General features: G+C 38.3%; 2 protein-coding genes and 1 long non-coding RNA gene across 4 annotated transcripts; 1 reads left to right on the forward strand and 2 right to left on the reverse strand.

The window, feature by feature from the left end:
* Nucleotides 1-22330: 22330 nt before the first annotated feature.
* LOC141633762 (photosystem I reaction center subunit N, chloroplastic-like) lies at nucleotides 22331-28243 on the reverse strand. The gene is made up of 3 exons (XM_074446176.1): nucleotides 27851-28243; nucleotides 27558-27683; nucleotides 22331-22550 (listed from the first exon to the last, which is right to left on the reverse strand). The coding sequence occupies exons 1-3, from the start codon at nucleotides 28151-28153 to the stop codon at nucleotides 22461-22463; spliced, it is 519 nt and encodes a 172-aa protein (XP_074302277.1). The 5' UTR covers nucleotides 28154-28243; the 3' UTR covers nucleotides 22331-22460.
* Nucleotides 22557-27526, forward strand: LOC141633763 (uncharacterized). The gene is made up of 2 exons (XR_012538538.1): nucleotides 22557-26885; nucleotides 27273-27526. It is a non-coding gene; the product is annotated as an uncharacterized LOC141633763 (long non-coding RNA).
* Nucleotides 28244-29504: 1261 nt separating the features above from the next.
* On the reverse strand, nucleotides 29505-43287 carry LOC141633764 (GDP-mannose transporter GONST1-like). Of its 2 annotated transcripts, none has more exons than XM_074446177.1 (9): nucleotides 42721-43287; nucleotides 41843-42059; nucleotides 41565-41704; nucleotides 32929-33058; nucleotides 32222-32320; nucleotides 31823-31977; nucleotides 31051-31167; nucleotides 30117-30214; nucleotides 29505-30025 (listed from the first exon to the last, which is right to left on the reverse strand). In XM_074446177.1, exons 1-9 carry the CDS (start codon nucleotides 42729-42731, stop codon nucleotides 29964-29966), a joined length of 1029 nt encoding a protein of 342 aa, XP_074302278.1. In that variant the 5' UTR covers nucleotides 42732-43287; the 3' UTR covers nucleotides 29505-29963. The 2 variants fall into 2 exon arrangements, with proteins under 2 accessions (XP_074302278.1, XP_074302279.1); XM_074446178.1 differs by having other exon boundaries at nucleotides 41843-42056; nucleotides 42721-42797.
* Between the last annotated feature and the right edge of the window lie 28802 nt (nucleotides 43288-72089).

Below are 72089 nucleotides of genomic sequence, written 5' to 3' on the forward strand. Positions count from 1 at the left end.
ACTGGTGTTGATAGTGCCCTGGCGGCACAGTACCGAGACTATTTACGCCCAGATTCTTTGAGATAAAGACTACCCAATCATTGGGTAGTAAGGAGAGAGTTCATGCCTTGAGTCAGCAAGTAGAGGAGTCTTGTGCTAGATGTGGTTTAGACGGTCATGGTGCAGCTGATTGCATGAGTAAATTGGAGCAGGTTAATGCTTTTCAGGCCTACAGACAAGGTACACAAGGTACACCCTTCTCCAATTTCTACAATGAAAGAACGAAGGAGCACCTATTCCTTCAATGGTCCAGTCAGTATGTACAAAACCCGCAGCAGCCACAGAAGAATGTCTATGTCCCTCCCAACAATCGTGGTAATCAACCGTCAGGGGGATATCAAAGGCAAAATCAAGGAGGCCAGAATTTTAACAATCAATATCAACAGCCTCCTCAGCAAACTCCTCAACAAATTCCTCAACAAGCTCCAAACAATGAGATGGCAGAGTTGCGCAATCTTTTGCAACAAACTTTGTCGATGCAGCAAAAGCAAACGGCTCAAATCTCCGAACTTATGGCTCATAATAAGATGTTGGATACTCAAGTTGCTCAAATGGCGGCTCAAAATCCATCAAAACAGTCCGATCTTCCTCCTCAAGGTAAACAAGCTCATGAGCAAGTTAATGCAATTTCTTTAAGGAGCGGTACTTCTTATAACGGTCCGGACATGCCCATTAAAGATGATGAAGCTCCATACATGCATTCTAAGGGGTTGGGAAATTTGGAGCTAAGTGACGATGAAAAAGAAACTTGCAAAGATGAAACACGAGATTTGACGAAAAGCAAAAAGACGGAGCAAAGCCAGGTTCCTCGATCGAGTAGACACGGGCTCGATCGAGGATCTTCCTTACTCGATCGAGTGCACCCCGGGCTCGATCGAGGCACCTCTGTAACTGAAGTTGATGTTTCCAAACGTACTCATAATGCAAAAGAAGCCGAGCCAATTAAAATCCAACTACCTTTTCCTCAAAGATTGCGTAAATCCAAACTTGAGCAACGATTTGGAAGGTTTATGGAGGTAGTAAAGAATCTTCAAGTGACAAAGTGCCATTTCTTGAATTGGTAACTCAAGTGCCGGCGTATGCTAAATTTTTAAGAGAAATCTTATCAAAGAAGCGGTCTTTTGATGAAGTGGAGACAGTAGCATTTACTCAGGAGTGCGCGGCTGCATTACAAGCTAACTCACCACCAAAGCTTAAGGATCCAGGGAGTTTTTCTATTCCTTGTCATATTGGTAGTATAGCTATTGATAGAGCCCTTTGTGATTTAGGGGCTAGTGTTAGTGTCATGCCGTATTCAATTTGCAAAAAGTTAAATATGGGTCAACTCCGTATTACTAATATGACTTTACAAATGGCCGACAGATCTTTAAAGAAACCTATGGGTGTCTTAGAGGATGTGCCCGTTAGAGTAGGGAAGTATTTCATTCCAGTTGACTTTATTGTTATGGATATGGCTGAGGACTCTCAAGTACCCATCATTCTTGGTAGACCATTCCTTCACACTGCAGGAGCGCTCATAGATGTTAGGGATGGTAGTCTGACACTAAGAGTTGGGGATGACACTATTAGATTTGTTCTTGATAATGCTTTAAAATGTCCTCCTGTTTTAAAAGCTTCTTGTCATATGATTAATGCTCTTGATCCTACTTTTGACGATTGCCTTGCTTTATGTTTTGACAGAAATCCACATGATGCCCCTGCTGCTGCATCATATCCATGGAGCAAGGAAGTGGATGAGATAGAGAAGCTTATTTATGGAGAAAATCCTCCTCCTGAGATGGTTTACAGCTATGATGAGAATGTTGATATAAAAGCTAAGTTGGAGGCTTTGGAAGCTGAAATTTTCAGAGAGGAGCCCGTTAGAGTTTTTGATGAAGCTTCTATAATGACATTTAAGTGCTTTATCTCCTTCCTCAAGAGGATGACACGAAGAACAATGACCATTGCTCTTATTTTACATTAGATTTTGAGTTTGATGAGCCAGGACATTTTACATTGTTTTTATTCTTTGCTTGGACTTTTTATTGGTGCTACTTATGTTTGTGTGTAGCACATGCGCTACTTTTTGATTTACTGTTACGAGCTTTAACTTGTATTGATTATGACTTGTGTGCGCATTTATTTTAAATGCAGGAAATCTGCTCCACAAGAAGGTTCCTCGATCGAGTGTCATGGGGCTCGATCGAGTCACCTAAATCTTTTTGGGTCAATAACGAGCGACGATGATAGGGTGCAGGTGATGATTAGCTACAGCGGAGCGGCAGCGGCCGCGACTTCTTCTTTTTATTCTTTGGTTTGGGGAGGTCCTTTGTGATGTTGTGAGTTCTCTTCTTCCTGTTTTCTTCATTTGTATCCATCTTGTTGTAAGATAATATCCGTATAAGACCCTTTAAATTTAAGGATTATAACGTAAATTTAACATGTGAAATATGGTCATAAACGAAAAACAACAAAGAAACAATAAGGATTAAGAATCAACCTCGGGTCCTTTGTAGTGCGGCGTAAAGAACAGAAATCAACGGAGATTTCCTCCTAATTGTTGCACCCAAGACCGTCTGAGACTATGCCCTTGTGCTAGAAATGCTTTCTAATTGACTTGAAATATTGAGAAAGCTGTTGTGAGTTTTGTCGATGTGAGATCTAGGAATTTCAGAGAAAGTTGCACTGAAACCCTAATTGTTTTTCACTAATGATGATTAGGTTAACAAGAAGGAGAAGGCTCTCCTTTTTGTTCTTCTAATTCGGCCAAACCGAGAGCCTAGGGGAGGGAGTGGGCTTTCACTTCCTCCTTCTTTTAACTCGTAGTCCGACCAATTCCGCTAAAATGTATATGACGCGATTTTCATTATAAATCGTCATCGGTTATCGGCTATTAAAATGTCAACTAATAACACGGGTTAGTTGAATTATTAATACATGTCCGACAAAGACGATATTGTATAATTTATTCAATATACATTAATTGAATATAAATCGTTTATATTCAATTTACGAATTAATCGTTTAATTCGCCTTAGCCCATTTTATTTAATTCGTATTAAATATAATATCTCAACATCACATTTTGACTAATTACTAGTCAAATAACTCGGACTAACTGGTTAGTCAAAATTTGGCATCAACATGACTGTATTTTCATACTGTCACATCTCTCAAACGTATCCTATAGGTGTGACTATTAGGGACCGATTGATCACCGCCATCCGTATGACAATAACGTCAAACTTATCTAGCAAGCCAACCGTTATTGATAAACGTGGATCACCTGATAATAATACCAAAAGTATGCCCTTTGATCCTTTTAGAGATTTATAAGTCCTTGCACTAACCGTTAAGGACACCAACCCCAACAAGCTCCCACTTGTCCGTACAAGTGTATGTGCAATGACGTTATCCGCACTAACCGGAGGACACAAGCTCCAACAAACTCCCACTTGTCCGTACAAGTGTATGTGCGATAACCGATTCTCATATTCATTTAAAATTTCTCCCACTCAATGTAAAACAATTTGCAGATCTGGATCCACAAAGGTCGTATTTTACAATCGATCTTGATCAAGAGTGGTTTCCCCGACTAGAGAGTAACTTAACCGATAAAACGAATCCGTATCCGAGCATGGCCATGCATTTCGATTCTGACTCCTCGAGTGGCCCCGAGAAATATCGAGTACCGATAAAGGCTGAATATTTCCTTCAACTCGAACTCCTTCCGATCTAAGCGCAAAGCATGAAATGACCGAAACAATCTACTTGGCCCCCTGTTACGGATGACCGTGAGAAAGAAACCAAAGTCACCCAAAATCGCTTTAGTCTCAAGAGACGGTCGATAGTCAAAAGAATCGACTCTTAGGATCACCATGGAAGTCCTATCCACGACCAGGCACCGAATGTTATAAAACATTTAGGACTCCACGTCGATGTCACAATTGTGTCCTACGAAATATCCGTATAAATCGCCTCGTGATTGGTCGGTCAACCGGTTGACTTATGGCTCGTTGAACCCACCATCAACCAACGTCACAAAATAATTGCCAGAGTTATCGGCTCATGTGGGCAATTAAGGGTGAAAAATATAATGTTCGTTCGGTTCACTTTGTGGTGTTCAAAATTTGTCGTACAAATCCACATGAAAAACAAAATATATATAAAATATCAAAACGATGATGTCGTATAGAGTACAAAAGGGAATGAATCTAATCCATAAAAAGTACTACAACTTAGGAACACGTTTAATTCCCATGGAATTGACGTGCCCTTCATGCTTATCTTGTCGTAATGCTTTAGTGAGAGGATCTGCTATGTTATCATCTCTAGCAATCTTTTCTATCACTACTTCCTTTTGCTCCACGTAATCTCGGATTAGATGAGCTTTCCGTTGTACATGTCTAGACTTGTTCTTGGACTTAGGCTCCTTAGCTTGGAAGATGGCACCACTATTGTCGCAATAGATGGTAATCGGGTCATTCGAACTAGGCACTACAGATATCCCATGTAAGAATTGACGCATCCATATCGCTTCCTTTGTAGCTTCAGACGCGGCATAGTACTCGGACTCGGTCGTAGAATCTGCTTAATGAGTTTGTTTCGAACTCTTCCGGTGATGCAAAGAGCGCCATTAAGAGTAAAAACGAATCCAGCACCGAGATTTCGAGTCATCACGATCCGTTTGGAAGCTAGCATCTGCAGAATCGGTTGCGCATAGCTTTTGAGGGCCTCCATAAGTCAATGCCCAATCTTTAGTCCTTCGTAGGTACTTAAGAATGTTCTTGATGACCAACCAATGTGATTCACCGGATCTTTGTTGGAATCGACTTGTCATACTCAATGCATATGCCACGTCCAGACGTGTGCATATCATGGCATACATGATTGATCCTATAGCCGAGGCATAAGGAATCCGTGTCATGCGCTCTTTCTCTTCCGGTGTCTCCGGTGCCACGAGACTTGCTCAAATGCACCCCGGAGCCATGGGAAGAAACCCCTTCTTGGAGTTAGTCATCTTTGAATCTCTCTAGGACTTTGTCTATGTAAGACTCTGGTCGAGAGATAGCATCCGTCGTGATCTATCTCGATAGATACGGATGCCTAGAATTCTTTGTGCCTCTCCCAGATCTTTCATCTGGAAATGGTTTTTCAACCATACTTTCACCGAAGTTAAGAGAGGTATGTCATTCCCAATCAGGAGTATGTCATCGACATACAATATTAGGAAGACAATCTTGCTCCCACTCGACTTGATATAAAGACATGGTTCCTCGACCGATCGAGTGAATCCATTTTCTTTTATCACTTGGTCTAAGCGATGATTCCAACTCCGAGATGCTTGCTTAAGTCCATAAATGGAACGCTTAAGCTTGCATACTTTCTTAGGATGTAAAGGATCGATGAAACCTTCGGGTTGTACCATGTACAACTCTTCCTCCAAAAAACCGTTTAAGAAGGCGGTTTTCACATCCATTTGCCAAATTTCATAGTCATGAAAAGCGGCAATCGCTAAGATAATCCGAATGGAACGCAGCATGACTACGGGTGCAAAAATTTCATCGTAGTGCAAACCTGGCACTTGGGTGAAACCTTTAGCAACTAGTCGTGCTTTATAGATATCTTGTTGACCTTCCACAGAATGCTTTATTTTGTAAAGCCATTTGCATTGAAGGGGACGAACCTTAGCTGGTAAGTCAACGAGATCCCATACGTTGTTCTCATACATAGAGTCCATCTCGGATTGCATGGCCTCAAGCCATAGCTTTGAGTCGAAACTAGTCATTGCACCTTTATAGGTTGCGGGTTCACTACTCGTTAAGAGTAGAACGTCATCTATGTCATGTTCCTCGACCATACCAATGTATCTGTCTGGAGGAATAGAGACTCTTCCCGACCTCCTAGGTTCCTCAGGAATATTCACCGCAGCCGGGATTGAAGGAATTGGTTCCTCCAATGGTTGCTCGGTATTTGGTTCGGAATCTCCGACGGGTCGAAGGTTCTATCACTCTTTGCATTCTCGAGAAATTCCTTCTCTAAGAATGTCGCACTAGCCGCAACAAAAACACGTTGTTCGGTTGGCGAGTAGAAGTAATGACCAAGGGTTCCTTTAGGATAACCTATAAAGTATGTCTTGACCGATCGCGGGCCGAGCTTATCCTCGTGTCTCCACTTGACATAAGCCTCGCAGCCCCAAACCCGTATAAAGGACAAGTTAGGGACCGTTCCCTTCCATAGTTCATATGGAGTCTTGTCAACTGCTTTAGACGGACTTCGGTTAAGTATTAGAAAGCGGTGATTAAGAGCATAACCCCACAATGAGTCGGGCAACACGGTGTGACTCATCATGGATCGAACCATATCAAGTAGTGTTCGATTTCTCCGTTCGGACACACCATTCAATTGAGGTGTTCCGGTGGAGTTAATTGAAGGCAATCCCACGAGTCTTTGAGGTGTTGATCAAACTCGTGAGAAAGATACTCGCCACCACGATCTGAACGTAGTGTTTTAATCTTTCTACCAAGTAGGTTATGTACCCTATTTTGGTATTCTTTGAATTTCTCAAAGGATTCACTTTTGTGCTTCATTAAGTAGACATAGCCATATCTACTTAAATCGTCCGTGAAAGTGATGAAATACCTATAGCCTTCTCGTGCGGTGATTGACATAGGTCCACATACATCCGTGTGTATGAGTCCTAATAGGTCAGCAGCGCGCATTCCAACACCTTTGAAGGAAATACGAGTCATCTTACCGATGAGACATGATTCACACGTGCCAAATGATTGAAAATCAAAGGCCGAGATAGCTCCATTTTTAATGAGCTGTTTTACGCGTTTCTCATTAATGTGTCCCATACGGCAGTGCCATAGATACGTTTGATCTTTGTCACCAACCTTTAACTTTTTATTCATTACGTGTAATATTTCGGTGGTCTGATCTAAAACATAAATTCCATTCATGGAGACTGCCTTGCCATAAATCATATCGTGTAATGAGAAAATGCAAGTATTATTCTCTATTACAAATGAAAATCCAAGTTTGTCAAGTGCGTAAACCGAAATAATGTTTTTCAAAGATGGTACATAATAGCAGTTATATAAAAATAACTCAAATCCATTTGGGAAGTGGATCACATATGTTCCCCTTGAGACGGCAGCCACTCGTGCTCCATTCCCAACACGCAGGTCCACCTCACCCTTTACGAGGGGTTCGATGTTTCGGAGCCCCTGCACATGATTACACAGATGAGAACCACAACCAGTATCAAGTACCCAAGTTCCGTAACTTGCGTGGTTAATCTCAATCATATGAATAAAAGTAGAAGAAGAAGACATACCAACAGGTTTAACACGACCTGCCTTTAAGTCCTCATGATAAACAGGACATGTACGCCTCCAATGCCCAGTCTTGTGGCAATGATGGCATTCCATGTTTTCATTCTTGCTCTTTTGTCGCCCGATGAGGTGCTCGACTCACCAGTGCCCACTCTTACCCGAACCCGACTTCTTGAACTTCGGTTTACCCATCGCTAGGTTTGCTCGAGCTTTGCCCTTACCTTTCCCCTTGTTTGTCACAACGAGAACATCCTATTTCAAGCTCCCACTGAACTTCATGTCCTTCTCGGTGCATACGAGAAGGGAGTGCGATTCATGGGGACTTTTCTTCAAATCATTCATATAGTAATTCGCTCTAAATTGCGAAAAACCATCGTGGAGTGAATGAAGCATGCGGTCGATCACAATGTTCTCGCTGATCTTACAATCAAAGGTCTCCAGCTTCTCGACATTCTCAATCATGCTGAGAATGTGTGGGCTAACTGGTTGGCCCTTCTCGAGTCTCGCATCAAAGAAGCGAGTGGTATGCTCATAGGTCACGATTCTCGGTGCTTTCGAGAATTCCTTGGTGAGCGTGGTGAAAATCTTGTTCGCACCATGGGCTATGAAGCGTTTCTGCAAATTGGGTTCCATTGCAAAAATGAGTACGTTTTTAATCGCACCCGCTTCCATACAGAAATCATTAAACTTGGTGATTTCAAGAAATGCTCTCAGCCGTGGGACTGGGTTTGCAGGGATGGGCTCTAATAGATATTTGAGCTTCCGTCAAAGCAACGGCAAAGATTCGTAATGCCGCCTCCCGGTCCGCGAAGTTTGATCCATCATTCTTGATCGAGTAGACCGATTCATCCGATTCATGAAGATCCGGCCGGGACTCACGGTCCAATGTGGCACTTGGCATTGGGTTATCAGTAGAACCACCATTTGTTATTAGTTTAAAAGTTCGTGATCTACACCGAAAAAGAAAGAAAAACAAAAACGAAATAAGCAACTCATCGAGGTGATTTAAGTCTATTTAAAATTCATTTTAACGTGTAGACTCTCGCACTTGCATAATTGACCTCCCTCAAGAATGATACAAGTGATCCCAAGACTCAATTTTCGTAAATTGATAAGCCAACTGTTTAGCTAATTCTTCCGTAAGAACTCTTGGTCGATAGATTTCCGTAAATCCTATCTATAGTCCACCATAGTCACAGGATCGTACGAGTGACCATAGTGTTGAGATAAAATAGGTCAATCGATTCCAACTTACCCGACGTAGAAGGGGTCATATTATGCCTACCGACGAAGAAGGGACTCATTGGAGTTTGACCTATAAAGACCGTTCTCAATTTTTGTTTGTACGAGGAAGATCCCATCAACTAAATTATAATTCATATTAAGTGAACGAATAACTAGCGTCTGCGTGAATGAATTAATTTGGGTGATGGCTTAAAAAACGTGTGACATGAGAATGTCAAAGAAAACTAACTCGTGACCTCTATATGTGTCAGTTTTCATGCAATAATTAGGTGGTTTGGTTTTTAGGCGGAATATGATGCATATTATCGTTACGAAAAATAAATAAAAGAATGCAATACGTAAATAAAAATTCCTAGTGTGGCCTATCCTAATAAAAAGAACATAAAACAACTTTGGAATCCACCGTTGGACCCGAGAAGCTTGTCTTGATGTTCCATCTTGATCCAGTAGCGGGAGTGAGCATCCGGTCTCCATCTTTGGTCTTCTCAAAGATTACAATTTAAAATTTACAAATATAAACCTATTTACATTTCTAAATAAAAACTGTAATTAAAAGAAATAAAAATGGAGATACGAGATCTCAAAATACAACAAAGACCGTGTTCCATCATTACGGTAACACGTTCTACTAAGGCCACACTAAGTTACAACCGTTTGCAAAAAAAAAAAAAATACGTAATTAAAAGCATTCAAATTAAACAAGAACGATAAATAAAATGCATCAACTAAATTTAAATTTATTCGTGACATAATTCCGTAATTATGTTAAATTTATCCAAACCACCTTTTAATGATTAAAATTCATGTGATAAAACCGCTTCTATCAATTTAATTTTAATCTTATACAATCCGTTACTTTAAATACGCTTTAAAATAACTTAATGGTACGTGTGTGAACCGTTTCACAATCATAGCGAGTGTACAATATCCGTATAAAGTACATATTAAAGCCAAAAGAAGATTTAAAACAAAAGAATAAATTTTCAAAGCTGCCAAACCAAAAAACACTCGATCCAGGGACATAAGTGCTTGACCGAGGAATAAAAGAGCTCGATCGACTGAACTGCTAGTCGATCGAGAGGATTGCCAAACCGAAAGTGCTCGATCGACTACACTGGAGGTCGATCGAGTACTTTTATTAGCAACACTGTTCGATCGAGTACGAGGAGGTCTCGATCCATGATCGGTGGTTTTAAAAGCGATCGATCGAAAGTGCAAGGACTCGATCGAGTAAAACAAGACAGAAAAACCACTCGATCGATTTAAAAACTTGCTCGATCGAGTGCAAAAGTTTCTGGAAATGCAAAACCCTCGTGAAACAGTTTGACAAAACAAAACCTACTGCAATTTTTGATCAAAACCGCATCAAAACAATTTTACAATTTGACAAAACTTGACATATTGTTATAATCTCCGTATAAAACAACAATATGCATAAAAACAAATTGAAAAACAAGATGAATTAACCGTGTAAAACATGTCACGGTTTCAAAAATTTGCAACAGCCAAAAAATTCCTGCCGAGAGGATAAAAACGCTGCTGCCGCACGAATTTCAAGACAATAAAAATCGTTTCAAGATCGTTTGATGAAAAATCACAATAAAATTTACGTGGCCTTGCTCTGATACCACTTGTAAGGTAATATCCGTATAAGACCCTTTAAATTTAAGGATTATAACGTAAATTTAACATGTGAAATATGGTCATAAACGAAAAACAACAAAGAAACAACAAGGATTAAGAATCAACCTCGGGTCCTTTGTAGTGCGGCGTAAAGAACATAAATCAACGGAGATTTCCTCCTAATTGTTGCACCCAAGACCGTCTGAGACTATGCCCTTGTGCTAGAAATGCTTTCTAATTGACTTGCAATATTGAGAAAGCTGTTGTGAGTTTTGTCGATGTGAGATCTAGGAATTTCAGAGAAAGTTGCACTGAAACCCTAATTGTTTTTCACTAATGATGATTAGGTTAACAAGAAGGAGAAGGCTCTCCTTTTTGTTCTTCTAATTCGGCCAAACCGAGAGCCTAGGGGAGGGAGTGGGCTTTCACTTCCTCCTTCTTTTAACTCGTAGTCCGACCAATTCCGCTAAAATGTATATGACGCGATTTTCATTATAAATCGTCATCGGTTATCGGCTATTAAAATGTCAACTAATAACACGGGTTAGTTGAATTATTAATACATGTCCGACAAAGACGATATTGTATAATTTATTCAATATACATTAATCGAATATAAATCGTTTATATTCAATTTACGAATTAACTGTTTAATTCGCCTTAGCCCATTTTATTTAATTCGTATTAAATATAATATCTCAACATCACATTTTGACTAATTACTAGTCAAATAACTCGGACTAACTGGTTAGTCAAAATTTGGCATCAACATGATGTATTTTCATCTTTGTCACATCTCTCAAACGTATCCTATAGGTGTGACTATTAGGGACCAGTTGATCACCGCCATCTGTATGACAATAACGTCAAACTTATCTAGCAAGCCAACCGTTATTGATAAACGTGGATCAACTGATAATAATACCAAAAGTATGCCCTTTGATCCTTTTAGAGATTTATAAGTCCTTGCACTAACTGTTAAGGACACCAACCCCAACACTTGTTGGTATATCCCTTACCCCTATATTTTGCTGCTGTTGTTGTTTGCTGAATACAATGAGGGCATTGTATGATTTGGTTTGGGGAGGGTATACATATGTCTGTTTGCATCCATAGGCATGTTTCTTGCATTTCCGCATTCAGATCTAAAAAAAAAAAATTTTAAAAAAAAAAAAAATCCAAAAACATGTTTTTCATTTCGTGTGCATTTAGATAGAGTCTTAGGTAGAGTCGGAGTGGCTATATAACAATGATGACACTGCATTTATACTTTAACTCGTGTAAGCCTTGCATTCTGTACACCCTATTTTGAGAAATTCATTTGCATAGTCTACGAGTTTTTGATAATTTCTACCAAACGAATAGACTTGACCTAAATGTTGGCAAACTACATATACATTCTAAGGTTTAGAGCTTTATAAACTGGTGACATTCATGACCGGTTTCATTTAGGATGTGAGTAGTTACTCCTTGCATAGCATGTAATATCAAATGCATAAGTATGAAATTCAATTGCTTTTTGCCTACATACATTCGGGTTGGTGGTCGGTGTCACATGTGGAAGAGTGCTTACATTTTCCCCTTCTTTCATTACTACCCATGAGCTTCACATAGCCAAATTGACTTGTTTTGACCCCTTAACTACAATCCAAACTTAAGCCTACCCTAGTCAAGCTAGTTAGTAGTTATTGTTGGTATGTTGTTATTTGTCATTTGGTTTTACTTCGAAAAGGAGATGTCGTTAGTATGAATGAGGAGGAGGCCCGAATGAAAAATGATGAAAAAAAGTTGTGAAAAAAAAGAGAAAAAAAAAGATTTGAAAAATGAAAATAGAAGGTTGGTAATTTATGAATAATTCACTCCTATGCTATATCTTTATCCTATGAGGAGTTGATGTTATATTTGGTTAAGTGAGTTGAATGCTAATTTTGGCATTTGTGCTTAAATTTTTTAGATGGATTAGAAGCGGAATGTTGTCACTTGGTGTTGTTTAGGTGCTAACTTGACGTTTTACCTACACATATCCTAAATTGTTTTGCCCCTTCTTACCCATTACCTCACTTTTCCAAATTATTGTGAGTGCTCGACATGTGATAGGACCAGATTGGTTGGAGTGTATGTGTACGGTAGCTAGAATTGTCTATCATATTAGATTGCATGCATGTTTATGTGGGTTGTAGTTTATGTGAGCGACTATTATTCTCTTTCTCTCTTACAAAATTTATACTCGCCCTTTGCTTAAATGAGAGAAGAGTGACCCGTGAGAGTCCGACATAGATGGTCTTGCAAGGTCGACGGTTTGGTAGTCTTTGGTCATTAAATTAACTCGTTTGCATTTGAATTTTTGTGCCTTAGCTTTTGAATTTATTATTAAGCAAGGGTGTATTTTTGCATTAAATTGGTTTAACAATCTTTTGTATAGCTAGCTCTGAGTTGTATGCCACTCTATTAGTCCCCTCTTATGTTTTGTGTTTATTGCTTGCTTGGGGACAAGCAAGGGTTTGGTTTGGGGAGGTTTGATGCGTGCCTTTTTGACGTATTTATTTACATATTCGGCACGCATTTTTATAAGTTTAATTGTTTATTTCACTCGTTTTTCCTCCCGTATTTGCTACTTTGGTGCGTTTCGTGCTTCTTGTAGGTTCGAGACACACTTATACATTTACAAGCCAAATCCGTTTAACAATGGAATAAGAAAGGAGTTAGAAGAGTTTCAGACTTAATAGGTCTTGGATAGATAGACTAGAACTTGTTTGACCTAGCAAATAGTGTTGGTGATATAATGGAACTGATTGTATGTTTGCTAACTCTTAATTAATGAGAATTCACATTTCACCAAAAAAAAAAAAAAAAGAAGAGTTTCAGACAAGTTTGACAAGGCGAGAATGGATTTTTGTTTACTTGGTATGCATGCTTGAGGAGATAATCAACTTCAATTTTGTGCCCAATGCTCATGTCGCCCGACTTAGAGGTTATGTCGTCCGACATGTTTGCCAAGTAGAGCGACCAATACTCCCTGTGGTCGACACAACAGCAATCACAAAGCAGCGATCATAAAGAAGAGCAGCATGTGTCGGCCGACTTATGACTATGTGTCGGCCGACTTATGACTCGATGTCGGTCGACCACCATGTATTTTTTGGTAGACACAGTGGAGAGCCAAAGCACGACATCAGCCCTATGTCTACCGACTTCAGATTTGTGTCGGTCGACTCTAGTCTATCTTTCGCTAGACTTCCTCCATATTGTCGACAAGTTATCTTATTTTATTTCTTTTATTTGGGCTTTACTATAAAAAGCATCAGGGTAATCCCAAAATTAGGTTACGCTATTATTATTCAGTTAGACTTTTCTCTCAAGAACTTTTAGCAAGTAAAAACTCCATTAGCTTTGGATCTAGAAATCCTTGCACTCAAATCTTACGGTACTTTGTTAATCTTTCTTCATTAATTAATTTATTTAGTTTCAATCAATTATTAACATCTTTCATATTCTTTTATGTTTACAATTATGTCTTCTATTATTATAATTGTTATTGTTTCCGTTAGTATGCATAGCTAAACTTCTCATCTAGGGAGAAGGGGGATCTAGGTTGTTAGAAAAGGGGTTATTATGAATTGATTGTTAAATTGCTCTTAATTGTTGTTTGATTATCGTATTACTTCTAATTAGTTAATTACTGATCAGAATTGATTAATTAGTCTTGCACAAACTAGGATTATCATTTAGGGTTAAGACTAGTATAGGCCATGGTAATTGAATAGAGATAATTTAATGATAGCGATCGCATGTTAAATTAGATCTAAAAGAAATATTGAATCGACTGATCATATGACTTTCAACAATATAAATTGCTCAATCAATGAATTAAATTCTACCCTTTGATGACTACCTAGTGAACCCGAATCCCTAGACTCTTTAATATTATTGTTATTTGTCTTTTAGTTACTTGCAATTAGCTGTTAGCATACAAACAATCAAAACTCCCACAATTGGTTACTTTAAGACAGATTTAAATACAAACAAACTAGATAATCACCGCCTTCCTGTGGATTCGACCCTGACTTACCGCTAGCTATTTTGTTAGTAGTAGTTTAGGTTTACTTTGATTAAGGCAAACGACTGAAAACAACTTTATCAGTAGTCGTTGTTAGTTAGTACTTTTTACTTTGGTTTGTATGGATGGCCATAAGGCCGTATTTGCTTGGTTTAAACTTGTTGCAAGATTTTGAGGGGTCGGGTTATCATCCCGACTCACGTTTATGAGACATCTTATATATATTTTGTGTTTTGACGGGAAGACTTCGAGGGCTTTGACCTGTGGCTACTCGACAGAGTGCCCCTCACTCGGTCGAGTAGTTGCAGATGTGACGAGGAGGGAGTATTCTGATCTCGGGCTACTCGATCGAGTAGCCAAGACACTCGATCGAGTAGCGGGCACTCGATCGAGTAGCACTGTTACAGAAACTTTTCGTTAATTAAAATTGTTTTAATGGTTATATCATTACACGTTTTGGTGTTTAACATGGTTATTGATGATTAGTAACATGTTTGAACCGTTAATTTCATATGTTGGAAGTCGTGTTTGGGTTTTGGATGCGTATTCGTAACGAATAGTGAAATAGTAGTTGTTTCTTATTGCATTCATTTTACATCCGTAATGTCTACTAATTATAGTTCACCAGAGTGGTGTCTTTCCATATGAATATACAATTGATATATACATGCATTCGTAACTGTGACTAATTGTCCGAATAAAGTAGCATATGGTTTTTTGAATTAATGGTTGTATGAGTAATGAGTAACGGCTATAATGAATCGTATGTGTTGGGTACATGTCAAGAGGTAAGTTTTCTGTAATATGTGTAGTAATTCGGTGGTGAACTTCGGGGACGAAGTTCCTTTTTAGAGGGGAAGAGTAATGTCGCAAAATAAAAAGGCCGATATGGCAATCATTTTGTTGTTTGTTTATAATGTTTTCTATTATTTCGGTTACATTTCTTGTATGAAACTATAATTGTCTCACGTGTTCGTTGAGTAATTGTATGTTGAAGTTAAAGTTGAATAGTGTGTTATGAAGAGACGGTCATAAAGAGATAGTTATGATGTCGTGTATTGGAATAGAATCGTATCGTTGAGTAACATAGTGGTGTTAATGTGACATGTTTCGTGTTAGTGGTTGTTATTAGTGAAAGTGTTATCTCATAGTGCGTGGCTAAGAGTTGTGAGCAGCAGTGTAGTCGTTGGTTCTGTTGGTCCATGTTGTGAGGTTGGTATTTCAAGTGGTAGCTTGTGGAAGTCGATCAATATAGAGCGTTAGACAGTTGATGACGATACAGGGAGGATACTATTTCTGGGGAGTAGTGACCTATGTAGGAAGAGTAGTGTTGTCGTTTTGTTTCCGTATCTTGTGCTTTAGGGATAGGTGAGTTTAACTTCGGGGACGAAGTTCTTTTTAAAGAGGGAAGACTATAATACCCCCCCCTTTTAGAGACCCGTTGACCAGTGTTGACCGACCTTGGGAGCAGTAATAGTCCTTAGAAGTGCGTACCAAAGTTATCATGTGTTTTGAGTTGTGGGTGGTACTCGATAGAGTAGAGGCTACTCGATCGAGTAGCTTGGATACTTGATCGAGTAGGGGCCACTCGATCGAGTAGGTGGGCCACTCGATCGAGTAGCGTCTTTTCAGCGAGGGTTTATAATCGTGTTTTGTTAAAACCGCAAATCATTTCCGCCTCATTTCTTCAGATCTCTAGGTCGCCTCTTTCCCTTCCCTTCACCATATACCTTCCATGGGAGCCTTTGAAGGTCCTTGTGCCTTAGGAGTGCATAGCTTGAGTCGGGTAGCGATCCTTTGTTAGGTTTCCTCTTGTAGGTATGTCGTCATCATCATCCGTATCTTTGTCTTTTCAGTTAGGGTTAGTTTGGTAGTGATAGATGATTGTGTTATGTATATAGGTGTTGCTTGATTGCAGGATAGTGCGTGTATGGGATTGGAATCGTTGCAGTCGCTTAAAGGTAGGTTCTCCTACTCAGTTTCTGTGGATGGTCTAGTGTGTAGGTTGTTGTGTCGTGGTTGTTGTGTTGTTGTTACGTTTGTATGGCAGAGTATATGCGGTAATCGGTTGGTGTATACAGTTTGTTGGTTGTTGTTGTATTGCAGCTGTCTGTGATTGATTGTCTCTGATTCTCGAGGTGCGTCCTCGGCTGAGTGGAGTCACTTGCGGGAGTGACTTCACGCCCTAGTTTCACCCTCCGTGGAACCCGCCACAGGGGGGGGGATGTGCACATTAATGGGACAGGGTTATCGCTTGGTATGATGAGCGGGGCTTAGGTGGGAACGGCTGCGGTCCCCCACTCGCAGGGCTGGTCCAGTGGACAGTCGGTGACGGAGATTGTGTAGAGTGGGTGTGATTGTGTGTGACTTGTTGTGTTTATGTTGTGTTGACGATTGTCGTTGGTTTGTGTTGTGTCTTACCTCAGTTGCTGACCTTGTGTGGTTATCTTGTTTGTTTATGTGTCTGCCGTGATCCGTTATGGTGAGCAGACAGTTTGAGCAGGTGTTGATGTGGTTGATAGCTGGAGTCCTGGCTGGGATGGGTCATCACGAGTTCTGATAGAGTTAGTGTGTAGCTGGCGAGTTGTATCTTATTTTGTTGGTTGGTGGTAACACATGTAAATTTAACTATAAATGTTCTTTTATCGACTTTTGATGATTACTTACCTCGGGCAACCGAGATGGTAACGCCCTTATATGCTAAGGAAGGTCTAGTTAAGGCTCCTCGGTATATGGGGGTGTTACAGTACTCGATTGAGTACTTCCAGGTACTCGACCGAGTACCTCTTTCGCGGATGCGATATTTATTTTGAGTCGTAGACTATGTGCTTATGTTTGTCTTGGGTATTAAAGCATTATTTTACGTATGTGTTAGTCCTAATACATAAGTTACCAGATCCTATGACGTGGAGAGTACTACCTTATGATGAGTGTGAGTTTGGTGTATGGGCAGGACATGTGGTTATATATGGTTGTGGTGGATAGGAGAAAGAGGTAGCAAAATTTATGAGCTTATTGAGGCAAGGAGCACATTTTGTGAGGTATGATGAGCATTATAGTCGTGAGCTTGACTAATGTAGTAATATGTGTATATGGTCAAGAGATAAATGCACTTCTGAGGAATGTGAGAATGAAGAGTTTGAAATAAGGGATGTGAATTGTGGTAATTTGGGATTTGTAGGGTCTAATGGTGGGAGATGGGTATTACTATGTTGGTGGCGGGTATGTGTACTGGGAAGTCGTGATAGAAGAGTGGAAAGGAATGGTAGGTGTTTAGTGAGCCTAGGTCGATGGATGTCGCAATGTGGATTTGTATGTAGTGGTTGGGTTTGGGAATTTGGATTACTAGGAGGTGAGCCTACTGTATAATTCTTTGGGAAGTAATGGGATGACGTGAATCTTGATTTCTGAAGAGATTATAGGAAGATGTAATCAATTAAGGAGAAACCATTGAGTGGGTGGACCTATTGGTGGTGAATATGAGGGAGTAACATGATGAGAGAGATTGTTGATAAGAAATGAATGAGAAGTTATTCATATAGACTAATGAAATTTGATTTTTGGGAAGCAATGAGAAGGTAATGGAATGATTAAAGAGCTAAGTGGTAGGAGTAACGAGTTGAGCGGATTATTGGTGTTAGCAACTGCAATGGGACAAGAAGGATTTTCTTGTATTCCCTTTTCTTTGATGTTGTATGTCTTACCGTTTTTGTGGGATTGGAAATTTCAAATCTTGTTTATTCTTTATGTCTACTGATTATACTTGGTATAAGCAATTTATGGTATCAAGATCTAGCTCTAAGTGTATGTTTGATTTGTTCTGTCCTTGCAAATTGATGAGGCAGCACGCAGGCAGCATACATTAGCAAGTAGGAGTAATAATTTGGGATCCGGTTTCGGTTTCGTTTCGTTTTGTTTTTTCTGGCATTTCGTTAACGAACCTTTTTAACCGGTTTGGTTAACCGAATCGATTTTGAACTTCCTTACCCTAGATCTCTTTATCTCCGGTTAGTCTGATCTTTTTAAGACGAAGTTATTTATGTTATTTTTTTCTTTTTTGGGCTTTTGTGTGACATTCTTGTTTAACGAGAGTTCTTTTCAGTGCCCTTTCTTTTATACTTGCTACCGGTATTTGGAAAATCTTTGATTTTCTTTTACCGTTCTCATCCGAAAGGATGGTATAGGTTGAGAATCAACCTAGTTTCTTTACCTTATCAAAAAAAAAAAAAAAAAAAAAAAAAAAAAAAAAAACTGCAATGGGACAAGAAGGATGAAAGGGAGTAGAGTGAATGTTCACGAGGGTTAGGGGACATGAAGGTAAGGGATCATGGAGGTGTGGAGTACTATAGTGAGGACGTGAGTTGAAGGTTATGTATGATATCGAGGTGACATTATAGCCATGAGTTTTGAGGAACTAAAGGGATGAGCATTTGGTGGAGTTATTGCATGGTGTGAGACTATAGTAGTAAGTGAAGAGAGTAGGATGATCAAGGACAGAACTAGCATGAATATTGAGGTAATTTTGTTGATGGATTTGAGGTTCGTTATTTGGGATGGTAACCGAGGATAGGAAAGGAACTGTTATATTCGGAGGTGATTATGAGAGAGTGGTGATACGGAAGATGGTGGTGTCGCGGTGTTGCCACTAGTGGTTAAGGATGATGGTGGTTAAGGATGATGTTAAATAGGGAAGTTAGCCGTTCTAAAGAGGTTGGTTTTGTAGAGGCTGGATTATTATGTATGGGTGCGAGGGAGTATAAGATGTGGATATAGGAGGCGTTTGCTAGTAGTTGAAGTATTAATGATATGGTTACATCGGTCAGGAAAAGGTAATTATATGGATGGGAGAAGGAGTTATGTAGGGCTTATGAGTTTAACCTGGTGTTAGCGATATACCTTACCAAATGGTAACTTACGTGATCAGGATTGACTAGCTAGATTTGATTATGGGTCTATAATGTGTATAAGTAATTGTGTGAGGTTCTGACCTCATGAGTAGTGGCATGGTATGATGTTCAAAAGTTGTTATCTGGTTATTCCATGTAACATGTTGCGTGGTTGGATGAGTCGTGAGATGATCATTGTGTCGGGACAATGTTTATTAGTATGTGGTTATTGTGTTCCGGGTTGCGATCCGGGCACGGTACTCTGTGTTGCGATGCGGGTACTTTCGCGCTGCGGTGCGGCTGTTGGTGGCGGTGTTGCGATGTCATCATCGGTTGTGGTGGAGTAGGCAGAATACTGGTGAGACGAACTTTTGAAAGTATATGCCAGCCTAGTATGGGCATATAGATTGTTATTCTGTTTACTGCTGTTTCCTGTGATTTTCGGCTTGTGAGTGAGAGTAGAGTATAATATGGAAGAGAGTTGCGCATGAGGTTGTTGTTGTCATAGAACAGTGATATTTTGTTGATGGGACATAGTTGTGGGATGTTGTGGGAATACTTTCAATATTGTTTTAGATGAGGCATTGTTGACATAGTTGTGGCAAGTAATAGGGGAAGCATGTGTAGAGTGAGCTAGAAGCTGCAGGTGGTTCATAATCTTGATCGGGGCAGTAAGTATGGAGTGTTGGGAATTATTATCATGTTAAGCTATGGACGAGTTTGGCGGCAGCAACAGGGAAATTTGAGTACCTAGTAAGTGTGTAACAATTTATGGATCGTGGGTGATGTTGTGGGGATAGGTGCAAGAATAGGGAAGTATGTAGTTGTGCGGTAATGTGGAAGAGTTGGAGTGGTGACTATGCTGAGATTTGTGGTATATGTTCGGTGGTGTGCATGCGGAGTGTTTAACGGTATGGAACTGTTACAGAAAGAGAGCCTTGGATATGGGAATGGGTGTCGGTGTCGAGGTCATAGTCGGTGATAGGTGACACGAAATGGTGATAATGGGAAGAAATAGCTAAGGATATAGTACTAGTTGGGTTACGAGGACGTAATGTTTATCTTAAGAGTGGTAGGATGCGACAGAGGAAGTTTGATGGTTATGCATGTTGCAGTGTACTTGGAAGTTTTAGTCTTGGTTTAGAATGAGGATGGACTTGTGGTTGATATTATTAAAAGTAAAGGTTATGTTTGTAGTAGTATGTATTTTATATGTATGATTATGGACTAAAGTTGTAGGAAAGTATGGTTGCGATAGTGTTGATGGTTTTTGTGGTGACGTTTATGAGTGTGAGTAAACTTCGAGGACGAAGTTCATTTTAAGGGTGGTAGAATGTAACATCTCGCTTGGTGGATTGTGTTGGTATTGGATTTGCTAGTGAGTGGTATGGAACTAAGACAAAGTTGGCGGCGCTGGTGTTGTTTGTATTCGATAATACTATGGAGTTAGGAGGTTATTCTATGGTTGATGCTATGTTGCGAACTGCGTTGGTGAGGTAGGTGTTGTTGGGTGAGTTAGTGTCAAGGTTGGAGGATGAGAGTTGAGTGGTGTTGGTTGGTGGAGTGGTTAGTGAGTGTGCTATGTAGGTATGGGTGTGAACTTCGAGAACAAAGTTCGTTTTAAGGAGGGAAGACTGTGAAACTACGGTTTTATGGTCCTTATTTACTCGGTAGGGTAGGTAGTACTCGACCGAGTAAGTTGTCATGTGACTTCTGGTCAGGTTACTGTCCCGGAGCACTCGGTCGAGTAGTGAGATACTCGGCCGAGTTGGTCGTACTCGGCCGAGTACCCCAGGTACTCGACCGACTACCCGATCTGACGAGATTAATTTCCCCGGTTTTGTTTATAATAAGTGGAGAAGTATATAAATCATTTCCTCAGTCTTTTATCATTTTATATTATTTCTAAAAACACTTTTCATAAAAAGAAGAACGACGTTCTACTACTTCTCCATTTTTGTAAGCAATTCCAAGCTAGGGTTCTTCATTCCTCGAGCTTTACGCATCTAGTCTCGTGTCAATCATTGGTAAGCTTTATACCCTTGTTATCTTAGTATTTGTTTAAGTTTTGGCAAACCTAATTGGGGGGATTTGGGGGTTTTGGGTAGAAATCGGTTTATGATGTGTAGTTGTTGTTTATTGCTGTAGGTGACGATGTGGTACTCTTGAACATTTGTATGAATGGCTGCAGTTATACCGGATTGCGAAAAGGTAGGGTTTTTCCTACTCAGTTGCTTGATGAATTGGATATAAGATGATGATGGTTGATGTATTGGCATGATTGCTATTATTATTGTGATTGTGATATATTGGATGATTTGGTTTGGTTGTTTGGTTTGTGGTTCTCGAGGTGCGTCCTCGGCTGAGTAGAGTCATTATCGGGAATGACTTCACACCCTTGATTCGCCCATTGTGATTCCCGTCACAAGGGGATGTGCACATTAATGGACTTGGGTTATTTGCTCTTGGAGTTGAGCGGGGCTTAGATGGTAAGGCTACGGTCCCCACTGGCGGTGTGAATTACCTATTGCGATGGGTAATCTGACAGGGCTACACACTTTAGTGTGTAGTTAATGATTGGATATTATTGGAGTTGGAGGAATGTGTGATCGATTGCTTGGATGTTTGTTTTATGGCATTCTTTATTTTGGTTAATCACTTGACTGACCCCGTTGTTGTTTCACAAAATTGTGGTGACCCATTCGGGGATGGTGAGCAGTTGATTAGCAGGGTTGCAATGGATAGCTCGCGGGTCACAGCTGGGATGGAGTCATCACTTAGCTTTAGCATGTCTAGTTTCCGCTGACTTTCGATACAGTTGTTTATCACATTCTTTTGACAGTTTTGTAGATCTTTCGGTTTAAGTTGTACGCACTTTAAATTTATAAACCTTAAATTATGTTTCTTTATGGTCACTTTTGATATACTGTACATCGGGCAACTGAGATGGTAGCACCTTGATATGCTAAGGTGGTCTTTGGTACTTGGTGTATGGGGGTGTTAGAAAGTGGTATCAGAGCGACGATTTTGGAACCTGAACCATTGAACGAAATGAACATAGGGTGTCTAACTAAAATGAACCCGGGTAGGAATTGTTTGGAGCTACCGCAAAGACTTGGAAGACGTTCTAAGGCCGCAAAGGAATTGTTTGAAACAAGAGAGAAAATCTGATCATGTCTTGATTGTTGTTCCCCTCTTAATTGAGTTTAATAATAGGTACATAGAATTTGAGACAATAGACTTTGGGCTAAGGAAATCAACAAACAATACAAACTGATGTTTAAATACTTTTCACCATTTCCAGAAAACATTGGAACCACACTTGTATTTGTCCTTGCCTTCGCATTCCACCGCTAGATCGTCAGAGATGAATGGCACTTTCTGTATAAAACTCAAATATAATAAACTTAGTGGGAAACCGTCAATTAAGAAACTTACTCGTATTAATGGTTAACTGTGAAAAATAACATAAAATGAAGACTTTTACCATGGAATAATATAAGTGATTTCTGATTATGGTGTTGATAATATAAATAATTCTCATTTTAGGCTTGGCTATAATTTAACTTCCAATATGGTGTTCATGTAGCTAGGTTTGGATTAACTTCCAAACCAAGAAATCAAGAACAACATCATATTGAGAATTAAAGTTTTAAACAAATCGTTAAATTGAAATAACTTTACTTTTCATTATAATTCTTTTGGTATTTTTTTTAATAATATGTGAAATTAAAGACAAAGTTATTAATAACAATTACATAACTTTATATAAAAAAATTCCCCCTTTTTTTCTTTCCATATTTTCTACATTATCGATTATTTATTATTTGATGTAAACTTATTTTAAACATACGTCATGTAAATTTATAAAATAATATTTACACGGTTTTAATTATCATTGTTAATATAATAGTTTAATGTTTTTATGAAGTTATATGGATGAATAAAAAATTAGCCCCTCTTATGCAATATACATTTATAATTATATTTTTTTTAACCAATTTCATAATTAATTCATAGCATACTAAACTACTCCGTAATTTACATTATGCATAACTTTCTTACGAAGACAAACTTATCATTTTAAATAGAGAAAATTGTTGATTACAGCCTTTTAAAAATCACTTTTTGAAAATTACAGCCTTATATAATTTTTTTTGTAAATTACATCCAAAATATTACTTTTCTTCTAAAATTGCACCAACTTGAGGATTTCGGTGAATTTTGATGATGTTTTGATGTTGTTTGGGGTGATTAATTGGTTTGTGTTAAGGAGAGGTAAGAAATCTGGGTAAGTAGGCTCTCAAATAATAAAGGGTATATCGATAAAACATCATCAAAATTCACCGGAATCCTCAAGTTGGTGCAATTTTAGAAGAAAAGTAATATTTTGGATGTAATTTACAAAAAAAATTATATAAGGCTGTAATTTTCAAAAAGTGATTTTTAAAAGGCTGTAATCAACAAATTTCTCTTAGTAATTTTTCATATATATTTTGTAGCACACTAATACATACTCTTTCTATTTTTTTATATATGAGTTTCTCACATTTCGAGACACTCCCTTCTCTCTTCAATATCTCTTAAAATATAAGATTAAATATTATGATATGTATATACTCATATGAAAGAGTTTTTCGTAAGAATTTAATTGTACTATTTTTATATTTTTTGAACAAATACATTTTTGTAAATATTAAAGTCAAAGGCTTACCTCGTAAATGTAAAGCGACATATATTAGAAATGGAGGGAGTAATTTTTTAATGGGTTATGATAAATACAACCCAATGGGTAAAAGAGGAAATAAATAGTTAGTACATGCATTAATTGCATTGATTTATGTGTAATTTACCCTCTAATTTTTAAATTAATACCGAATTTAGAAGGGTATTAAATGCTTAAATACAACCCAGTGGGTTGTATTTATCATTTTTCTTTTTTAATTATGTTTCGTTATAACCAACATTTACAGAAATTGATTAATGAAACATTATTAATTAAATAAAATCATATGAAATGAAAAACATAGAACATATCTACGTAGTATAAAAGTCAGATCTTTTAGAGAGTTTCTATTGGTTCCTACTTTTCAGGAATTTTTTTGTTTTGTTTTTTTGTGTAGGGCCCCACTTTCTTTGGCTGATTTAATTTCTCTCTTGTAATTTAAGAGTTGTTGTGCATTTCATTTAGTATAAATATTTATAATATACCAATTTTAAAATTTTAAAATAATAAAATTTGTTTAAATTGTTGGATAGGACGTGAGAAAAATTTATTGAAATAATAACAAATCTAAAAATATCTTACTTTTATAATTATTATTACTAATAGAGTAATTTTATTTAAGTCTTACTTAACTAACACAATTATTATTGCACTTATCAGTAAATATAAGTTTCAATAAATTAATATAATGAGCATCAATTGAAAAATAAATGATTTAACACAAATTAACAACCAAATTTCATTTTAAAATATTATAAATGTAAAAACAAAAACAAGAGTAAAATAAGTATTATGCAAAAAAATGGAATCGGAATCATTATCAGCAGATTCATACTAATCCGTTCGGAAAAAATATGAAGCTTAAAAAATTTAAATAGATGATTTTCCTCAAAAGGTATGAATTTTTTTTTTGAATACTATAAGTGGAGAAAAACGAAAACAATAATTGATTATTAAATCTCAAATAGAACCGTGTTGCATAAAGAAAACACAAAATTAAGTATAGCCATTGAAATACAAACGGTAAATTATCTTATTTACTATAAGATCCTATAAAATTAACTAATTAAGTGTGAAAAATTAATAGTATAAATGTTATGTAACAATCAAAGAAACACAATTGTCAAAAAAAAAAAAACAATCAAAGAAAGACAATTAAAATATTACCTAACCTCATATATCAGATGCGCGCTTCGTTGAACCAAAAAGAAAAAAATATATCGGATAGAATACTTAAATTTTATCAGATCAATCATAAAAATTGCTTCACTAACAATGATCTACATAGTAAAATAATTTTATTTGTAGTTAAATAAGGTTGAAGAGGTAGTGAAAGATGAACTGAAGTTGGAAAAAAAATTGGGGGAATGAGGACCACGGCTAGGGTTAGATTTTCATTTAACTTAATAGGGTATTTCAATATGTTGGGTCTTTACGATATTACCGAGTGTTTGTTACTCCGTATAACAATTGAGCCGAATGTGTTATACTTCGAAAGTCCGAAGTGGTCAATCCTCAAATCACAAAGGTCGTATAACAATTTTCAGTAAGTCTTGCATAAGACATAATATTCGTTTATTTATAAAACAAATTTAAATATTAACATGGTGATAATAAGGATAAGATTTTTTGTATTTTTCAGACAGTTTATCATGTCATTTGGTATGTATTTGAACGGATTCAAATACTAGCATGGTGATACTCCGATGTCATATAGTAAATAAGGCCAAAATTTTTGGCATTTCCTATATAGTTTATTATGCCATTTAGTATGTATTTGACCCGTCTTACGGTTAAGACAAAAGTACCTGTTAATACTCCGATGTCATATATTGGGCCAAAATTTTAATATTTCTGATAGATGAAAAGTATCCACTAAACTCTTACATATTTATTTCTGTTTAACAAAAAGACTATTTTAATTATAGGCTCTGTTTGGTAAAATGACGTAATAGTATATGATAATTATTTAATATTATAGACTAAAGAGGTAAATAAAAAACGGAAGATAAAATAAAATCTGGTATCTTATATCTATTCATTTCAGATAACTTATTTGTCAAACACTTGGAAAAAATAAGGTACCGAAAATTTTGGTCAACTAAGTTATCTGAAATTTCTTATCAAACCGAGCCTTAGACTGGATTTCAAAGAACTTAAAATTACATAATTTTATTACATAATTTATATTCCATTTTGTAACTTTATTAAATATATATGTTATTTACAAATAAATTTTTCTATATTTGTAAATTTATTAGATAATTTATATATTTTTAGTCAAATTATTGATATTCAATCCCGTGCAATTTTTGCACGGATTTAAACTAGTTTAATGAAAAGTACTGTCTTTCCAATTTGAAGGTTTGACTAAAACTTAATTCCCATTATGGTGTTTATGTTGGTTTGGAAGGTAATCCAAACCTACACAAACACCATATTGGGAATTAAGTTAAACCCTAGCCTAAAATGAGAATTATTTTTATTCTTAGCACCATATTCGGAAATCACTCGAATAATATACTCCCTACATCTCAATCATTTATCTACCTTTAATTATACTATCCATTCGCAATAAATATAAAAAGTAAACAAATTACTAGGACGAAACCGTACAATTTTATCCAACTAAAGAAATACTCTTACATTAGGTTAGTTAAGAAGTCGAGTGAAACGGTCTTATAGAAATAGTGCGAGCTCTTAAGATATGTCAACTCTTCTATAGGACCGTCTTATAACATAGGACGGGCCCAATATGAGAAATTAGCCCAGATTTACGTATAAACAGTGGGAACAATGCTCCATTAAATCACATCTATTCCGTCGTCGTGAACCCCATCCCCACCAACGCCACAGTCCCCGGTAAATCATTCCTCCAATCACCGTCTTACCAGCTCTGCGGCCCTACGCCTCGACCCTATCCACACCACCTCCATGGAAGAACTTCGACAACCACTAAGTCACGGTGATGCCGATTATCAATAAACGAGGTTAGAAATTAGATGGTTTTAACTTGATTACTCAAGATTTTAAATAGATTCTTATGGGTTTTTTGTTTGATTTATTTTGTATATGCTTTGATTTATTTTGTATATTCTTAATTAGAGGCTTATTTAAAGTGTCCCATACACACTATTTGATAATTAATATTTTTAACTTGAAAACTTGTAGTTTTAATTTCAAAATTTTACAACTTAGTATGAATATTGAGTCTTTATAGTTATGTTGTAAGTTCGAGTTTTAAGATTTTAGTTTACTAACTAGTAACTTTAACTTGATAACTTTCAAAATATAAATTAGGATTTTAGTTTAATAACTAGATTGTTGACAACTTATTGTTTTAAGTTAAAAACTCATTACTTGATGAATATTTTCAGTGGGTTTACGTCGTGGAGTAGGATCGTCGATCGTCGGCGACCCAAATGGGCAGGTTAGGTCAAGGATGAATTACTTTGGGGATTGATACGGTGGTTTACAGGTGAGGGACGGAGGTTGCCATGACTAAGGGACACGGAGCAACAAAGGAGGAAATACCAGTGAAGTTGACTCAGCAACAAGGGTGAAGAAAGGTTGGGCTGCCTCTTAATTGGGCCTGTCTTACTATACTAGTAGTCTTACACAACAATTAGTGTTATGTCATATAGAAGAATTATAAGACAAACCTTTTGCTTGGCAAGATCTTGGCAGCCAGTGAAATTCTCAGGGAATTTGCAGGTTCCAAACGGCACTGTAAATGCTCTTGCAAAGTTTGCTCCACTTGTTGCCAATCTCTTCTTGTCATTCAAATCCTACTCGATCCAATCAAAAACGCTTTTTAAGTCATACTCCTCGTTACGCGTAAACTAAGTGAAGAATAACTACTTACTAAAGGCAACATATCATATTGACATGGAGAACAGGCATACACATATGAGACAGTCTCATACAAAACTCATTGTTTTAACAAAAGACTAACCTTGTTGGCCTTGCTCTTCTCAAGGTAGTCATCAATGACCCCAGCATTAGGATTTGATGCGGAAACAGAAGTAGCAACAAGGGCAGCCGCCAAGCCGAAAAGTGCAACTCTTCTTCCTTCATTTCCCTTGACTTCCTCATTCACATCATGTTTTTGTGACCTGATCATGGCAATTTTCTCGCCACCGACCACATTCGATGGTGCAACACATATCACTGACGAAGTCTTCGAGCTAAGCTCCAACCCTCCTGACCCGGAGATGGCGTAGCTGCATGCTAATACACTAGAGTTCATTGAAGCCATTTCTAATGTTCTGTAAGCCCTGTTGATTGAAATTTCTTGCGTTTCGACTATTAAGTTAGGGGGCTGATTTATATCGACGACGTTTTAGTAAATATCGACGACGTTTTTCATAAAAAAGACGATGACTGCCCTTTTGACTTTCTCTCTCTAAAAAAATTTCTCCCAAACTCAACTAAATTAAAAACAAACAACAACAACAACAATTAACAATATGTCAGCCTAATTAGTTCATGACATTAATTTTGTAAATAACATATTGTTAATTGTTTGCGTAAATCTGAAATTTATACCCAAGGTTGAACCATGGACCAAACTTTGAGATCTAACGTTCAGCCATGGACCAAACGTTGGAAATCAACGTTTGCCGTGGTCCAAACGTTGGAATCCCACGTTTGGCCACGGAGAATTTTTTTTTTTTTTTTTTTTTTTTAAAAAAAAATTAAAAAAAATAAATAAAAATTTCTCCGTACAAAACGGATTCCAACGTTTGGACCACGGCTAACGTTGGTTTTTGCGTTTGACCACGCCAACGTTAGTTTCCACGTTTGGACCATGGAAAACGCGTTGGTTTTCAACGTTTGGTCCGTGGTCGATTGTTGAATCTCAACATTTAGTCCATGAACTAGTTCATTTTTTTATTAAAAAAACCGTGTTTAATACGTTTATTTGCCGATTTTTTAAATTTATTTAAGTTTTCTAGTCGATGTGCGTTAATTTCTAACATCTTTTAATTGGTTTAATGCAATACGAGATCGAAATGTAGTTGATTTTTAGTAGAATTTGAGAGAAAATTATTTAGAGAGAGAAAATAGTGTAATTATGCAAAGGGCATTATCGTCTTTTGGATTGAAAACGTCGACGATATTTACTAAAACGTCGACGATATTTACAAATCCGGTTAAGTTATGATGGGAAAATGGTGAGTTTTTTTGGGTTTTGTTGGTTGGATTAAGGATTTTGATTTGGATTACAAGAGTGACATGGAGGTTTGAGGATGATGTGTAATTAGGGTTTGTGGCGAGAGTGTGGATAAGGTGAGATTGCATACTTCTTATTGGTAAATGGCATTTGCTTATAAGAATTGGTGTGGCCAAGTGTTTTGGGTAATATGGGACCCTATAGAAGTAGAATCAAAGCAGATGCCCTTCATATCAGATTCCCAATTCCCATTTCTGGGTCATCTACACCAGGCAGGACTGTGTACGTCCAAATGGCACCAGTTCGCAGATTTCGACTTCTGGGAGAGATTAATCAAACTGGCGACAATCTAATACGTATAGTACGCTGGTGCACAAATTACACACATCTACACAAGCCAGCTCCTTGGTACTCCGTATAAGGTTATCCATAATATAGTCAAAGTCCACATCTCTAATAAAAAAAGCCGGGGTTTCTACAGGGGATGTCTTTGTCTATAATCAATAAACATTAGGTTGAATTGAATGAAATTACACCCATGATTGTTTTTTAGTCACCAACGAAAAAAAAAAAAAGGTAGACAAAACTAGCTAAGAGGTCAAAAGAAGGAAACATTCACCCAATCGGAATTTTTTTTCAGGTTTTTTCCCCTCTTTTGCAGCATATTTAAACAAAAATTACAAAAAATAAGAGGCCGCGCCTTTAGAATGAGAACAAAAATATAGGAGCCATAACCATCTTCATAATTAGGAATCCATTGACCTGTACTGTACACTGAATTCAATCTTGTCTTTCTTCCACAGTGTTGCCAGAATAATCATCCATATCAATAGTCAATCCGATTTAACTGGGAGAATAGTCAGTCAGCCACCTTATCTACTTGAGATTCTGACTATCCAGACTGCGACTTCTCCTTTAGTTTTGCTCGGGCGAAAAACACGCCGGCCAAGAGACCTAAAAAATGAAGATATCATTGTTACCGAGGAGAACATTAATCTGTTTATAAGCATTAATTTAAGAGACTCGTAAGATGCAAGAGGCTGACCGAAAAGGATGCTTGTTGAGTTTTGCAAGCTAGTTGGAACATGGAACAGAACTATTCCGGTGATGGAAAGAGGGATTTTATTGAGAGAACCTACAAGGCTGAAAATTTGTAGACCTAGGCTGTTAGCCAACTATAAATAGCACAAAAAACCCAAGTTCGAAGCGACAATCGTATAATTAATAGAAAGGCAGCAAAATGTCAGTAGGGAAGTTAGTTCATAAGGATATCAATCAAAGTTTCTTGCTAACATATGCAAAACCCAAGAGTCTAAATGGCAAAAGTTTAAAATCAGTTCAAAGAATTTTCAAACAACAAAAGTACCCTATCTTCTCAACCGCAAGATAGGAGATCAAATACACAAATCTTTACCCTTGTGTTTTAAAGGCTGTGTTAGGAAGGCCCTCGGTTAAATTTGCATCAATAGTGTCGAGTGCTGCTTCAGAGTGAAAGAGGTTCATAATATTTGATGAGCCATTTTTTTCCATCATATTCCAAAACCAAAGAATCTGGATTATTTTTGGCGCTATTTGAAATGGAAAGAGTATAGTCTATACTCTGAACAAGGTCTTGGTTATAGAGTTCACATCCTGCACTGAGTAGGAGAAAACGTGTACCTTTTCATTGGATAAAAAACGAGGGTAGACAAGGAGGTGGCTCCCTCCATCTCCCTCCCGCAAATATCATCAAGGAACAAATACAGCACTTAGGGAATGGAAGATAAATTGGTTACAAGAAAATCACTCTACTCGAAATCTATCCAACCCAAATTACTCACCAAACAAGGGATTTTATCCCCTCCCTTCCCTCCATCCAAACAAAGGGTTGGTGTTAATAAAGACCTTAAACAACAATTGCTTTCGCTAATAGAAAAAGGAAACATCTTAAAAAATAAATCCTAAAGAGACTAATATCACAAATAACACATTCAGCATACCTGTAAGTAGTAGCTCCTGTTTGATGAAGAAACCACATAGATGTGAAGCTTATAGCCAGACCAAGAAATCCACTTAGTGTTATCACTAGCCAAAAACTCGGCAGCTTCAGAAGTGGCCTGTCAACGTCACGCAGCAAATGAGAAGTCATGCCATTGAAGCAAACGAAGGAGTGACAGGCTGTGTTACCCCGACCTCTTCGACAGTGTGTCGTGCCTGACACGTGTCGGATAAGGGCTATTTTGAGCGAATTATTCAACTTTTTGGTTTGAAGTTAAGTGTCGTGTCCGGCACGATACATGTCGAACACCTGACACGGCAGCTAAGTGAAGTGTCGGAGTAACATAGTTAACAGGTTATTCTTCATATTCTGGAGGACACAGAATACTTCATGCCAACAAATATCTGTGGCATTGCTCTAAATCCTATTTACGATATAGCTTAGTTGAAAGACTATTACTACTGAGTACTTGATAATAGCTACTGGCTAGCAAGTTTTCAGGAAAAAAAAATACAGCACATGAAAGCGGGCAATGAAGACAAACACAAACTTGAGAAAGCCATTAGACACCCAGCACAATGAAGGACATGTTCATCATCAGACCTTCAAATTTAAATCACTGAATCTACTGAAAAGATGACTTTATGAGAAGTCAAATTCCATCATAGTTAATAACAAAATTACTAAAAAAAAATATGGACAGAGATAGAGACTACACATAAAGCAAAGGGAAGAATAAGAGAAAAAATTGAGGAGCAATACAAGATACTTACGTTTCATATAGATAGTCGACCTCGTCGAATAAATATATAAGCACAACACCAAGAGGTAATGAGAGAGTGTTATTTAACAAAACCATTGAGAACTTGTTCAAGTTTCCTGACCGAGTGACTTTCTTCGCTGTGTCCATGACCCTACGTAATGTCAGCTGTAGTATAACAAACAACATTAAACATTTAATTAAATAAAAAATGATCTTGAAAAAAGAAGTATCAAGAAAATTTGAAGACACGGTAACAACTTTCTTGACTTATCATTAAGATGCAAACAATTATGCAGGCTTGGACCTTGGCATAAGAAGAAATATTGAAGCATAAGCCTTGTGATATGTATGGTTTACAGTAAACACAGTGATATCATATCACAACCACACAGGTAAACTGAAAACTCACAGAGTAAGATGCAGTTAAGAAACAATTGATAACTTGCCACGTATAGCCAGTAGCATTGAATGACAGATCGGTGATTCCTCCAGAAATGGCTGAAATGATCTGCAAAAAGCCATACCATAGCTTGTAAGTTTAGGATAACATGGCAGACATACTGAAAAATCTAAAGCTTAGATGCAACAGGCTAGAAATAAGAAAAAAAAAAAAAAAAAAAAAAAAAAAAAAAATCCATGCAACAGTATCAATTTGAAGTTTCCATAACTGATCTGAATTATAGAAAAAACACCCTCCCTTTCACCCAGCCGTAGTGCACAAGTGCCAACTTTTTTACGAGGGGAATTTGACCTTTGAAATTACGGGGCACTTGGATTTAAACGGAGGGAGTAACATATATGAATGTTGAAGTAAGTCCTGTTCGATATATAACTCATTTATTAAGCACTCAGGCTCTTACTGCCTCAAATGATCATTCAATAACAGGACCTACACATTAAAAGCATATAATTGAAGTAGGCAATAATGAAGTTATAATTACAAGTTTATACTCCAATAAAGTAACAAATCAACAACAATTCTTTGTGATTTACCCAATTAGCCCTCACAGAGGGAGGATAGAATATGAAAAATACACTTACACAATATAACCATAAAAAAAGCTTATGCAAAAAATGAAACAACTGAACAAAATATAACTCACAGATAAAACTTACCATCAAGAATAATGCAGCCCAGACTCTATTGTCGTGATGTTTCTGAAACAGATACATCTCACCCACTGCCGTTATTACATTGGTGAAATTTTTCAGGACTGTAATCATTGCAACATTAATGTATTTCAAACTGCAAAGAAAGAACAAGTTTAATGACAAAGAAGGTTGAGAGAAACTAAGTAGCCATAGTATCAAAAACAGAGCACAAAGAGAAATAAGAAAAAGTAAGAATAGCACATAGTTCAAGAGTGCAAAAGATAAAATCTGATGACCAGAAATTTTATGTCATAACAGATCATTGAAGAGACATATGACCATAAATCTTTGTAGACAGTCTTAAGATCAGTAGCTAAAACTCCATCTAACACAAACAAGATAACCTTTGCAACCAACAAAGTCAGTCTAATCACAGCTCCAATAGTGCGATAAACAATAAATATTCAAACAAGCGCAGAATTACGCTTTCAAGGGGAGTCTGAAAATCACTGACTCTTCTCAAAAAAAAATCACCGTGATTATGTTTTTTTTGTTAGAGATAATAGGAAATTTCTGTAATTGGAGGGACAAAATTGCAAAAGGGTCTGGAAAAGTTTGTTGTATGTGATTGATGACTAAATTATCACAGTGATCGAATTTTAGCCCTTTGCTGTAGGATCCTTGTTTCCTAAGAAGAAAGAAACTGATGCAATGCTTTTCACTGGTTGACTACAACCAAAAATTAGACAGCTCTGTGTCCATGAGCGAGCTCACGTAGATTCTCCATAAGGCACAAAGAAATGCACATGCTTTAGCTCTTAGGAATCAAGATTCAAGACATGGACCCGACTGGCTGACTGGACGTTGATACACTTAACAGAACTACAAGTGAGAAAATTCATCGACAGTTTCCACAAGCAAAGTAAAACGATAATTTAAAGAAGAAAGGACGAAAAGAAGCACACATATATTCTCAACCAGATGGATCAACTAATCTATATGCACAAGATGGCGTCACATTGACACAATTCTGACAAGCGAACAGTAAGAACAGTACAATTTTCGATTTTCATCACGTTTTAGCTTATTAGTCTCCAAAAAAGGCAAATCTTGTTTTCTTGTCCTTGCTTTGATCCATTGAATCACTATATTGAACTCATGCTTCAAAGATAAGAAGTTCTAACCCTTTGATGGGATGGAGATATTTGCACGTAGAGGGAGGGAAGGGAAAGGGAGGCATGCAAATTCTCGTTTTGGGTTAGCAAGTTGGGATGGAGGATTTTCGAAGGGGTTCCACTTCCCCCCTTACAAGTCGAATTGAAATCCCTCCAACATAGGAAAGATTTGGGTGAAAGCTCCCTTGTTTCGTTCTCCTTCCCCTTCCCTTGCCTCTTATTTTGTATATAAACAAAAGGTAAACGTTTGACTTTGCAGATTGCCAAATGATAGAACTTCAGCAAGTAAGCAAAGAATGGTTTTGTAAGGCTTATGCAAAAGCAAGCCAAAAGAATACCTATATCATTGCAATGTTCTTTTTAAACTGAGCAACAGATATTTGTACTAAAATATCCTAAATAAATCACCATCATGGATCATAGAAGGCTTTGGAGAGGTCAGTAATCAACATGTCCAGAACCTGCCTCATGAGAAATAAGAGTGTTTCAGTATTCTCTCTTCGAGCATACTGAAAATAGTTGGAGTTTCAGACTTTCCGAAAGTTATCCAGAGAACAAATTACATAACTATTGAAATCCCGACTAGTTGCCTATATCAATGATATTATTTCATCATGGTGAATTTATTTATTCCCTTCAGCCTTCAGCATTGGTTTACTGCATTCCATGAGGAGCAAGGTATATTTGGATTTGGGTGCTAAAAAAGAGAGGAAGTTGCTTCGGACTTTCGGAGTTGTGCTGGTTGAGCTGCTTTCTGGTACATATTCAACTAACAGAATTCACGAATATTCTCAGGACAAATTCATTCTCTTCGCTATGATCCGAGGATGTCGTTTCCGTTTAAGGCTATTGGTAGAGTCAAAACTAGGTGTCGTAAAATACTAGAATTAAGCCACCAAATTAACAATTTATAAGCCAAACTATACTCTAGACTACTCTAAATGATAAAATAATATAGTGCAACTAAGGGTCGGTCCCAAGAGAAGGTCTTTTAAGCTAAATACTTGAATTGTTATTCACAATGGCAAACAAACAATAGAGAGACATGAAAAGGGGGGTTTTTGAGTTGATTGGTGACATGAAACAAAGGAAAATTTGCAATCTTAGTCTAACAAGCAATATAACAAACACTTGGTGAGTAATATGATTCAATAATTAAGAGAACTTGGTGCAATTCTTCCTTTGTAACCAACAATGGTAAAGTTTAACTCTTTAATAATTCACCTCCTAATTTCTACCCAATACTTTCAAGTCAAGAAAATAACATGCACAAATTAAACCATCTATGCATGTCCTCCAAGTTTAATCAACAATTCATTAAACCATGAGTGCAAATCAAACATGAGCATTAAGTGTTGTGCCAAGACAAGAAGCTAGGATCAATTCTCACAAGATTAAACCATACAAATGAGAAAAGACATGAAATTTCCTACTTATTGCATACAACAAGCTTGCTCCAAACAATCCTAGATAGATTAAACCATTTCTCTAGAATTTGCAATAGTTGAACAAATAAGAAGCATGGATGGCCAACCCAAACATAAACTCATTCAACATGAAGATTAAACATAAGGAAAGATCATTAGATAAATAAGAGGAGATTAAAAGAGTCTTACAATACCAAAGTTGGAGACTTTGGATGAATTACACCAAGAAGGGAAGGATTTAGCCTTCCATAGTCTTCAAAACCCAAAGAAATAAGGAAAGATTACAACTTTGAATGGAAATAGTCCCTAAATTATTACAAGATTAGAACCCTAAAAATGAGATTAGATGAGATAAAAGGATGGTAGGTGAATGTCTTAGGTCTTCAAACTCTCGGGTATTTATAGGGCTTCACGAAAACCTAGAAAGATTTTCACTTAAGAAGCCCAAAAAGAAGATTAGAAAACCCATGATAGAAGTAGCCGCGCAGTGCGCAAGTAATTGTTCTTACTGCTGCAATAGTGCGCACCTGCGCATTTTTGGACTTCTATTTTCCACGAGCTAGACCTCTTCAATTGCCTTCATTCCTTCTAGTCTTCATTCCTACTTCTCCCAACTGGTTTTCGGGTTACAAGTGATCCTCTTGTGCCTTGTCTTGACCTTTGAAAGGTGCTCTATTGCCGCTCGGGTTCCATGCATTAAGGATTGAGTGCCCAACCGAGTTAAAGTGCACAAGTTACCACCACATAACCAATTGCCGAATGTTAGGAAAAATGTACCAAAAGACCCATATTAAAAGATACGAGGGTGATAAAATCACCCTCTTAGACCGACACAATACATTACTATCAAACTCCCCCACACTTAGACTTTTGCTAGTCCCGAGCAAAACCCGAAACAAGCAACCATGAAGTCTACAAGAGAGTGTAGGAGAGAATGATCACTCTTCCCTTTCCTCTTCCTTCTTATATCTCCCTCAAAACACAACCACCAATTAAAAAGAAAATAACTTGACTCAAATTTGACACAGCTCTTCACTCACTCCCCCGCCTTATTTCTCCCTCAAACACGGATACGACACACCACCAACGCCGACTCATCACGCATCTCCACCCTTCTTATATCACCAAGGTAGTAATGGTCACTCTTGCCTTATCCCAAGGCAATAGCAAAGTGACCTAAACAATCCTCAACTCATTCATCTTCCCCTTATATCACCCCCTTATCACTCCAAGCAATGCAAGTCATGCTACTAAGTTGGCCAAACACCAACAAAGATCAACAACCTAGTAGCCAACATGAAAAACCACCAATTTGAAACAACTTTCTTTGACTCAAAAAGAAATTAAATCCTAAATCTAACCTCCTTCCAAGACCCTCCTTATTGCTCCCTTCTTATCCCTCCATCTTTTTGGTGTTGCATTTTTCAATTTTTCGATTTTTTTGTTTGAAAATCCCTCATTTTGCCTAAGGTGCCCTTTCGGGTTTTCACCTTAACTTTTTCCTTTCCTCTCATCGGTGGCTCGCAACTCGATTCTTCATTTTGCCCGGAATGCCCTTTCGGGTTTTCATTCCGTCCTCGGCCACCTTTTCCAATCTTGCCTAGGTGCCCACCCTTGTGGGTTTTCACCTAGCCGGAATTTTCAATTTTTTTTTTTTTTTTTTTTTTTGGATTGACTTGAAAGACAATTTACATATGTTACAATTTCTCACTCCCCCACACTTAAATTTCACATTGTCCTCAATGTGAGGGAGTGCCAACTTCTTCAAACTTTTAGTTGGAGGGGCCCGAGCCTTCGCCTTGCTAATATGCCCCCCGGTTCATTCTTCTTCTTTCTCTTCTTTCTCTTCTTTCTTTTTCTTGTTGGGCCCTTATGTAGGCCGCATTGACTTGAGTTTCATTGATGGTGGGTTGATAGGTTGGTTCATTGTGGTGGAGAGTCATTCCGAAAAGGCCTTGAATGAGGCCAAAGGAGTCTTCATGGGCTTGAGCGTCATAGTAAGAGTCCTCAAGGTATTGGTGGTGCCTTTCGTTTTGCACCCCAAATTGTTGGCTCACTTGTTCACGCCACTTGTTTTGCTCTTGCCACATGGCTTGATTTTCCGCCCAAGCCTTGGCACTTTGTTGTTGCCATGCAAGAGACTCCTCTTGCCTCTTGGCAATCTCCTCAAGAATTTTCCTTTGGGCCAATTCGGCCTCATCTCCCAACCTTTTATGTTCTTCAAAAGATTTCCGAAATTGATCAAAACTCTCCAATCTTGGCGCTTGTTGTTGTTGCCAAGAATGGGAGCTCTCAACCCTCCCACTAATTGCTTCCAACGTCCCCCGGGTCTACTCAAAGTACTTGAACATTTGGTGTTGCCATGGTGCTAAAGGTGGACTTGAGGAACCCCCGGCCTCAAACATAGGAGTGTCTTGAGGCGGTTGGTAGGACGAAGGAATGTGTGGGGTCTCATGGAATCCCCCCTCAATTATCTCAACCTCTCTCTCTTCCTCTTGTTGTGGGCCTTAGGAAGACTCAACCGCTCTTCTCTTCCTCATTCTTTGTGGGGGTGGGTTGGGAAGGTTGCCCTCGGCGGGGCAAAAGAAATCCCGGGCTCTTGGCCCACTTGGAAGGGGTCCATTCAAAGGTAGCTTCATATATTGGGTACCCCCTTCCCCCAACCAATGACAACTCCATGGAACCGTGTCCAAAGGTTGAATCATATGGGTCTCCACCAACCCCGCTTCATTATAAAGGTGATTCCCCCACACTCGAGGTTGTTCATCCGGAATATCCCCAACCAAGCTAGCCACAAAAAGAGTGACCAAACCTCCACGATTAATGCTCCCTTTCTTTTCTCGGTGCTTTGATGCAGCGACCACAAAAAGCCTTGCCCAATCCGGCACCCCCTCCCCCTCGGGCAACATTGCCCAAATGCACTCACAGACCCCCTCATTGAGTTTGGTAGGTTCCCCCATCGTAAAGAAGAAGCACGAAATCATACGTGTAAGAATCCGGATGGGGGGGTTTGTGATTGAGGAGATCTTGTCATTGTTTGTCCGGTGTGTTTTCCCCGTGAGTGCACACCAGTATCGTCAAGGCCGTGCCGGTAGGTTTATGGGGGAAGGTGGTTTGGTGATCCTCAAAATCTCCCTTACCCTCTCAAAGGTTAGAGTGTGCCATGTCTTGTTTAACCTAAAACTCACCCTTTCATTCCCTCTTTCCCCCGTGATTACTATGGTAGAAAGGAACTCCAAGGTATAGGCGGAGTATGTATGAGGTTGGAGGTTCATCTACCTCTCTAATCCCACCTTGGTGAGGAAGGCAAGGGTTTGGTCAAAGATCCCCATGTCCCTCAAGGTCCCCGGGTGAAGGAATTTTGAAATCGGTAAGGGCTTACTCTCAAGGAACTTAAAGTAAGTCTTGGTGTTGTTTGGTAACCCTTCATCCCCTTTAAAAGGTTTGGGTGGTGCAATGGGTGGAGGTTGGTTTGAGGATTCACCCTTCTTCTTAGACTTTCCCTTGCCAAGACCAAAAACCATCTTGTTCTCTTTTAAAAATTTCAAAAACAACCACTTAAAACGACCAAAAATCTGAAAAATTTTCTAAGGGGCAATTCAACAAACACCTTGTGTGCACTAGCACAATCTTGTGTAGCTAAGGTAATTTTGTTGAATATTTGCCTTCCCTAACAGAAAATGATTGCCAACAATCCCCAAATAACAATTACAAGCAAGAATCCAACTCAACTACACAAAGTAAAGTGAATTAAATCAATGGAAACAAAGAGAGTGGAGAAATTTGTTATACCTTCCCGAATATTCCCAAAACTTGCTTGAATGAAGAGGAAAGTTGCATAAAAATCCCTTGGTAACCCAGAAATCCACTTGAAAAAGCTTCAAATCAACCCGGAAAAATTCTAGGGTTTGGGAAATTGGGGGATTTTTGTCAGAAAATAGGAGGTTTGATGGTGTTTTTGATGCCAAGAACGAATTTGGTGAAGAAATTGGTGATGAGAAGGAGGTTTGTTGATGATAAAAGGTGATTTGGTTTGATTTGGAGTGAATGAGATGGGGTTTTTGAGATGGGGTTTTGGGGAAGTTGGTCGAAAAAGCTTTGGTAAATAATGATGATTGAAAACGGGATAAGAAAAGATAAAGAACCGAGATTACGACTGCGCTTGAAAGTCGCGCAAAATTTAGTCTTACTGTCGTGATAAATGCGCACTGCGCAAGGCCTATGAAGCGACTCGCGCATCGAATCATGTTTTTCTTCCTATTCTTATGACAACCCATCCAAATTTCTTCCCCTAGAGGCCTCCCTGGAAAGACCACTTCCATCCATCATTAAGCCACCCACCCCCAATCTAAAACCACTCCCCGAACACTTGAAATACGTCTTTCTTGGGGCAAACAACACTCTACCCCTCATAATTTCAAACCAGGTCCCTCGGCCGAGGGTAGATCAGTCTTTCCACCTGCTATGCCACTTGGCCCACTTGGCCACTACATGACAAAAGGTGAAAGTCTATAAATACTCCTCAATCCTCATTGAGGAAGGGATCCGGAATCTAACCTAAGAACCACTTAAAACTTGAGAGTGATCAAGAAAGGAGATTGGTGGATGTTTTGCACAAATACAAGGAAGCTTTCAGGTGGAGCATTGCGGATCTAAAAGGGATAAGTCCAAGCGTAAGGAAAGATCATTAGATAAATAAGAGGAGATTAAAAGAGTCTTACAATACCAAAGTTGGAGACTTTGGATGAATTACACCAAGAAGGGAAGGATTTAGCCTTCCATAGTCTTCAAAACCCAAAGAAATAAGGAAAGATTACAACTTTGAATGGAAATAGTCTCTAAATTATTACAAGATTAGAACCCTAAAAATGAGATTAGATGAGATGAAAGGATGGTAGGTGAATGTCCCTTGAGGTCTTCCAATCTTGTGTATATATATGGCTTCACGGAAACCTAAAAAGATCCTTACTTAAGAAGCCCAAATGCGGAATAGAAAGCCCGTAAAACAGAGCTGCGCAGGATGCGCAGGCTGCGCCAAATTAACTCTTGCTGTGATCGGGCGCATTTGCGCACCTTGTTTGCGCGACTGCGCCTAAGCTCGCATTTGGAATTGCAGCGCGATTTGGGCAGTGTCGCAAACAATTGCGCAGTCGCGCGCTTTCGATCGACAAAGAAGATCTTGCGAAGGCCATATCTCCCTCGTTTTTGGATAAACGGGGCGTGTGACCTACCGTTGGAAAGCTAAGATCACAAGCTTTCACCTCCAATTGGCCTTGCATCGATACGAGGTCTAGAACTCGAGATATACTCGTTTGAAGTTGACCCTTGTGAAACCGAGTTTTCAATTCTTCATTTTGGCTCTTGTTTGTGCATGTCAAGGCTTCAATTCTTCCTTCCTTTTGCTTGCTTCTCTTGATTTTGCACTTATTCCCTTGGCTTTCCTTTTGCTTTCCTTCTTTGCCTTGGTAAGTTATAAGCTAAGACTCTAAAATTACAACCAAAAGTGCAAACCGGTATATTACAACAAGTCCAACTAAAATCCGGTATCAAGCATGTTTATTGATATAACATTAACCTATTGACTCGTCACAATTTGACACTATCAGCTATGGAAGCAAATTCCTTTAGAGGAACACCAACAACTCAATAGGATTTGGGTACTTTGTAAATGTCATTGATTTAGTAATGAGGACTTCTAATCCTCACTTGCTTCTTTATTTTTATAATAAAAATTATCTAATAGGCAACACTATGATATCCAAAGTCACTACCGGTGTAATCATCTCAATGTGCTATACATAAATGAATCATTAGGAAGTGCCCCAGAGGATTTGTAGACTAATCACTGATTAACATGAAAAACCTTTCAGAAAAGGAATGAACATTTTAAAGTGATGTCTTTTAAGTACTTTCATGCCATGAGTGATATGAGAGATGATGATAGACAAATCAAATCACAATGCTATATGACGGGGCTACAGGATCTAACATTAATTCATGACGGCCATTTTACCAGTACTTCAAAGAAACTACGTCGTAAGAGAAAGGAAGTGTTTACCTGAACATGCTTGTAATGAGCATCCCCACGAACAAAACATTTACAGGGAACCATACTTTAATTAGCCTCCATCTTAGTGGTTCCATAGAGATCACACCCAAAACAGAGAATGTAGATACAATAAGTACAGATACCAAGTTCTGCAAACAGAAAAAGAAACCAGTCACACGAAAATCAAATATTAGCTAATCCCTTGAAAAATCATATAGCATTGAGATTCAAACATTCAAGAACAATGACCTTAACGAAATATTAGTACACTAAAAAAATTGAATTACCTGGTATAACATCAAAGATATACCAGCATTGAAGTCATAGCTGGACAAGACACATTTATTGATGAGTATCATGCTGCACGATGAAATGCAATAAGCCAATCCCGACAACAACGCCTGATTAGGTATCTTAACCGATTTGACACTCCGGAGTACTCTATCTTTCTGTCCTTCCATGTTTCCATTTTCAATGTCAACTTCATCTCCAGAATGTCCACTACTGAAAGAAGATCAATAGAGGGAAAAAAAGTTGAGCTCACATGACTAGTGAGTATTTCATATCATACAAAATCAATCACTAATCCACGATTGAATCAACAAGGGACAAATAACGAGTCGACGGAGTATGAATCAAGCTCAACAATCAATTCAAACTTGTAAGTTGAATTGCACAAAGATTCCTTCCAAACCCATATCAATGTTATTGGTACAACTTTCTCAAAATGATGTCTCCTATAGTCCTACATAGTTCTTACACTTGACCAATAAAGAAGCCACATTTACTCAATTGAATATAAAAGCTCCCAAAATCCAAAGTTCTCCGTTTGCCTCTTTACCTTTGATTAAAATAACCCTCACAAATTATAAAGAAGATAAGCAAATGATCGGGAAGGAGGGAGTATTTTACATCAATTTCTATGGAAAAATTACAACCTCTACGAAAATCCACATATATTCCAAATATAAGCACAAAAAAGGGCAACTTTCAAATTAAGCACATCTAACAACCACTTATCCCGCAATTTGCTGGAGCCATTGAGGCACTGAGGTAATATCAGACAATAAAAAAGGGCAACTTTCAAATTAAGCTCACTAAACTATATGATCACTTAAAACTAATCAATTCTTAAAAACATAAACTTAAAAAAGGGAGTAATTACCTAGAACCCATCTGGGTACAAAGCTGAAAAACTGATTACAAAGAGGGAATACTCAAAACAAGCACCACCATAAACACAAAAAGCTTGAATCTTTGGAACTTAATTGATAAATTGATTGTAAATTTGTTACTAATTACACAAAAAAGTAAATGATCAGTAGAGAAATACCCAAATTAGAAATAACTAGGGAGTTAAAAAGGTAACAGTTTGATTAGTAGATAAGTAATAATGGTTAGAGTAAGATTATTGCAAAGTGGGTAGGAATGAAATATTAAGGAAGAAGAAGAGTTTATATATAAATGTTTGGAAAATTGGGAGATCCAAAATATTAATGGGAGTTTCAAATCAAAAACTTAATTATGCAAGAAAAATGTCAATGATGGGTTTGGTCAGAAATCAGAAGGTATGTTGACACAACTCACAAGGGTGGTCCATTTTTGTTTAGCGCAAATTAGTTGTTGTTCTTCGCCAACATTAGGCTTTTCACCACCCTCTCCTTCGGCCGGGGTTGGTTACCTTTCACGTTTTGGTGGCCGTCTTATGCAAAGGCGAGTACGGTTTTACCATGTAAAATCGTCTGATTAGACTTGTTTATATTTAGGATTTTTTTATTAGAAGGTACATAATAGGGTTTTTTCAATTTGTGAGTATGAAAAGAGAGGTCGTGATAATATCATCTAAGTTTTCACTTTTCCATCTGTACCCTTTCGTATAACAACTTATTAACTCTGTAGCTAAACTCCCTCACACCATCTATTTTAGACGTTAAGTGCCAAGTTGGCACTCTTAGCTTTTCTTTTGTTTTTTTCCCCAAAAACTTTCCCCCCATTTTTTTCAATCTTTCCCTCCAAATCTTCCCTCCATAACTTCCCCTATATAATTCACTCATCCCTCTATCTTATTTCATTATTAATCCTCCAATTTTCTTCACCCTCCTTTTATCTTCCTCTTATCTTAACAATGTATTCTTCACCCAATTGAAGATCTTGATTTTTGAAAACAAAAATACAATTTATGTGGAAGGAATGCGGTTTTAAAGATATCGGGCTCAACATCAAATCCGCGGAAAGCGTATTTCAAATGTCTTGATTGCGACAAAATTGTTATGTGGTTAGCTGATGAACATGTTATTAAGAAAAAGGCTTTGGGGTTGAAGATGAAGAATGATTATGAAGATGAAGAGTGCATGGGATTGAAGATGAAGAATGAAGATGTAATTAAATTTGAGCTTAATGGGTTTAAGTTGAAGTTTGAAGAATTGTTACCTTCATGAAGTTTATGTTTATGTTTAATGCTTTAATTTTCATCTTTGTTGTTGTAGTTGCGGTGATTAAAATGTAGTGGAAAACCTTGAAATTAATTTAATGGAAAAGAGTGGTTTGTTTGATGTTTTACAAATTTCTGGATTACTTCAGTTTTGGCGTCAATTAATGGAAAGAAATGTCTCTGGATTAATGGAAACAAATAAGGCATCATATAACAGAAGCCAAACTAAGGCAATGTTTACATTGACACATTGTTTAACTCATACTAGCTGCCCAAAAAATTGCCAAAGTGACGACATATTTGAAAAAAAAAACAAGTTCATGGATTGATAATTTCATGCAATGAAACTTCATTCAATCCCACAAAAAGATGTTCCAACATGGCTCTGGCTTTGGCTTCCTTCCCCTATCTCAGGCACACTTCTTGCATTAGCAGATGTTCCAACATGGCTCCTTGTTTGTATTTGTAACTGTCGCTTCTCCTTAGCTGTGTACCCTCCTTTGCATGTCTTGGAGTTGTGGCCAAAACATCCACACTTCTTGCATTTAACTATGTTGGACCTCTTCCCCTTTCTCTGTTTACCTGGCTCTCTCCTCCTGTTTCTAGATGGTTTGCCAATGGACCTCTTCAGTGTTGGAGGTTCCAAGGTTGGGCAGTCCAAAGTTGGCCACTGCTCAGGGTCAGTTATAGGTAATATTTGTAGTTCATATGCAACCTTATAAGTGGCCATTGTAAACCAATGACTTACATAGTCTAAAGGGTCCTTGTTAGCAGTGATGATTGCACGGATGACATGTTTGCAGGGTATTCCAGATATTTGCCACTGGCCACATTTTCAAGTTTTATCTATAATATTAACAGGAAGGTATGTTTTCCCATCACGTAGCTCATACTGAGCCTTGGCTGATGATGCAAATGCCACACAGAACCTTGATTCTTTTTTCAGCACTTTCAGCCTCTGTCTGATGTTTGGGCAATCATCTGGCCATGAATCTGTAATTTGAGCCCTTGTTGCATGTCTGACTATGGACATCTTTCTAATGCCTACAAATGATGCAAATTGTTAGTGTTCTATTCATGGCAAGAGAGTGAATCATTAACTGACCGTCAAGATACACAAGATGAATCATTAACTGACCTTCAAGTAGAGACAAGACTGGATTGTTCCTATGTATGCCAAGTGTGCTATTGAAACTCTCAATAAAGTTAGATGTGTTTCATCATTTGCAACTCTTGGATCAAATCTGTATCTGGCCCATGTCTCATGATCTCCTAAGTCTTAGAACCACCTACCACATCCTAAGCCACCATGCTGCACCAAAGACTCTAGTGACTTTTTGAAGGTGAACTTTGAATAGGAATTAACTAGCTTCTAGAATAGCTTGTGCATCAGAAGTCCAGGATAGTCTTTCTTGAAATTTTTGCACAAATGCCTTGCACAAAATCTTCTATAGCAACTTGGCCACACTTGATCCAAAGCTAGTTCAATTCCCTTCAAAACAAGTTTCAATTAAGAATTAGTGTACTATAACAAGTTAAAAAGAACACCAACTTAAATAGCTTTCAGTTTCAGTTACAAATTTAATACCTTTTGTCTATCTGATATAATTTTCCAGTCTTCCCTTCCACTTTCAGCCAAGACTTATATTAGGTGCCAAAAGAAATTGGACCAACTCTCCTTATTCTCAGTCTCAACCACACCAACAGACGCAGGGAAGATTTCATTATTACTATTAATAGCTATAGCTGACAATAACACACCTCCATAATTACCCTTCAAGTGTGTGCCATCCACCCCTATTAAACTTCTACATCCTCCAATTAATCCCTTAAACTAAGCACTAAATGACACAAACAGGGATTTAAATTGCAGAGGCTTCTCAGGGGTGTCCATAGTAGTCCATGCACAAATAGCATAAGATCCAGGGTTAGTTAGCTTTACTACCTCACAGTAAGTTGCTAATATCTATAAGATTGGTCATGGCCACCATTGATAAGCTTTAAAGCTTTGTCCCTCATTCCATACAATGTGGATTTCTTCATGTTCAGGCCATACCTTTCCATTAGCTTTTTCTGAATGGACTCCCCTGTAATTGCAGGATCTGCCTTTATGTCTTCAATAAGTTTCTTAGAAACCCATTCAGCATTTGCCAGGGGGTTATAACTTTTCACACCATTACACCCATGATCTGCAGCCCTGATGGATTTGATAGCGCAAGTGGTTCCATCTTGTAACACACTAGCATGGATTCTCCATTCACAACCCACAGTTGCACATTCAGCAGTGTACCTGGACTTATCAGCCTTGGCAATTATTATATGAAACCCCTCTTCAATGCGGTAATCCCTTAGAGTATCTTTGAAATGCTCTTGAACCATAAATAGCATCCAAGGCCTAAGCTTAATTGTGCCAAACACCTTATCATCATATATCTCCCCATTTGCAAGAATTTTTAAGGCCCACCCTTCTTCATCTACTGACCATTCAATAGTTGCATATGGATCATATCCATCATCAATTTTGTCAAAACCACAGAGGACTGTATTATCCACAGCCTCTAACTCAGATACTTCCTCATCATTGACATCTTCTTCATCAGTTGGATTGTAAGAATTGTCTGTGCCAGAATCATCTTCCAAATCATGAACCTCACCATATTCAAGTCTCTTCCTTCTAGTCCCTTATCTACTTGACTCAACAACTTGGCTTACAATACTCCTAACCTTAGGCACAAATACACCTTTAAGTTTAGCAGTTGATTTGGATAGTTTAAATATTAGTTGTTCCTCCAGAATTTGTTTTTCAGTGGCTTTGGATTTCTTGTTTGTGGCTGAAGATTTTTTTTTGAGCGACAGTTTTTCGAGTGACAATTTTTTGAGTGACTGTATTTTCAGTGACAGTACTTGGTGTAACACCCCCATATCCCAAGTGCCTTATCAGGACCACTTAAAGCATGTAAGTGCTACCATCTCGGTTACCCGAGGCAATGTATACCAAATAGACAATAAAGAAACGTACTTAAATAAATAAGTTTAAAGTGATACAAGTCCAAAACCCAAAACTGATAAAAGCAAATACAACTGTTTCTCAAAACTATTAAACCAAATGAAATAAACTAAGTTCATGACACAGCGGAAGACTCTAGTGACTCATATGATGACTCCATCCCAGCTATCCCTCGCGCAAGCCATCTCGTACCTGCTCAATAACTGCTCACTATCCCCGAATGGATCACCACAGTTTTTAAAACAATTAAACGGGGTCAGTACTGATTACATAAACGATACAACAAAAGCAATACAACAATCCAATCCAACCAAACCAATCTCCATCAAATCACCACACACCTGACTACACACTAAAGTGTGTAGTCCTGCCAGAATACTCATCGCAACAAGTATTCCACACCGCCAGTGGGGGACCGCAACCGTTCTCATCTAAGCCCCGCTCATCTCATCCGATCGATAAACCCAAGTTCCTAAATGTGCACATCCCTTCTGTGGCGGATTCCACAAAAGGCGAATCAAGGGCGTGAAGCCACTCCCGCAAGTGACTCCACTCAGCCGAGGATGCACCTCGCAAACCACATATAGTTATACAACAACCACATTATACTATCAACAATCACCAACTCCAAATCCAATACCGATATGATATATAACAACAACAATCAATTATCAATAATTCCATGTAAACAATACTGAGTAGGTAAACCGTACCTAGAATAGCAATCACACGACCGTCACAGCAGTTAATCAATACCGTTCCTCTATGAATCCTCCTCCTATAACACATATGCATACAATTACCACCTAATCAATACAATCCTCCCAAAACCCCCAAATCTACCCAATTAGAGTTTTAAACAAACTTAACAAATCATTATAAAAATTATACAAGAAGCTTACCCACGACACGACGATCACAACGGCGTAAAGAACAAGATAATCCGACGATTCTAGCCTTAGGATTTGTTAACAACGCGAAGACAACGAACTACGTAACTTCTCTTTTTCTTTGAAAGGTTTTAGAAAGGTTAAAAAGTGATTAGGAAGAATGACGGAAGCCTTTTATATTAATCTCGCGTTATTAACAAAACCCGGCTAAAACAACCCGTAATACGCACTTACTCGATCGAGTAACTGACTTACTCGATCGACTGCCCCTTACTCGATCGAGTGTCACACGTACTTGATCGAGTACCCATCAGGTCAACTACTGTTTTGCGTAAAAAGATACTTACTCGACAGAGTAAGCCCCACTCGATAGAGTACCCATAAACATAGAAAACCGTTGTATTATAGTCTTCCCTCCTTAAAAAGAACTTCGTCCCCGAAGTTCAACCCATACACAAAAACAAAACATACTATCTCCACTCCGACACAACAACATAACCAACACTCAAAACAACACTCAAAACAAAACTCCCAACCAACACCCAAACCGACTCAAAGTAACTACTAACTGTACTAAAACTGACATAAAGCATACAAAAACTTTATGTGACCATCTCCTACCCCCTAAAAGAAACATGCTTACGTCCCCGTAACCACACATACCTGATCAAAAAGAGACGGATACCGCTCCCTAATAGACTCCTCCGCCTCCCAAGTAGCTTCCTCAACCTCATGGTTAGACCAAAGAACCTTAAGCAACACCGTTTCCCCATGTCTAGTTTTTCGAACCTTGCGATTAAGAATATGTTGTGTCACCTCAAGATAAGACAAGGACTCATCCAACTCTATGTTCTCTACCTCTAACACATGTGAAGGATCGCTCACATACTTCCGTAACTGAGACACATGAAACACATTATGTACTCTATCCAAAGCCGCTGGCAACGCTAACCGGTAAGCAACCTCACCCACACGATCCAAAATCTCATATGGTCCGATAAACTTCTGGCTCAGCTTCCCTTTCTTACCAAACCTCATGACTCCACACATAGGAGACACTTTCAAAAGAACCTTGTCCCCAACCTGAAACTCTATGTCACGACGGTGTAAATCTGCATAGGTCTTTTGTCGATCCTGGGCTGCTTTCATCTTTTGTCTGATCAGCTTAACCTGTTCTACCATCTCCTATACCATCTGTGGTCCTAAAACCACTGCCTCAGCTCTATCATACCAACAAATCAGACTCCTACACCTCCTCCCATACAAAGTCTCAAACGGTGCCATCTCAATACTCGTGTGATAGCTGTTGTTATAAGAAAACTCAATAAGATCCAATCTATCCTCCCAGCTACCACCAAAATCCATTACACAAGCTCGCAGCATATCCTCCAAAGTCTTGATGATCCTCTCTGTCTGTCCATCTGTCGCAGGATGAAATGCAGTACTCATTTTCAAAGTAGTTCCCATCAACTCCTACAACTCTTTCCAAAACCGTCATATGAACCTCGCATCTCTATCTGACATTATATCCTTAGGCATCCCATACAAACGAACCACATGATTCCTATAAGCCAAAGCTAATTGCATCTTGGTCCAAGTATCTTTCATCGGAACAAAGTGAGCTGACTTGGTCAAACGATCAACTATTACCCATATCATGTTATTACCCTATTGACTCCTCGGCAAACCCACTATAAAATCCATAGAGATAGACTCCCATTTTCACTCAGGCACCTCGAGAGACTGAATCTTACCTTGTGGTCGTTGCTGCTCTCCCTTAACCCTATGACATGTCAAACATCGAGCCACTAACTTAGTTGTTTCCTTTTTTTATCCAAGGCCACCAGAAAGTCTTCTTCAAATGTTTATACAACTTATCACCGCCTGGATGTACCGAATATGGTGTGCAATGAGCCTCTGTCATGATCACCTTTTTCAACTGCTCATCATTAGGAACACACCACCTGCCATCAAATCTCACACTGCCATCTGTATGAACAGAGAACCTAGACACTGTCCCTTTCTCTACTCCAGCTCTCCACTCCTCAATCTTAGGATCCAAAGCCTGATTCCTGCGAATATCATCATAAAGATCTGGCTCCACTGTTAAGTCCCCTCTATCATCCCCTTTTTGTATCATATGTATCCCCATCTTCCCCACCTCATCTCTCAACCTCATCAAAGACATAGATGTACATAGCGAATGCACACTCTTCCTGCTCAGCGCATCTGCAACCACGTTCGCCTTCCCTTCATGGTATATAATATCCATGTCATAATCCCCTATCAGCTCCATCCACCTCCTCTGTCTCATGTTCAGCTCCTTTTGAGTGAAGATGTACTTGAGACTCTTGTGATCTGAAAACACCTTAAAGGTCACCCCCATAAAGATAGTGCCTCCAAATCTTGAGAGCAAACACAACTGCACCCAACTTCAGATCATGTGTCGGATAATTCTCCTCATAAGGCTTCAGTTGCCTAGAAGCATATGCAATTACTTTCCCATTCTGCATCAATACACATCCCAAACCATTCTTTGAGGCATCCGTATATACCTCAAAAATTCTCACACCCTTCAGGCAATGCTAAGACTGGAGCTGTGGTCAAACGCTCCTTTAGTGTTTGGAACGCCGTCTTACAACTTTTATCCCAACGAAACCTGTTATCTTTCCTCATCAACGCTGTCATAGTGATGTGACTCTTAATTGCACACATTTAGTCCCCTAATTGAACCCATTTTGTATACTAATATAGCATTTCATGACCATTTTATCCGTCAATTCCTTCCTATTTTGCTTAGCATTGTATATGTCTTGTAGGAAAGAAGATAATGAGGCGGAATTCCCGTCTCTTGTGCATATTGGAAAGGTTGTTGACGATCTTGGATGGACTAGTATAGAGAGGAGACAAGAATGATGACCAAGGATGTAGGAATAAAGAGTATATAGAAGGATCATAGGCTAAAAAGCAAGGATGACGAGAAGGAAGCCATTACAAGAAGAAATTACTCGGAACAAAACCAAGAGTTGCTCCTTTGGCTCTGAAAGTATGCTCGATGAAACAGCGTTGAAAAATCAAGTGGTCTAGGCTTTTGAATTACTCCAATAGGAGTCTGGATGAGAAAATGACGTTCGTTTACAATCCGAGCTCAAATAGACAAGCTGTCCGCTAATCCGCGTGCCCCGAGACTCAAGACGAGTCTCCCCAGACCCAAGACAAGCGTCTTCCCTGCAATACGAGCGGATTGTTAGACATTAAAAAAGAAAAGCACTCTGCCCAGTGATCCGAGCGTCTTGCTCCCAAGACGGGCGTCTCAGAACCCCATGATCCGAGCGTCTTGCTCCCAAGACGGGCATCTCAGAACCCCATGATCCTGGCATCCCGATGCCAATCCGAGCGGATTCCTTGCCAGAACCAAGCATGCTTCAAACTGATCCGAGCGAATCGTGGTAGGACTAGCAACGTGATATGCGCATTCCCTCGGGACTTGCAATTCTCTATTCAACACTTAGCATTGTTATTTACTAATCTACGCTTGCTTAACCTAATGATGTACCACTATATATACTCCATTTGTAATAATCAATTGAACCAAGTTTCCTTAGATTAAACCAAGTTTTTAGATTAGATTAAGAGTAGATTAGAATAGATTATCCTTTAATCTTTCCACAAAATTACACATTAATCTTTCCTTAATTATTGTTCAAGTTTATTATTGAGTAATTAAAGTTTATTATTGGATAATTGAAGATTATTGGGTTATTATTGGAGGATTGACAACTCTTCATCAATCAATCAAGTTTTCTTCTATTATTCTTTGCTTTATTATTTGGAATCATCTTCATAGGTATAATTATCTTTACCCTTGTTTAAATATTGTTAAATCACTTTCATTTATTTATCATATTTTGCTTTTTTAATATGATTGACAACCTTATTAGCATGTTGAACTAGATAATGAGTGAGTAGTCTTCTAGCTAGGATTAATGAGGAATTAGGGGAAACAAACATGGGGAATGATTCATGCTTAATCTAATATGTTTTTATAATTTATTTGCTTGCTTGTTGTGATTTTAACTTATGCACATGTTATGTTTGATGAAATGCGAGCCTATGAATCCTTGCATTTTTTTATACATCACCTATCTATTCAATGAGGCTTGTAAGCTTATAAACCAACTCAAACCTCATTAGACCATGCATAATGTTGAATAGGAAGGATTAAGTCGACTTGTAGGTGTTGTACAATCTAATCGATTCGGCTCCGGGACCGAAACCTTCTTAGGGATTGTAAGCTTATACACCAACTAGATCCCATCACAACAATAAGTGCTTGCATATAATTGAGAACATGTTTGTATGATCAACTCCCATGAATCCCCTATGAACCCATGATATCCTAGCACTTTTAGTCATTTGCTTACATCCTTCCTTTTGTTGCTTGTTTACTTTCCATTGCTTTTATTAGATTAAAATCATCAACTAATTACAATTGTGACAACCCCAAGCACAACTACAATTAGATTGAACAATTTAAGTACCCCCGTCCTATGGATCGACCCCGACTTGCTTGCTATGCTAGTAATTGGGTATAAATGTGTTTGATGGCGGACAACGACCCGCTCCATCAAAATGGCGCCCTAAACTTGTTCCTCAAGGATTGTTCTAATCGTTTTTGTGTAGTTTCCATGCTTGTAGTTGTTTCCTTATCTTAGCTATGATGGCTCAAGACTTGACATATGGAGTATATGTTGGATATTTTGAGTATGACTATGGGTATGGGGAGTTTGAGGAGCAAGTCAACACAAACCTACCTTACTACTCATACAATGAAAATCCTAACTACTACCCCAAATTTTCCCACCAAAATCACCACATTCAATATCCACAACAACCACCCTCCCAATACCCACTTTGCAACCAATTCCAAATACCACAATACAACCACTTTCACACCCACCCACAACATGAAGATGAGCATGAATTTGACATTCAAAGTATGGTTCTCCAAATGATGGGAGATCAACAAAATTTCTTCAAACAAGTGTTAGAGGAGAGCCAAAATAGAGACAATGTTCTTCAAAGCATTGTTACCCATGGTGAGGAGTTGGCAATTCAAATTGCCCAAATAAAAGAAGCCCAAGTAACTACTCCTCACCATTCCTTAGACATTGATCATGAATGCGAGTTTTAAGGAGTTAATTTTGATGAGAAATGGGATAAGCCAATCTCTTTGAGCTCTTATGAGTATGAAAGTGTGGTATTTGATAAAGAAGACATGAGGTTAAGTAAACCAAATACTCTTAGCCTTTGTGAGTATGAAAGTGTATCATTTGATGCGAACATTGAGGTGTTGGAGAAAGAGTTGATAAGGAAAAGTGAAGCCCATATCTATGATTCATATGGAGATAGCAATGATGACAAACCTATAGAAGAAGCTTATGCGGAACACATGTCTTGCATTGACTTATGGAATGTAGAAGAGGAAAGGAGTTATGATATTGTCTCACTTGAGGACCCCATCCTTGAGAAGTTTGAGGTATGCTTCCATGAGGAAGATGAATGTCTCTTTCCTATTGACCATGAAGACCTTTTCGCACCCACCATGGAACCAATGATTGTTGGAGATGATATGGTTGACCTTCTCCAAAAAGTAAAATCATCATATAAAGAGTACTTGGTGGAAAAGCTCAAGAACAAACTTGCGAATGAACTTACTTATGGAGATTTGGCACCCACAATTTCAACTCCAAAGGTACCCCGTCATCAATGCCATGAGAATTTTCCTTCTAATCTTGAAGGATTGATAAATCCAAATGCTATCATCATCACCAAAATTGAAGAGGAAGTTGGCGAGTGGAAGTCTCCAGACGAATATGAGCCATACTTCATACCTTGTGTTGACAAGAATCATGGGCTTGTCGGTTTGAAGCATTGCAAAGACTCAAGTGCTAAGGGCAAGGTGAATGAGAGAGTAAGTGTCAAGCTCCCTTGACCAAGCTTCATATTGAATTGGAACAAACCGTATTCATGCTTATTTGAGGATTGTGCTCAAGCCTTTGACTGGTTATTGAGAGCATTGAGCAACATGGACAACATCAATAACCATGGCAACAAGGAATGAGTTTGGTGGAGTTCTCCCTCAAAAAACCATTTATAAGATATCCTATCCTTTGACTTTGCATTACACTTGCATTTTGTTATATACATATACATTTAGCTTGCATTTGTATTATATTTCATGTTGCATTTACATTAGTTAGTTCATATAGTATAGTTGCATTGTAATATATCTCACATGATTCATATAGTTAGTTGCATTCATGCTTAGTCACTAATGACCAATCCTATTCTTTTCTACACTAGAAATAGTGTTTAATCGGTTTGGGGAGGTTTGATCATAGGTGAAAACATGCATCATTTAATATAGTTTAGATTGCATTCATTTGTTATATATGTCATATAGAATTCCATTTAGTTAGAGCATGCATTCATTCATATCATATCATTGCATTTGCACTTCAATTTCCATAAAATCAAAAATCCAAAAACATGTATTTCTTTTTCATTCCTACTCCTACATGTACATTGAGGATAATGTCCAAAATAAAGTGGGGGATGTGAATTTATATTCCAAAAAAGCATAAAAATTGAAAAATTTCGAAAAATCCCAAAAACATGTCTTTTTATTTCATAAAATCAAAAACCATAAAAATTTAAAAATTGAAAAAAACAAAAACATGTTTATTCCTTTATAGTGTAGTATTGTATATATTGTTTATACTTGTTTGTTTGTCTATCATTTTTCACATTGATCGACTACGCCACATTCGAGGCATGAAGGAAATAGAAGACCGCATGGTATGATCTTTCCAAATCTCCTTCCTCCTTTTTATATGTGGCTATCTTTTGATTGATGCGGTATAAACCAGTGTGTTGCTAAGAGTTTGCATCTAGATTATATGGCATAATAGTGATAGAAGCATATGCATTAGAGTTGTATATATGTTAGTTGCATCATGGCATGTAGTTGCATGGTTAGAAAATTTTGTGAAAATGCCTATTTGGGAATCTTAACAAGTGTATATAAGGCCCTTGTAGATAATTTTTCTCCTTGAGACTTTGTTTGCTAGAATACCCTCAAGACACCCTAGGATGTGTCATACTAGTATCTTTTGACTCATGGACTAAGGCCTAGTCAAGAGTACCTTGTGATGTGATAACTCCTTGGCTACCGTTTATTCCAAGGTGACCTTTGAAGCCATGCAACCATTCTTACACTTCTATCATCATATTTTGTCAACAAAAAGGGAATTGGCACAAAAATCTCCAAATTGAGTTCAAGTACCAAAATGAAAATCAAATGTTTGCAAATTGCATTAAATAAAAAAAGGAGCAAAAATAGACTCCTATGCTTTAATAAAAGCACCCTCGTTACAAATTAAGGTGACTTTGAAAAATGTTCAAAAATGCAATGTTTAAAAGAATTGCTAAGTATCAAAATGCCAAACATCAAAGAAATGACAAAAAGAAAGTGTTCTCAAATTTCAAAATTTCACAAGAAATTGGGCGGAAAACCAAATAAAAAAGCAAACTACAAATGTGAAACTCATACACTCTTTATCCCTTTTTATCCATTGATCTTATTTGTTGCATGGTAGAGAGGGGACGACCCTTCTTCTTGTCTAGGCAAGAGGGGGAATTCCGCGATCCTACAGTGTTTCTAACACCATAAGGAGCCTACTCTTGACAAAAGCAGTTAGCAATTGAGGATAAAAGTACCCTAGTTTGACACAACTTGGAGGTGATTTGTTGGTATTCTCTTGGACTTAGTTACTTGGAGAATTGAAATCTATGATGGAGTGTGTCCTTGAATTGCTTCCTCCTTAGATGATTTCTACCACTTAGATGAGGAAAGTGGCTATTCATTTTTGTAGATGCATCCATTACTTGCTTTTGTGTGCTTAATGCTTGGATGTGTCGCCATTTTGGCAAGCCCCACCTTGTCTTGCAAGAAGGCATCCTACCTCATGGTTGTCTTGTTGTGAGTTGAAGGGACAGAGTGAGACCCGCTAATTATCTCACATCGGTTATATTACTAGGATAGTTTGAATAAAGGTCTAGTTCTAGTCACCTCTTTACTCGGGACGAGTAAAGGTTCGGTTTGGGGATGTTTGATGTGACTCTTAATTGCGCACATTTAGTCCCCTAATTGAACCCATTTTGCATACTAATATAGCATTTCATGACCATTTTATCCGTCAATTCCTTCCTATTTTGCTTTCCTATTGCATTGTATATGTCTTGTAGGAAAGAAGATAATGAGGCGGAATTCCCGTCTCTTGTGCATATTGGGAAGGTTGTTGACGATCTTGGATGGACTAGTATGAAGAGGAGACAAGAATGATGACCAAGGATGTAGGAATAAAGAGTATATAGAAGGATCATAGGCTAAAAAGCAAGGATGACGAGAAGGAAGCCGTTACAAGAAGAAATTGCTTGGAACAAAACCAAGAGTTGCTCCTTTGGCTCTGAAAGTATGCTAGATGAAACGACGTCGAAAAATCATGAGGTATAGGCTTTTGAATAACTCCAATAGGAGTCCGGATGAGGAAATGACGTTCGTTTTACAATCCGAGCTCAAATAGACAAGCTGTCCGCCAATCCGTGCGTCCCGAGACTCAAGACGAGTGTCCCCAGACCCAAGACGAGCGTCTTCCCTGCAAGACGAGCGGATAGTTAGACATTAAAAAAGAGAAGCACTCTGCCCAGTGATCCGAGCGTCTTGCTCCCAAGACGGGCGTCTCAGAACCCCATGAACCGAGCGTCTTGCTCCCAAGACGGGCGTCTCAGAACCCCATGATCCGGGCGTCCTGATGCCAATCCGAGCGGATTCCTTGGCAGAACCAACCGTGCTTCAAACTGATCCGAGCGGATCGTGGTAGGACTAGCAATGTGATATGCGCATCTCCCTCGGGACTTGCAGTTCTCTATTCAACACTTAGCATTGTTATTTACTAATCTATCCTTGCTTAACCTAATGATGTACCACTATATATACTCCATTTTTAATAATCAATTGAATCAAGTTTCCTTAGATTAAACCAAGTTTTTAGATTAGATTAGGAGTAGATTAGAATAGATTATCCTTTAATCTTTCCACAAAATTACACATTAATCTTTCCTTAATTATTGTTCAAGTTTATTATTGAGTAATTCAAGTTTATTATTGGGTAATTGAAGATTATTGGGTTATTATTGGAGAATTGACAACTCTTCATCAATCAATCAAGTTTTCTTCTATTATTCTTTGCTTTATTATTTGGAATCATCTTCATAGATATAATTCTCTTTATCCTTGTTTAATTATTCTTAATCACTTTCATTTATTCATCATATTTTGCTTTGTTAATATGATTCACAATCTTATTAGCGTGTTGAACTCGATCATGAGTGAGTAGTCTTATAGCTAGGATTAATGAGGAATTAGGGGAAACAAACATGGGGAATGACTCATGCTTAATCTAATATGTTTTCATAATTTATTTGCTTGCTTGTTGTATTTTAACTTATGCACATGTTATGTTTGATGAAATGCGAGCCTATGAATCCTTGTGACATGCTAGTTGTATACCTATAAAAAATAACCAATTGGCTCTAACTAATATAGCTAGGGAAGTCGGGTCGATCTCCACAGGGAGATGGGAAAATGTCAGCTTTAACTAAGTCTGTCACGATAACCAATTTGGGGGTTTGAATTTGTTTGTTGTAAACTAATAAGATTAAGGAAGAGGGAAAAGGCAAGAGAATAAGGATTAAGCAAATAAGGAGAAAATAGCTAAGACAGTCGGTTCACCATGATCATTCAGTCAAGCAAACTAGATCTCAGGTCAATGCAAGTATGGACTATGGGGCAGTGAATATCTCCTTCCGGTCTCAATTCGCCCTAAAGCACAAATAGCTTAGCTTCCGCCCTCACTACGGTGCCCTAATGTTCACTACGAGTCTCAGCCTTTCCAACCTTCCGGTCCAGGTCAAGGTTTACTATGATTAAATAACTAATTGCGTCGACTAAATTAGACAGAAACAATTAAATGTAGCGATTACCAACATAAACAACACATTCATTAAACCTAAAATGTCTATTTACAATTCCTTCATAATCATGGGTCCCCTAGTCTTAGCAAAGGAAATTAGCTACGCATCATCATCGGATCAACAACAATCATACATAGACTAGAAGAATTAAACATGATAATAATAAGAGAGAAGGATTTGAATAAAGTAATTGCAAATAAAGAAAAGGAATGAACAATAACAATCAAAGGATTAAGATTAAGAAAAGAGAATATAATACCGATTACAAGGTTCGATCCAAGGGAAGAGTATGAGAGATTTAGAGAGAAGAAGAAAGGGAACAAGCAACGTAGTCTGTAGTGTGATTAAGTAGTCGAAAATCATACTACTTAACCTAATAGCAAAGCCTAATTACAAAGCCCATACGAAATAAGGCAAGAAACACGGCTACAGAACAAAACCTCTCGATCGAGTAGAATAAAACCACCCGATCGAGAAACTAAGCAACAATTCCTCTCGATCGAATGGAAAAATCGTTCGATCGAGAACTTCTTATAATGGCCTTCTCGATCGAGTATGAAAACAACTCGATCGAGTGAAACTCCAAGAGATAAAGTATTCGATCGACTAAAAAGAGGTCGATCGAGCTATATTAGCGCATAAGGCACTTTGACACCTTCTGAAATCAGCTCACGCGTCTTCAAAGTGATGGATTCCGAGCTCCATAAATGTATGCAAATGGGACGAGTTTAGGCTTGATTTATCTTCTTTCGGTCCGTACCTGCAATATACGCAAGACAAACCAAAGTAGACTATTCGGGGGTATTTGTAGCTAGATGCCACGTAAAATAGAACAGAAATGCGTGTAAAAATGAGGTAAAAATCCTATATAAAATACACGCATCACCTTGCATTTTTTGATCCATCACCTATCTATTCAATGAGGCTTGTAAGCTTATAAACCAACTCAAACGTCATTAGACCATGCATAATGTTGAATAGGAAGGATTAAGTCGACTTGTAGGTGTTGTACAATCTAATCGATTCGACTCCGGGACCCAAACCTTCTTAGGGATTGTAAGCTTATACACCAACTCCATCCCATCACAACAATAAGTGCTTGCATATAATTGAGAACATGTTTGTATGATTAACTTCTATGAATCCCTTATGAACCCATGATATCCTAGCACTTTTAGTCATTTGTTTACATCCTTCATTTTGTTGCTTGTTTACTTTCCATTGCTTTTATTAGATTAGAATCATCAACTCATTATAATTGTGATAACCCCAAGCACAACTACAATTATATTGAACAATTTGAGTACCCCCGTCCCATGGATCGACCCCAACTTGCTTGCTATGCTAGTAGTTGGGTATAAATGTGTTCGATGGCGGACAACGACCCGCTCCATCACATAGGTCTGGCTATCTTGGAAAAGTCTTTCACAAACCGACGGTAGTACCCTGCCAAACCCAAGAAACTCCTGATCTCTGCCACATTTTTTGGTGCTTCCCACCGAGTGACTGCCTCTATCTTTGCCGGATCCACACCTACACCCTTCTTTGAAATCACATGCCCCAGAAAGGCAACCTCCTCGAGCTAGAACTCACACTTAGACAACTTTGCATATAGCTGATTGTCACGCAAAGTCTGCAACACTAACCTCAAATGCTCATCATGCTCCTCCTTAGTCTTAGAATAGACTAAGATATCGTCGATAAAGACCACCACGAACTGATCCAGAAACTGACTGAAGACCCGGTTCATCGAATCCATAAACACTGCAGGTGCATTAGATAAACCAAACGCCATCACAACATACTCATAATGACCATACCTCGATGTAAACGCTATCTTTGGTATGTCCTCATCCCGAATCTTCACCTAATGGTAACCCGACCTCAAATAAATCTTAGAAAAGACCCCTGCCCCGTTCTACTGATCAAACAAATCATCTATACTTGGCAAAGGATACTTGTTCTTTACTATAACCTTGTTCAGCTCTCTGTAATCGATGCAAAGCCTCAAACTCCCATCTTTCTTTTTCACAAACAGAACTGGTGCTCCCCACGGTGATACACTAGGTCTAATGTATTCCCTATCAATCAAATCATCCAGCTTTTTCTTCAGCTTTTCCAACTCCTTAGGACCCATGTGGTACGGGGCCTTAGAGATTGGTCCCGTCCCTGGTTTCAACTCCACGCTGAAATCTATCTCCCTCTTCGGTGGTAAACCTAGTGTCTCCTCTAGAAAGATATCTGGAAACTCTCTCACCACCGATATCTGATCAAATGTCGAACTCACCATACTATGGTCTCTCACATGGCATAAGATCAACGGATACCCCTTCCTCAGATAAGACTTCAATGTCACTGCTGCAATCAAATTGACTTTTGGTTTGAGAACAAACCCACGATAAGACACACTAACTCCCTTAGGACCTCTCAAGAGACTCTCTTTTGGTGATAGTCTATTCAAGCTTTGTACTTACCCAACCAGTCCATACCAACTATCATCTCAAAACCATCCAAACGAAACTCTAACAAGTCCACTGGTAGGTCAACCTGCCCAACTATCATAGATACACCCTTATACAACCTCCCACAAGATACAGACTCGCCCGACGGTATAAAGACTTCCTCTTTTACAGACTCAAACTCTCTCAAACCCAAAATCTTAGTATGACTCGATGATACAAAATATTTTGACGCCCCCGAATTAAACAGAACAAAGGTAAAGACTCCATTAATAAGAAAAGTATCCGTGATTACGTAAGCATCATCCTCAGCTGCTTTCTTCTCCTTCATGAACAGCTTACCACTGGTCTTCTGTCCACCTCCCTGGACAGTACTAGCAGAAGTAGACGGCTTAGCAGCCGATCCTTGATTGTTGTTCGTCGCTGGTCTCTGATATGAATTACCGCCATTGCGGTTAGCCCCACCGTTGTTGTTGTTGTTGTTCTGACCACCCTGATTATTCCATGATCCAGCCGGCCTGTTACTAGCATAGCTCTGAGATGGACCCTGAGAGAAACTCCCCTACGATGGTCTCTGAAAACCCCTGCCCACAGCACTAGTACACTCATGTCTCTTGTGGCCCACACCGCCACAATTAAATCAAGATAAACCCCAGCTGCTACTACCACCACCACGGCCACGCCCATAAGAAGCTCCACCACTGAACCCCGACCCCGAAGAGTAAGCTCTCACCTGGTTATGGCCGCCCCTCTTGTAACAAGACTGACCACCACCCTCACTCTCAGCCTTCCTCTTCTCAGAAGCTCTCTTCCTATTCTTCTTAGCCATCTCTACCAACCTCTCAGCTCTCCCGGCACGCTCATATACCTCCTTAACATCAGTAAGGACTCCTACCAGCATCTTCTCCATAATCTTGGGTGTCAAACCTTTCTCAAACCTCAACGCCAAGTTCTCCTGATTCAGCCCCATATCCTCTGCATACCTAGACTTCTCGTTGAACTTGTGATAATACTCAGCTACTGTCATATCAGAAGTCATTTTAAAGTCATCAAACTCCTCTCTCAACTTACTACGCACATGCTCCGGCAGAAACTCACGTCGCATAGCCCTCTTAAACTCACCCCAAGGTATAACAGACATCCCCTATTTCACATATAGGTCCAAATCACTCTCTCTAACCTTATCCCACCACTCTCCAGCTGCATCCCTCAAGTAGAATGCAGCTTGTTCCACTCTAAAATCCTCAGGGCAATGAACCACATTAAGTATATTTTCCATCTCTTTGTGCCAATTATCAAGCAAGCGCACCTGTGCCCATGTACTCTTTTGGGTTAAACCTTGCAATTTTTATACTCATCTTGGCAAAATCCACACCCGCCTCTTTGTCTTTCCCGAACTTCTTTAGAGCATCAGTGAGAGCATCTTGGTGCTCTAGCATCTTAACTATCTCATCGATACTCATGTTCTCAGCCCTAGCATACAGTGCATTCCTCTTTGGTGGCATCTTGAAACTATATAAGAGGAAAGGTAAACATAAACACACACCCCATATCTCAAACAAGTATATGACCTGTCCAGAACCTACTCCATAGAGTAACACAACCCACTTGATCGAGTTGAGACCACTCGATTGAGTTGCCCACTTACTTGATCGAGTGCCTCGACTCTAGCACCTGACCAGAATGCATCCAAAACCCCACTCGATCGAGCCACATACTTACTCGATCAAGCTGACCCCACTCGATCGAGTGCCCCTACCTACTCGATCGAGTGCCCAAAAACATTACACTGTCCAGAAACGAAAAACACCCCACTCGATCGAGTCACACCCACTCGATCGAGTCACTCATCTACTCGATCCAGTGCCCCCCACTCGATCGAGTCATGCTAACTCGTATACCACCCACATGCTTTTTTTTCAACACTTTCCCAACCAACAACTATACGTATATATATATAAAGCAATAAACATACGAGTATACGTAAAAAACAACACCCTATTTCACATGTTTCTAACAAGCCACGTTATAAATCATTCATCATGCAAATTCCGTCATTCAATCAACATACATACCCATATTTCTTATCACCTTTCACCACAACATCCTCCATCCTCCACATGCATTCATTCACCAATTCACACAACACCTTGCTATATAGATATGTAACATACGAGATAAATACATAACGATCCCGAGACACACCTCATAGTGACCGGTTCAAAGTTGTAGGGCAAGATCGCGACTTTAGGACGTCTCCCAAGTCTTTGCATTAGCTCCTAACAACTCCTACCCGGGTTCATTTTATTTTGACTCCCTAAGTTCATTGGGTTCATTAGTTATAGGTTCCAAAATCGTCGCTCTGATACCACTTTGTAACACCCCCATACCCCAAGTGCCTTACCAGGACCACTTAATGTATGGAAGAGCTACCATCTCGGTTACCCGAGGCAATGTATATCAAATAGACAATAAAGAAACGTACTTAAATAAATAAGTTTAAAGTGATACAAGTCAAAAACCCAAAACTGATAAAAGCAAATACAAATGTTTCTCAAAACTGTTAAACCAAATGAAATAAACTAAGTTCATGACACAGCGGAAGACTCTAGTGACTCATGTGATGACTCCATCCCAGCTATCCCTCGCGCAAACCATATCGTACCTGCTTAATAACTACTCACCATCCCCGAATGGATCACCAAAGTTTTTAAAACAATTAAACGGGGTCAGTATTGATTACACAAACGATACAACAAAAGCAATACAACAATCCAATCTAACCAAACCAATCTCCATCAAATCACCACACACCTGACTACACACTAAAGTGTGTAGTCCTGCCAGAATACTCATCGCAACAAGTATTCCACACCACCAGTGGGGGACCGCAGCCGTTTCCACCTAAGCCCCGTTCATCTCATCCGAGCGATAAACCCAAGTTCCTAAATGTGCACATCCCTTCTGTGGCGGGTTTGTATAGGCGAATCAAGGGCGTGAAGCCACTCCCACAAGTGACTCCACTCAGCCGAGGACGCACCTCGCAAACCACAGACAATTATACAACAACCACATTATACTATCAACAATCACCAACTCCAAATCCAATGCCGATATTATATACAACAACAACAATCAATTATCAACAATGCCATGTAAACAATACTGAGTAGGGAAACCCTACCTGGAATAGCTATCACACGACCGTCACAGCAGTTAATCAATACCGTTCCTCTACGAATCCTCCTTCTATAACACATATGCATACAATTACCACCTAATCAATACAATCCTCCCAAATCTACCCAATTAGGGTTTTAAACAAACTTAACAAATCATTATAAAAATTATACAAGAAGCTTACCCTCGACACGACGATCACAACGGTGTAAAGAAAAAGATAATCCGATGATCCTAGCCTTGGGATTTGTTAACAACGCGAAGACAACGAACTACATAACTCCTCTTTTTCTTTGAAAGGTTTTAGAAAGGTTAATGTTCTCCATTCTGCAGTAATCAATTACTACACTTTCAATATAAGACACACAAGGAAATGGAAAATAAAAAAAGCCATATTTTTTAAACCAAAATTCTGCTCTTGACGAAACCCTAAACCATAAATGCAAAATTAAATCTGAACACTATACATTATGCAATAATCAACTACCACACTCAAATTATAACATAGAAAAGGTAATGGAAAATGCAATTTGATGTTTATGAAACTCTAAACCGTAATTGTAAAAGTAAAACTATAGTCTGTTTTAAATATAAACAAAATGTTCACCAAATAGATCAAAAATCACAGGCAAAAATATCAAAAAAAAATACATATTAATACCCATCATATTGAAGCAACAAACACATTTACGGTTTTGAAAGACCGTCGGAGATGATTACATACCTGAAAATTGAGCAGAAAGAGAGCACTGTCGAAGGGATGAAGATGTGAGTGAAAAGAGTAGCGTTGTGGAGGTTTTGATGGGACATTAGATGAAGATGAACATGGGAGGTGAAGGGTTTGTTGAGGGTTTTGAATGGGAAGTGTGTGAATGACGATTTGAGGGAGTATATTTTTGAGGGAGTATATTGTATTCATAGTTGGCAGCATTGTTGGCATAAGTTGCCAAGTCAGATGCTAAGTCACTGCCCAGTAAGACGCTTAGTTGGCAAAAAGCGTGCCAACTTGGCACTTAACGTCTAAAATAGATGGTGTGAGGGAGTTTAGCTACAGATGGGTCCAACTAATTAAGCTTAAGGGCACAGTAAATAAGTTGCCCATACGAAGGGGTACAGATGGGAAAAGTGAAAACTACGAGGGCACAAATGGGAAAAACCCTACATAATATTAAGGTACTCTATACAAAGGTATTTAACATTATTTTTCTTGCCTAAGTACCTAAAATCTATATTTCGTTTGTTAACAAATATCAACTGACGGATTTCTTGAAAAAAGTCAAGATTCCGACTCGACATGACAAAAAAAACATGATTTTTTAAATTAAAATCCTATAATTACAATTAGCAAGCATTTTACATATATCATTTACTACCAAATTTAACTTTACCCTTTCGATATTTATTACTTCTTTCATCTCCTTCGTCACCATTCTTTCCATCACCCACGTTTATTACGTTTTCTACCACCCCCATTATTATCCTGAAGAAAGGGGCGTTATGATAAGGCAAATGTAGAGTTGAAGAGAATAAAATGGAACGTGGCCAACTAGGTGATTAACATGGGAGGACATAAGGTGAATGAGGTGAAAGATGGAGTGGAGAGAGAGAATGTGGTGAGGTTGGGAGTTGATATATAAGGTGGCATAGTTGGAGAAGAGGAAAAATCTTATCTATATTAATACAAAAGACAATACTCAATCTTCAGCGCGCCACGTCATTAATGCAGTTTTTTTTTTTCCTTTTTTTTGGAAATTCATGTTATGGTGGGACCCGTGAGTGTGCAATGTATTTATTTCTTCACATTTTCGCCTTTTCATACATGCGATAAATTCCGTCTTACAACAAATTCTATGAAATAATATTATGAAAAAATTGTATGAATTAATATTATGAAATACTTTTATACATTTCGTGTAAATAAAATTAATAATATATACGCAGAATGAATTACAAATGCGAGTAAATGAAATTGAATTACATAATTTTTAAAACAAAATTACATAATAATAAAATTACATAAATTCAAGAAGAAATAACATTTATAGACGGGATCGAACATAAAACGCAAATGAATTACATACATATGTTAAAGTTGATTATACTAGATTATATTTCTTTTATCCGGGTGTAAAGTTTTTTATGTATGCAATTTTTATTTACAAGAGTAGATTACGTTATTTCCTTATAAACCAGTGTATGTGAACACGTGTTTTTAACAAATTTAAACATAAATTATGTAGATCGTAGATTTAGACCAACTAGATAAGTACAATAGAAATGCAAAAACAAATATACATAAAAAAACATTAATATTGACCCAAATACATACCCGTGCAATTTTGCACGGGTTTAAAACTAGTAGTTAGATTATGTGATTATTCTATTTTACATAAAGGGACTAAGGAGAGAATAAATAAATCACATTTTTCAGTCAAGACAAACTTCAAAGTCAACTTTTTTTTACGGAAAACGTTAATTGGTACTTGTTAACAAATGACATATAAACTTTTAGGTACTCTTGAGCAAAAAAAAAATAATGATAGGTACCTGCGTGCAAAGTGACCTAAATGTTAGGTACTTTTTGTCAAAAAAACTTTTATATTTAGCCTGACTTGATTTGATCTATTTTTTTTTTGGGTGAAGACTCATAAATCTTGACCCGAGAAGTAAAACGATTTGTTACGTTAGGGTCAAAACTCAATCTGCCAAATGGGTCAATGATAACTTTATGTTTTAATATGAGACATAAAATATAAAAAGGGAAATAATGATTAATGTTAGTGTTTCGGTAAAAAAAAAAAACAAAAAAAAAACCAGTACTTCTTAATATAAATATCGTGCGATTGGCTCTATTATTAGCTTTAAATGTCTAACAATTTCTCTCTAGCCAAGCTTTGGCCTTCGTCAATGCTTCTCGTGGACTCCAACCTAGGTCCACCTAGACAGGTTGCGGTTGCAAATTGAACAGGGCCTCGGGGGTGTTCGAGGAGCCCTCTCCGAAGCCTAAATAAGTATGTACGTGTAGGAAGATAGGGTTCTACCTCGGCACTTGAGGCATCCAGTGTAAGTTCCTCTTACTTGTAGAGAGAGGAAGAGTCGTTATATGTCAGTTGCACGTATGGTTACCTTGATAAAGGTGGAGTATATATAGACAATGTATTTTTTCTCTCCGTACTTGTGACATGGGGCTCTTATGGATGAGTTCTTCTTGTCATCGCGTGTTATTCGATGTTAAGAGTCTGTTGGGCCTAATTGGGGGCACCGACCTTCTGGGCTACAGCACCCTCATATTGTGTCACATTAATTTTCCCCAAATGTTCATCCTGCCATGTGGTGGGGGACGTTTCCTCGGTGGTTTTTTGTTCTTCAACCTTGATCCACATACGTTGAGGACCCTGGAATCGTTTTGGCGTCACCATGGGGAATGACTGCTTGTCTTTTCTGAAGCAATTCATTGTTGGGGTGTAAAACCCGCCTCTTTAGGTCAAAGTGTAACACCCCCTCTTATCCAGGCAAGGTAATCGGGTGATGTCACCATCTCGATTTTCCGAGGCAGTGAAATCGAAATTACAATCAAGAAACGTTTATATAAATAACATGTTTAGTAAATTACATAACGAATAAATGAATAATTAAAGGTGAACTAGACATTTATACAACTCAACTATCAACTATGTCGACTATCATCTAATCAAGCAACTCGTCTCCAATTCTGTGACTCAGCCCGTGATCCCACGTGCTACCAAATGCAAACCTATACTCAAACTGCTCCCCATATGATCGGAAATATCATATGGATCAACACAGGCCACCCCGGAAATAGGTGACAATTTACATACAACCAACACCTGTCAGTTTCAACAATATAAATACTTAAATACGATACCAATGTAAGAATATGCAATACGACATAAATGCAAGGGACACCATACTACATTTATGACACTACCCCATTACCTCACTGATACCAGGGACACACCCACGGTACCACAACCGGTGACGGCACCACAACACCGCCCACCAAACAGTCGGACGACAATCCGTAATAAGGTACTCGCGACACACTCGTGGTACCGGACCCGGGCGCTAACCGGATTCCTGCCAGACGTCGTGCCTCAACTGTTAGGGTGCAAACCCTTGTCCCACATCGGTAGAATAAAGATGGAAAATCATCTTTATAAGTGTCTACAAAATATAATAGTACGAGGCCTTTTGGGAAGGAGCCCAAGAGTAAATCCGTGAGGGCTTGGCCCAAAGCGGACAATATCGTACTATTATGGTTGTGGACACAGATACAGCAGAGGCCCAACACGGGGATATTCACGCTTCCGCACAACAAGTGGTATCAGAGCCAGATTTATCTGGGCTCCTGAATCTAGTAAGAAAGATGTCTGGAATTAGTGTGAAAATTGATAAATTCACGGGGAGGAATAGTTTGATAATGTGGCTGGTCAAGATGCGGATCTTGTTGAAACAAGAAGGGTTAAATGTGTCGTTTGCGAGAAAATCGACGGATCCAATCACCGCTGAGCCGGCCGTTCTGGAGGAGAAAGAGCATATATCTTGAGTTCTCTTATTTGGAAGATTGATGTATGTTACCGTCTGCACTAGATCTGATACTGTACAATGTGTCAGTGTTGCAAGGTTTGTGTTTGACCCTGGCAAGGCGCATTGGCAGCTTTGAGAATTTTCTGGTCAGTTCCACCTAGGAAGTTCCAACTTTGTTTGGACTTGCTAAAATTTGGAAATTTCTGATTGCCTGTTTAGGGCAATATCTGAGGTAGAAGGGAGGGATCATCTGGTAAATCTGGCATTGGTTTAGTGCGTCTAGTATATCTAGCACTAGTTTAGTGCGTCTGGTACTTCTGGCACCGTTATGGTGCATCTGGTACATCTGTCTGATTGTGAGAGGATTCAAGTCAAGGTGGAGATTTGTTAGAATATGCCTTGAATCTGTTCTAAATTCCGCATCTGATTTAGTTTCCTTATCTGTTTAGGAAATTGCTATAGGGTTTCATATATCTGTTTGGGTTTCCTAATTCTGTTAAGGAAAGTATCTGTTATGAGAGTACTATATAAACTCTCATAAGCTGTCTGTTTTATTCATTCAGAAATCTGTCAAAAATCTGAGTCATCTGAAATCTGAATACTCTAATGAGTATACTCTGAAATCTGTAATCCTCAAGATCAATAATATTCTTCCCTTCTGGCGGTGGACGTAGCTAACAAATTGTTAGTGAACCACGTAAATCTGTTGTCTTTTTCATGTTCTTTATTTATCTTTATTACATCCATTATAACAAACTGGTATCAGAGCCCAAGGTTTGACTTGGGCTAGACACGAGGATGCATCAGCAGTCTCAAGACTTGAAGTTGTACACTGTAAGGCATGGAACTCCTAGCTCGGAGTGAGTCCTTGAGCAAGCCCGGTCCAGGGTTAAATGGATGAAAGGCGTCATAGGTCTTGTGGGACAAAGACCATTTGTGTACTAGAACTGTTGATCAGGTGGACCCTTATCAGATTGGGTGCCACAGGTCTGGTGGGTCCTTTCCAGGTTGGATGCTAGAGACCGTTTGTGTTCTAGAACTTCTGAAGTGACGGACCCGGTCCAGGGTATACTGGATGCAGAGGATGTTCGATATGCATGTGTAGCAAATCCCCAACAAGGGCACATGGACGGCTCGTGGTAGCATGGTGTGTCGGCTAAGGGGAGGTTATCAAGACTTGTGATGTTTCAGGTGTCTAGAAGTTGGGGCTGTAGAGTGGGAGAGTCCTCCATGGAGGTCAAGGTCCGAGTCAAGATGATGATCCTTGGTTTGAGGGGAGGATTTTTAGGATGCAAACCCTTGTCCCACATCGGTAGAATAAAGATGGAAGATCATCTTTATAAGTGTCTACAAAATATAATAGTACGAGGCCTTTTGGGAAGGAGCCCAAGAGTAAATCCGTGAGGGCTTGGCCCAAAGCGGACAATATCGTACTATTATGGGTTCTGGACACAGATACAACAGAGGCCCAACACGGGGATATTCACGCTTCCGCACAACATCAACCACACAAGTCCCTCCATAGCTCAAGTCATTAATGTGAACATCCCTCTTGGAGTGGGAAGCTTCAAGAGGCGATCCAAGCGTAAGACGGTCTCCTAACCGTCTTACGTCTGCTCACCAACAACCATATCCTCAAACATATACGACAATCACAATAATGTAATATGCAACACAATATATCAAAATACGACTCATTATGAGACACACTTCCAAAACATGCCATGAATATCCATCCCTCAAGTATTCAGACTCCTTTAATCCCCACAATCCAATTCCGTACTCATATGCATTTCCGATAACAACATCCGACTCACAACAATCCTAATATCATAATATGATGCAAATTGGCCTATACCATGGAAACATGAATGATGAACACACAACAAGTATTCACATTATTAAAACCGAGTAGGATAAACCTACCTTTAGCGTACTCCATAAGAAAATCCGAGACAAGCAAGATTCCGCCTCATAAAACCGTCTCATCCTAGAAAGAGAGAATTGTAGAGAGAGAAGCTAAATAAAGTGTGGAATTGTATTGATGGATGAATAATTACTGTTGTACATGGTCTCATATACAAACAAGTAAAATTGACTTTGACTAGTGCTGTGTTCTAAATCTTACACCCTCCCCTCCCAAGTTGGAGGGTGGGGAAGACACACTCAACTTGTGAAGAAGAAAATTGTGCTGAATCCCAGTGAGGGATTTGGTGAACATACCAGCAGGTTGAACTATGGTAGGTATGTAGGAGAGTGTAATCAGTCCTGCTTGAAGCTTTTCTCTAACAAAGTGGCAGTCTAGATCAATATGTTTAGTGCGTTCATGGAAAATATGATTTCTTGCGATGTGAATTGCTACTTGGCTATCACACTTGATGGGCACATGAGTGATGTTTCCCACCCCTAACTCGGCTAGGAGTCTAGTCTGTTGGAGTAGTGTCCTCCACAATAGTGCGTCTACATAATAAATCTCATAAAAGGAATATCAGGGATTTATATTATATATATATATATATATATATATATATATATATATATATTTGTCAGCTGGTTAACGTTAATCGGTAATGATTGGTTGACTAGAGTTTGCCATTACTGTCGTATGACGGTGGTGATCAGCTGATCCCTTTAGGTCACACCTCTAGGATGACGCCCAAATGGAAAAACTAATTATTTGTATGAGATACGATTTAATTAATTTCTTGTATTAATCGACTTTTAATAAGTCATGTGAATGTATTATTTGATGACGAGTTATGAACTCGGGCCAAGGAGATTTATTAATTAGTTATGTGATAATTAATTAATAAATATTAATTAGAATTTATTAATTAATAGTTAATTAATTAATTTTAAACGATGTGTGTGTATGCTTTGAGGCAGCGGTAATTGGCTATTTAATTTTATAAGAGGTTGTAAAATTAGCTAATAAAGGTCCACAAGACATATTTTATATTGATAAAATGGTCTAATAATTACTTAATAGTTAAGTGGTTATTAGTTGTTAATTTGTATTATTTAAGTGTTAAATAATCAAATTAATATTTAATTATATAAGATAATTAAATATAAGACTTATAAGCATTTGTGGGACAAATGTCGAAAACCGAAATGGACCCAATTGAGTCCATATGAACCGGTTTTTTAGAGAAGAATTGTGACCTCCACTTGTCAATGTTGTTGGCATAAAACACATAGGATGTTCCTATAATTTGTTTACATTTCCTCTCCTATATATACCCCCTCATATTACACATGCAATTGATGAAATTTTTAGACAAAATTCACCCATAATTGAAGGCCTTGGCCGGTCCAAGGAAGGACTTCATTTTTTCCTTCTTTTTCCTAATCAAAACTTGATCAAAATTGTTTATCACCACAAAATAATTCACATAAAATATTATACATCAAATATTATTAGTAGTAATTATATTTGTAGTAATATTTATACAAGTTTGTCATCTAAATTATCTAGTTAGTAATTTAGTTGGTTTTTGGGCTAAGTCTAGGGTGCAAACCAAAGGAGGTTTCCTACTATGGAGACTTGAAAGTTGGGAGGATCATCCTTGTCATCTTAGCTTAAGAACAACACAAATAAGGAGTCCTTGTATTGTGCCCAATTTTTCCTTTAAGTATAGTAAGGATTACTCATTCTTATTATCTTAAGTCATTTTATAAGCATGCATGTAACTAGATCACATTAAAACCAAATTAACAAGTAATTTGGTAACTAATTAGAGGTGTCTAACTAGGGGTCTAGTACCTTCAAGTGGTATCAGAGCTTTGTTGTTGCATTCATGTCGATTTTTGACATTTTTATCGAGTTATAAGATGACTTTATAAAACCGGAATTTTTTTTGTGTAAAATAGTTTGGCACAAAAATTTTGGTTGCATGTATAAAATCTGACCTAAAAATG

The sequence above is a fragment of the Silene latifolia genome, chromosome Y, assembly GCF_048544455.1.
Source record: "Silene latifolia isolate original U9 population chromosome Y, ASM4854445v1, whole genome shotgun sequence".
Classification (NCBI taxonomy): Eukaryota; Viridiplantae; Streptophyta; class Magnoliopsida; order Caryophyllales; family Caryophyllaceae; genus Silene; species Silene latifolia.

Excerpts from the sequence above, each read along its gene's own strand:
- LOC141633764 (XM_074446177.1), bottom strand. Across the intron at positions 31,978-32,221 it reads TCTTAACTGCATCTTACTCT|CTGACATTACGTAGGGTCAT; the intron begins GTGAGTTTTCAG and ends GTTATACTACAG. Across the intron at positions 31,168-31,822 it reads GTCGACTATCTATATGAAAC|GCCACTTCTGAAGCTGCCGA; the intron begins GTAAGTATCTTG and ends TGACGTTGACAG.
- LOC141633762 (XM_074446176.1), bottom strand. The coding sequence starts at position 28,153 with ATGGCTTCAATGAACTCTAGTGTATTAGCATGCAGCTACGCCATCTCC. Across the intron at positions 27,684-27,850 it reads AGAAGAGCAAGGCCAACAAG|GATTTGAATGACAAGAAGAG; the intron begins GTTAGTCTTTTG and ends TGGATCGAGTAG. Across the intron at positions 22,551-27,557 it reads AAGATCTTGCCAAGCAAAAG|AAAGTGCCATTCATCTCTGA; the intron begins GTTTGTCTTATA and ends AGTTTTATACAG.